Raw genomic sequence first — 65,192 nt, 5'->3', positions numbered from 1 at the left:
TTAGATAGGAGGTATCCTATCCAACAATAATTCTTCTTTGATTTATTTCTGTGTACTTGACATAAATCAAAATAGTTTTAAACAGAAGTAAAACATTCAGATGAAAAGCAAAGACCAGTGCCAGGTAGTGGTGGAAGAAGTATTCAGAAACTCTACTGAAGTAAAAGTACCAATACTGCAATCTAACAATATTCCATTGCTGGTAAAAGTCCTGCACTGAAGTAAAAAATATAGTATAAAAATAAGTATTAGCAGCAGTATCAAAGCAAAAATCCTAGTTTGGTCCCTCTGACTGACAATATTATACATACCACCAGTATACTTTTAATAGTGAAGCATCAGTGTGTCAGCAGCATGTTACTAGTGGGAACTCCTTTATATCCAGTTTCATATACAAAGACATCAGATAAATGTGAGGCGTCATCAGGTGATTATGGGGAAAGAAGAAGAAACAAAGTTTGGATACACAAATTTGTTTTCAGTTTTTGTACTTCTCTTCTCTTTGATTTTCGCTGAAATGTCTAACGTGTGAGATGTTTGAGGGAAAAAAAATCACTCTTCAGTGTAACAACTCAGAACATCTGAAATGTGATCCTGACAACACACTGCTTTTCGTGAAAAGGCAAAAAGGCTGGAAACACTTGCACAATGTGTTATATTTATAAAAGCTTGTCATGTCATACATCTTTGTCTTAAAAGCAACAAAGGTTGTCAAACAGCTGCAGTGAAGTAAAAAAGTGCTATATTGCTTTCTGAAATGCAGTGAAGTGTAAATGTGCTCACTGTATACTTCAAATATTTCATCTTTATTTTTGTGGTATAGTAAAACTAGTTAGCAAGAAACAGCTGAAGTTTTAGTTCCAAGAACAACTGTAAACAAAGAAAGTAAAACATTCGAAAATGTTGACTCCAGAAATATACTGCATGAAAAAGCTTTTTTTATTACAAGAGAAATAGAAAAGATAAAAGCATTGTTGGCATCATATCGGCTTATCACAGCACAAAAAGCACCACAGACACAATAACCCAAATAAAAAAAATAAAAAAATAATAAAAACTGGAGAAAGAGAGAGACAGAGAATGTGGGGTAATATAATCTTAGTCTTTAGGACCAGAAAGAAAACACTAGCAGCAGCTCCACGATCACAGAGCGTCTAGAAACAATGTACAGAGGGTCCACGAAGGCTTCATGGAGAGTTTATAAAACCACAGAGGTCTATTATACAAAGTCAGGTGGGCACTGTATGTCTGAATAACACAGATATTACAACCAAGACGAGACAGACACACAGTCAAATCCTCAACTTCGCCTCAACATGGCCAAACCTGCCGGTGGAACGAGTCAAAACACCGGCACTGACTGTAAACTCTCAACTGTTTGGTGTGTCCCAGAGGCTCAGGTAAACACTGAGAGTACAAATATTAAAAAGTAGGTTTGTATTGTAGAATATATCTGTAGAGTTTCATTTCGAACTGAGACATCCACTATGTGGCAAATGTGTGACCATTAATTTGTTCTGACACTAAATCTCTTCTCCCTGATGACTGAAAATGAAATGATAATGACGAATTGTGTTGCCCCGAGGTTGTTTTATCACCCTGGTGCCTTTGTTGTTTAAATGTCTCTAAAATAATATAATATATTTGACTGAGGTTAGGTGATTTTACAGTGTCATTAGAGGATTTCGTTTTTGGATCTTACGGTATAATGCTGCATTCACATTCTGGTTTCTGAGTTGTAAAACATTTTAGCTATGGAGGAATGAATATTGGGTGTAGTGAGGTAACAGCGGACACATTTCACACACCAAGAGGTGCTCTTTCATTAGAAATGTGCAGATTTGTTCTATCTGATTTGTAAAATATTATTTATTCTGTTATTTTCATATAAATATGTATATATTATTTGATTTTGGTTGCCTGCTAGCAGGACATTTTCAAATGGTGTTGAATGAAATGATGCAGGGTTCATATCCAAATCTAATTCTAGTATAATAGCCAGTTTTTGCCCTCTTAACATTCCATGATAAGTCAGTGTTCACCTTTCACATTTCCTTACAAACAACAGCACTTCCATGAATGAAAAAAATCTGGCACAAGCATCTCGCAAGTGTTCATCACAGTGTGTTTTGATGCAAATCCAAAATTTGCAGCAAATTTAGACAGTTGTGCAGGTTTGCTTTCTACTTTCTTCTTATTCTAATCTACAAACACTTTTGCTCTTATAATATCTGTAGGGATTTTGTATCTATTTCTAACTGAGTTTCTTTCCTTCTACTAAGCTTCCTCCTGTTTGGTTATTTTTATAAATATTACCCATAAAGCTTGCAGAAAACTTTTTGCGACCGCTGCCCTACATGAGAATGTGTGAGTGAAGCTGCGTGGAGAGGTGCCAGTATTAAAGAAAGCAGCTTCACAGCTGTTTGATCGCTGCTGCAGGCGGTGCCTCGGCAACCCGAGCAGCTTTAGTGGTCCTTGAATGTGGCTTCACAGACGTTTAAGCCCAAATGATCCAAATCCTGAGAAACACACAGCAGTGAGAATATGATGGACGGGAGTTTAAAAAGTAGTTTCTTACACCTTTGAATACCAGATGCTTCGGCCCTTTTGGTCCTCTAGCCACATTCATCGTACTATACAAGCTTTTCCAACACACCGAGTGCCACCACACACAGTTTAACACTAAGAATACATACATGTTTCAAATATACTTTTTATGTGTTCAAGGTACATGCGTTCACGTGTAAACATAGACTCAGCCAATTAGAGGCTTTGGATTCATGGGAGTCGGATAGTATAGGATACATACAAACACACACGCACACACACACACACGCACCCTAACACACACTCAAGCACACCCACACGCACACACACACACACACACACCTGAGATGCCTTAATATTGGGCCAGATTGTTCAACAATACTATAGCTCCAGTTTCCTTTCAAGTGTGACATATATGGTAGTAGTGTGCTATCGGTTGCGGCAGTAAGTCAGTCTTGTGGCAGTGCTGAATCAGACAGTGGTTATCCCCTCGAAGGTTTAACCACGTAGCTTTGTCAAACTATCGAATGGTTTCCATTCATTTAGAATGAAGATAATCAACTAACACTTCAAGAACATCAGAAGAAAATATAGATGAAGTCAACACATACTGTACGTCTCTGATAAATACTGTATAAATCGTACTGATGACATCTTCACTTACTAAACCTAATCAACAACAGTAAACTATTAGAATTCAGTAATTATGCTTGATAATCTACTGTGTAGAGCCTAGTAACTGTGGAAGCACACAGGTAAAGTCTCCGAGACTAAAACCACAAATATCTGTATGTTCAACATAAAGAAGATCTTTCTACAGTCATGCTTTGATCTGGAAATCACAGTAAGTCACTGACTGAAGCAACCTTTGTTTAAACCATACAGTGCACTACAGTGTAGATAGCACAACTAATAACAATAGCAGTAATACTATCTAGAGCTCTGAATTGGAATAGTAAATTACTGATGTCGCGACCCGCTAAATATAATTCAAACACTGTCTGTTAACGATGAAAATACTCACTAAAACTAATTATGATAGCCAAGTCAGCTAATTGTAAACATTGTCTTCCTGTTGGCAATAAGACAATGCCCTCAATTCAGCTTCTGAACACTGAATCTGGACGTGCACCACAGAGGGAGAAATCTCCAAGAATAGTAATTAACCCCTGATCATTGGAATGAAACCAAATTCCTGCAAAATACTGTAACGTAAAATTGAAATGAACTGAGGTGAAAGAACAAGCTGTGTCCCAGTTCACGGGCTGCCTGCCACGAGGTCCAGATTCATCACAACATGCTGCTTCTGTCAATGGAAAGGCTCCTTCTTACTTACACACCTTACGTGTCAGTGAACTGCTTAATGGTGCATTCGAATATCCTCATTAACTCATCAGGTCAGGAGTTGTCACATCACACGTATGAGGGATTTGACTTCAGGTGATATTGCTGCTGTGTAGTTACCACAGGGGATGATTAACTCACTGAAACCTTTCTAAACAGTGTCGTCCTACAGTCCGACTTCTGAAATCCCAGTGAGAGAAGCTCTGGATTGATAAACTGTTGTTATACATGGGTTGCTCTCCAAGCAGCAGGGAGTGTTTAACAAACTTGTTTTTGCCCTGAGCTTCGCCTCTCAGGTAAAATTAAGGTTGCAGAAACTGTCTGACTGGTGCAGGCTGCATGTGGCTTTACAGGGAGAGCTGCAGACACCATTCAAAGGTGAATAAAGTAGCTGCAACTGCTCTGCAGGACTAAGACCAGGAGAGCGGACCACATCGTTCCACTTGTCACATCTTAAACCTTCTTCTTTAAAATTCTACATTATCCGAGGTAGTTCTGCTTCCTGAGGGAGTCAAAACTAAACACAGAGAAGCAGGATTTAACCCTGCTCAACATTTACAAATGACTTTCACTGGTTTGTTATGAGTTGACGAGGATCACCTGAATGCACCATTACCGTTGGCCTCTGGGAGGACAGACTGCAGATTCACCTTTCTATCCTCCACATGAGGCAGCCCCTGAATTGGGACACAGCTCGCGACATCTCCTTGAAGTCACTCAAACACAGGAGTTTCTTCCTGTGACGTCAGTGCTGATGTCATCTGGAGGTCTGGACCTGATTGGGCGGCTGGGCGTAGAGGTACTTCCAGATGGCGTAGTAGTGTATGGCTGCTCCCATAGCTACAAACATGTGCCAAATGGCATGAGCGAACGGGACGATGCCATCGCTTTTGAAGAAGACCATCCCCAGACAGTAGCAGGCTCCGCCCACCAGCAGCTCACACAACCCGGACTGCTCCGGCTGGGGAGAGGAATTATCATTTTTAAAAATGTGAAGATAACACAGCAGGGTGATGTCAGGAATAAATGAGTGGCCTCACCATTGAGAGGATGACCAAGGCAGGAAAAACTCCCATCACTGTATAGCAGATCAACTCCATGATCTTATACCTGGTACAGAGAGGAATAGCTTAGCACTCAAACAACAGGATGCAGCGCTTAAAAATAGCACAAAAATATCTAATTGTGTTGCATACAAAATTCTGAAAATCAAGATAATCCTCAGGGACTACAATACACCTGCAACTTGAAGAAAATAGAAAATACATTATCCAAAATGTGCTGGCGCAGTTGGGCGATAGACGGCATGCTGATGTGGTAGTACTGTCTGTGTCTATTGATGAACCCTTGTCATTTCTTCTTAGTGACAGATATTTAACCTTGTCTGGCAACTTGCATATTAAGTCTGACAAGGGATCATTGCACAAGTAAAAATTGTCACAGTTTGATAGCATTGGCCTTCATACCAGATCAGGAAAACGGATCATCGAAGGAGCTGGACACAACATAAACTGTTTTAAGTTAGGAGAACTGGTGTGAGGAATGAATGGAACAGACTGGTCTAACTCTTGTCTAAGATGAGGATGAGCCTGATGGACTCTGGAACTTCACTGAATTGCATCTTGACAATTGAATATCCGCTAAGGTGTATCCCACTTTTTGCCTACTGTGTCTTTAGTAATAATGCATCCATTCTCATTTTCTGCTATTAAAGATTATTAGTGAAAATATAAGAACCTTGTGAACAGTTTGTGTGACACAGTTGCTGTTCTGTTAACTCGGACCTCAACAAGGTGATCTGATGAAGAAGTGTAGAGGAAGAAAACTGGAAAGCATTTAAGATAATGAGCCTAAAGTTATGGACTTATAGTCGAGAAGGAATTATGTAGTTATAGCCTCATGTTATTTTAAACAATGTGACGCAGAGGTTTAAAGACTTTACATGTTATAAAAAGAAAGCCCGGGCATGAGATCAGTACTTGTTTGCCGCCATCAGAACGTTTATCAGGATGAAAAGTCTGTTGCATCTCTACACATCCAGTGAATTGATAGTAAATTTTGATTTATTGTGATGTTTTATTTAACCACCATTGTTCTTCTTCTGGTTGGAAATGACACGAACAAGTGACAAGATATTGTGTTGAGATGTTAATGATGAATGGTAACTTCTTTCTTGTTTTTTTCGTATTTTCCCAACAAACTATTTTTTTCTTGGTAATCAGTGGGAAAGCTTTTTTTTTTTTTTGCCAACACAGCAATCAAACACTTTATAATTAATAACAAGCTTTTTGCATGTCTCCACTGGGATTTTGGACTGCTCCTCTTTTCTTATGATCTCCAGATTTGAATTTGGAAATGTCCCTGCCATCACTCTGGTTCTCAGTTCCCTCCACAGTTTCTGGATGGATTCAGGTCTGAACTTTGACTGGGTTGCTCCAAAATGCTGATACTGTTTTCTTTTAACCTTTTGTTGAACACTCTGGCTGTATGTTACAGATCATTGTCTTGTTGGAAGGTTCACTGCTGCAACGTTTTTCTGCAGACTGCATGATGTTTTCCTACACAATCTGAATGTAGTCCTCTTTTTTCAAGATGCCAAAATCAACTGAAAAACACCCTCAAAGTATTGCATTCCCACCGCCATGCTTGACTTTAGGGATGGTGTTTTGAGGGTTGGATGCTTCTCCTTTCTCAATGTAAGCTTTTTTAAAGGCTGGGTGAGCTTGTTGTGTTTTAGTGGCACTCTGGTGAGGTTTAGCAACATAAAACCAGCTGTTTTTGGTTTAGCAAAGTCATTTATTGCTTGGTAGGATAATTAACAGACAAAAGAGGCAATAGAGCAAATAAAAACAGGGCCTGCGGGTGTTAAATCAATGAAACTAACAAAATCAAAAGAGTGCTGACAGTGTACCAACTTGCTATGTAAACCACAACAGGAAACAAAACACAACTATACACCCTACTCAAACTGAAATATCCCTCGTCTAGCCAGCACAGAATAACTGACATATACGTGCAGTGTGTGAAATCAGCTGAGCCTGGCGAAGGTTCCCGGCAGCCAGACAAGTGCCTCAGAACAAGAAATCCCAAAAGCTCTGAGCTACAAGTAACCACGATTCAGCAGCTACAAACAGACGAGCACGAGTAACCACCAGCTAGTAGATACAGAGAAACACAAAGCTGTGTTACAGATCTACAAAAAAAAACCTAATGACAGCACAAGGCACAGAGGCCAGCTGCTCACAATAACTCACAGCTGCCTGGACTCACAGGTTAGGTGCACGTCTATACCCAGGTGTAGTGACTGCTGCAGCTGGATTGGAGCACAGCACTGGGCAGCGGTCCAATCAGCAACAAGACCAGACAGCCCTGGTCAGGAGCCAACACAAACCAATTCATATACATAAAGGTCAGGAAGGCTTCACCACAACGAAGAAGGGCAGCCTTGGTCAGCATCCTTGGAGACCAGCTTTGTGCAGTGACAGCTGGAGCGTGAGTTTTGAGTTTTCAGTAGCAGAATTGTTGAAAATCATCAGGATGGTTTTGCGGGTGATGCTTGGATTCTTCTTGGCCTCTCGCACTCCTATTTTTACCAGTGCAGAGGTCACTGTTGGCTTTCTACCGTGCCCACAACCAGTGAGGAAGCCTTGTACTTGTTGATAATGCTTTGCGCTGTCACTAGAAAACACTTGGATATGGCCTTCTAGACTTTACCCATCTTGTAAGCAACTGAAGTGCACAATCAGAGGTCTTCAGGAAGCTCTTTGGTTTCAGCCACATCTTGTAATTGACCAATAACTGACTAGAGAACTTTTACATTAGCTCTTCCAAAGTTAAAAGTGTATTAGAATGCCCTAGGACGCCGCAGAAATTCCCTGGCCCATTTTTAATGCATTCTCTCAAAAAATCTGAGACAATTTAATGCAATAATGTATGAATAATGTTCTGTACAGATTTTTTAGAAATTAAAACCCAGGAAGTTAAAAAATGTATCATTAACACCACTAACATAACCCCTCACCATCCTCTGTCACTTGCTTCTGTCATTTCCATACAAAAGAAACTGAAAACTTACAAGAAACAAAAATTTGACATGGATGTGAAAAATATTTGGGCTTAAGTCACATGATAACTGGGGAGTCAGTTTTATGCAATAATAAGATGCATTTGAAAGTCGACAAAAAGCGAATATGTAGATATTTTAGTTTAGAATACACAAAAGCAGTATTGTTGGAGAAGTTGTTATTTTCTTTCACGGGTCAAAGGGGATTTTTTTTTTCAAGATTTGGTCAGAATGTACAGAATATGTAAAACCTGTAATCTCTGTGAATTGAATATGTCTGTTATATGAAAGCACTTTCTGATATACATTCCTGTTTTGGTTTGTGTAAACATACACACTTTAATGTGTTTTTTCCTGATGCGAGAAGAAATGGAGGAAACCCTCTCCTCCTCTCCACTTGTTATACTTGTTCTGTCATTCTGTTAAAAACCTGGATTAGCAATGAATATTCTCACAACCACAAACTGAATTGTACCGAGAAGAGAAGTTTGGTGTTATATTGCTGGATAAACAGAAAGAGACTGTCCTACCCCAGCTAAAACGAATACATGGATGTTTGAACAGACCTCTCATGGAAGAAGAAGACGTAGGTGGTTCCAAAAGACGCCATGACCCACACCAACCAGCGCATGTGACAGGCCCAGGGACCCAGCTCCCGCAGGTTCAGCCTGTTGAAGCATAAACAGGGAGACATAGCTGCAAAAGTACACGGGCTATCTCATGTATACACACAAACACTAACACACTTAGCAGGCTAGCTTGTTTACCAAGGGGCGTAGGAGGCAGCAATGAAGAAATAGATCACCATCCTGTCACACATGTGGAAACAGTGCTCCACAGACCTGCAGAGAGAGCCGAAACAGCCTCGTGACAACTGAGTGACACTGTTTATACATGATGCATCAGTGTAGCAAAAAAAGGGGGCTGTGCAGGGCTGTTGTTGTTTTTTTTTTTTAGATTTATATTATTTAACCACAGATATCATTTTAAAAATATTGTAATAAAGTCCAAATATGGTGTTAAAACGTGTGCTCTTCTGTGTGCGTACCGTAGGTGGCTCTTCTTCCAGGCCACAGTGTGGAACAGGGTGGAGATGATGAAGAGCGAGCTGAGCCCCGCCCCGTACACCCAGGCTGACAGCCGCTCCCATTGGTCCTCTGACTGGAAATGCAACACTGAGCTGCCCAGCAGGCTGGGGATTATCCATAACTAAACGAATTCAGAGCATAAATGAAACATGAGACACAGAGAGCGCAACAGACAAACATGCAGGACGAACTGAAATCTGCCAGTGTCATTTATCTGTTATGTAATGATGTGTTTTTTTTTTTTTTCTTGTTTTCACTGAGAGGGTCAATTCATCTGAGTGAGGTTCACTTTCTGTGGACTGTGTGTGTGTGTGTGTGTGTGTGTGCATTTACCGCATGCGTGGCACAGTTGGCAGCATGCTCATATTCAGTGGGCTGGTATCTCTTGTTAGGAGGAACGCGGTTGTTCATAAACCTGCAAAGGATCACAAATCAAAACATGCAGGATCAAACCTATTAAATAGCATCTATGTGATCTCAGTTCAAATCTGAAACATGTGGGGGTTTTTTCAGGCAACAACAAAGCATTTATGCACTACAGCTGAAATCAATGACAGTTCAAATTTTCAACTGCACTTCAGTTAGAGTCACTGATTTTTTGCATTAAAAGCAGTGTTCATTGAAATGTCATGTGTTTCTTATGCACAATTTCATTCAATTTTTAGTGACTAATGTCGTCTTCTTAACCCTTGTTTTCAGAGTGTGGATCATCAACACACTGCAAGTTGCTTGTTAACCAAAATAAGATCTGTGCCATACAAATTCAAAATTAGTAGAAACCCATAAGCAACAAATCTGTGAAATTACAAAACTAGAAGTGCTGCAGTTCGTTTAGAATTAATAGAAGTTTATCCAAATCCGTCTGCTATTTTTACTGAAGTTGAATGCACCCTGTGCACATTTAAGGACACTGAAAAACAACCAAAATATCATTTACTATATAACAAGGAAAACTGTTGTCAAACTCATTTTATGCCAGCAAAATTTTTTAATTCACCAAAAAACATGTATTAGTTTAAAGGCATTAATGATGGCTACATATTATTATGCATAAATGTTCCTAAAACATGCTTTAGTGTCCGCTTGTATCTCAGTGGTGCTAATAAAATTTCACCTCACCCTGTCCTTTTGCTTAGCAACGCAAGATCATGCTTCAACTTGTTGCCATGACAGCTGTTGCCTGGCAACAGTGGGTAACCACGGACCGACTGAACCAGAGGTGTGTCCTGATGAGCTCCTTCATAAACAGTTCACATGTATAGTCGTGCTTGCATGTTCACACACACACGCACGTATGCTCACAGACACACGCTAACACACATGTAAACTGGATCTGCTCTGTGGATGTGAACACTTTGCGCCGAGCGGCTCAGGAGGTAGCACTCTGTCAATGATGTCACTGTTGTCATGGAAACCACAGAGCAGGGATCTCCCTCTCCTGTTCCTCGGCCATGTCTCCTCTCTGCTTCCCGATGATTAAATTAACATGCAGGAAGGCAAATGGAGAAAGACATCCATGCAGACACACAAAACACAAACACACGCATGCACACACACACACATACACACACACACAACCACAACCCCTCCCTATTTTTATGCTGCATCTTGCAGAGCGAGATTTTATAAGAGACCTAGATTTAGCGATGTCTCTGTTTCGCACACACGCGCACACATTGTTCTAAGATTGGTTGGAGTCAAAATGAGAAACAGGCTGCCATCAGAGAGAACACCACGCAGTGCTTAGAAGAATCAATTTGTTTCCATGAACCTTAAGATGTTTCAGCCAAAGGGAGAAAACAACAGAGGCCAAACACAAACACCTAACAGAGTAATTCACCCTGCACATCTGTGGAGCTGTGCATGCGTGTGCCTTCTCAGCAGGGAAAAAAAAAAAAAAAGATATTAAATGTTCACACTGCCTACAGCATATCTTAAAAACAACACTCCAGTCCAAGCAGAGCAGCGCCATCCTTCAATTAGTCTTTGGCGTGTCTATGCATGTGTGATACACAATGTTTTCCTCCTACACACGCTGTTTTCAACCTTGTTATTGCTCTGAAAATGAAAAAAAAAATGCTGATTTAAAAGACACTCCAGATCCTAGAGGGACAGATAACAGGAGAAAAACTGGGGAAACTCTCTCCCCTCTATTGTGTTGTCTTTCATTAAGCAGCTGTTTTTAGAGTGACACTCATTCGGAGCTATTAATACGAACTGACCCAGCCCAGAAGCACACCGTCCTGCCCCAAATTAAAGCCTCCCTCGCCCAACTCTGGCCTCACACTGTCTGACTGACTCTCTCTTTGGTGTGTGTGTTTGTGTGCGTATACAAGTGTGTGTCAGTGCCAGGCCCAGCAGGCTTGGCCGGGTCATTAATGACTTTATCAAGCTGGCTGATAATTAGCAGGCCAGAGGCCAGGCAGAGAGACACAGTAACTGGACGGAGAGGAGCTGAGCTGTGGAAACATCACCATAACTCCTCTCGTATGGCAGCAGGATGGACAGACTCTCTGCTCTGGTCGTCTTATTGATCCATGAAGACTTCAGCCCAGTTAATGGTGACCATGAATTAATATTATTGGCTTTTACGGTCATGCTCGTCCTGCTCTTTGAGCAAGTATATCATGTTCATACACTAATAAAAGGACAGAAAATGTGGAAATGAAAGAACACTCTGTGCTAAAATTATTATTTAAATAATTGGCTGACAGAAAACAGATTTGACAGAGAGGAATCTGCGTCTTTTCTCAAACACGTCTGGCTTTATACGTTGGTTTCACAAAACCAGAATCTAATTAGTCAATCAATAATAATAATAAAAACAAAAAAGCAAATAAAATCATCATTAAAGCTCCACAGTCCAGTGAGCTTAACTGCATGTTTAGATGAGAAATGATAAGGCTGTCAAAAGTAAAGTACGTTTACATTTTCAGTGACATTTTCTAACACCTTGTTGGGTCCATTTGACACTAAAAAAAAGAATTAGATTTAAAATTATATAAAACAAGAAAATGTACAAAAACCACAGAAGATGAACCAGAGATGTTTTTTTTCTCGAGAGTAAGAATGTCAGTTAATAAATCAGCCATGTTCTAATGTACGATATCAATAAATGAAGAAACCTTAATACCCAGACAGCTGCCCGCAAAGAGCAAAGCAAGAAACGTTATATAACAAAAGTAACCCACCATCCACCTCTTCAAATTGTCTTGCATTGTTAAGCAGCTAAAAATATAGCTGCTGTGTGCTCCAGCAAGATATCATATTCAATGAAATCATCTCAGAAAGTACGTGGGTTTAAAAGGTCTCGTGCTGTGTGGGCTGCTGCTCTGCTGAAACAACAACAACTCAGAGGAACCATTTGAGTCAATTTAAAGCAAAATAAATAAATAAAATCATTAAATATGACAGCTGCAGCTTCTTAATTGTGAGGATTTGCTGGTTTTCTTTCTATATGTGATTGTAAATGAAACATCTTTAGGGTTTTTGGAGTGAAAACAAGACCTTTACAAGATGCAACGCTGGATTCAGTGGATATTCTAATGGACATTTTACAGAGCAAACTATTAAGCATGGCAATGATTCTTAGTTGCAACACTGGTCTGCTCTGTTTGACAGCCTCAACATGGACTTGATTGGTAAAATCGTGTAACAAATCATGAATAAAGTTGATAAGGATGAGGATGAGGAGGAGGAGGAGGGTGTGTGTGGCCTTTAGTTTGTCACAATGAGCAGTGCAAGCAGAAAAAGACAGAAGATGGACCAAGATGACGATGACAAGAAGGAAGAAGAATGAACTGACAGGTGTGAACTGACAAGCATTTTAAAAAAATAAATGCTTGTCAGGAAAATAAAGGCTGATCCATCATGACATATGTAGAAATACAAATGTTGACTTCATTAAGCATCCTCCTCCTCCTCATCACCATCATCCTTCATGTGATGCATGTCCCTACTTATCTGATCACAGATGTTAAATAAGCAGGATAAAAAAAAAAGAAGATGCTTCCACCTACCTTACAAGATTCATTTACAGTGGAAATAAGCAACAGTTGACAGCAGACAGACAGTGTTGGCCAAAGCCTGAATCCCCTCTGACTGTTGGGCGATTTTAACCCGCTGCGTTTTTGTTTTTTTGTTTTTTTTGTTATTTCTTTTTTTTTTTTTTTTCCCAGTTCAGCTCAGATTGTAACGAGGAACATTTCGTGTAACGTAACGAGCATCGCCGCCGTTTCACCGTCGTCGTCTTATCCTCATCTCAAGCAGCACCGGGAGACGGACGCATCCCGATCCAGCTGCCTCCAGAGGGTCCGGTCCGGGAGTGTGGGCGGCGGGGAGAGAGTGCTGCTGGTCGGCGCTGCTGCTGCTGCTGCTGCTGGAGCGGCTCTCTCTCTCTCTCTCTCTAGCTCTCTCTCTCTCTCTCCCTCTCTCTCTCCAGAGCCAGTTCACCTCATCACGACTCGGTGAGGAGGCTTGTTTTTCATCACTGAAGGCTGCCACATCATTTTCTGAGGGACTGATTCATAGCTGGGAAATTCGTGCAGATTTGCGCCTGTGCGTGCACATCCTGCTGCTGCCTGCAGGTGGAGACGCAGGCGAGCAGTTGGAGAGGCTGAACACACTGTAAACACAATATAATGATGGTGGTTGTGTGTGTGTTTTTTCCTTATTGTTGTGTTCAGATAAAATTAAAAAAAAGAAGCTCTTTGCTTTTCTAGTTCTGTCATCACCTCTCAGGATGTGGAGGAGTTGTGTCTCCAGTGGAAAAATATAACCCCGGTGATGTCACTGTGATGTCATCCGGGTTATCTGGGGTGGATTTTGGGAGTGAGTTGCAGCCCCAAGCTGAGTTTAAGTATCTCACGGTTTCGTTCATAAGTGACGGGAAGATACAGCGTGAATTGGACAGATGGGTTGAAGCAGGATCAGCAGTAGTGCCGGTGTTGTACTGGAGCTCAAGCTCTCCATTCTTTAGTCCAGATACGACACTGTGACGACGGAGCTGCAAAGGATCCTCGAAGAATGGAGTGCATTTCGGCGTGGCAGAGAAGGCTGGGGACGTGTGTTAGACTCCAGGGGGATTAACTTGGATGGGCAAAACTTGTAGTTTGTAGTTTGGATTTGGATTATATCTTTTGTGACACCAGTCCTGGAATTTTTCGGACACACCTCGTACCTTCCAAAAGCCACCTGTGCTCATGAATTCTGGACAATGCCTGAAAGAATGAGATTGTAGATACAAGCGGCCAAAATGGCTTTCTGCCTTCGATTGGCTCGGCTTGGTTGTAGGGATAAAGTGAGGAGCTTGGACATCCAGAGGGAGCCACTCCTTCAAATCAAAAGCAGTCAGATGAAGTAGTTCAGGCATCTAGTTATCAGATCTCCTGGGTGACTACCTCTGGAGGTGTTTTGGGCCAACTGAGAGGAGATGATGGGGTAGACACAGAACTTGCACGAGGGATTATATATCTCATCTGGCCTGGGGATGCCTTGGGATCCTCCAGGAAGAGTTGGTAAGCGTTGCTGGGGAGGAGCACATCTGGAGTAGCCAGCTGCTGCTATGACCCAAGAGGGTCAGCAAAGAAAATGGATGGATACGTCCGGAGATTACACATACTTAGAGGAAACTGCATTTTGCATATTCAGCATTTACAGTTGGTCAAATTAAATTATCGTTACTAAAACAGTGGTGGTACAAACTGCAGCTGACCTGTGTTCACACTACAACACAAAGGATGCTGATTGTTCTGTTCAAGTTTTTGTTGCTGCTGTTTCAAAGCTGAAGTATTTTAGAACAATTGCTGCTGCTTGAACCTTCTATCTTGACTAAACACGGTTTTATTTGCCCCTGCCACAGAGTGGAGCACTTGTCTAAGAAACCCTATCTGGCAAATGCATTTTTTTTCTTCCATTTTTTAAATGAGTTAACAGCATCATCGCCACATTTTAGAAGGTAAATCAAATATGTTGTCAAGTAACGCATAGCAATGTAACTTTTATCTAATTTCACATTTTTTTGAAAAAAAACATACACACACACACACACACACATATATATATGCACTGATTATGGTTACTTTTTTGTAATCAGATTAGTATAATCTTGATATGGGAAATTCTTACCACTCAACATAACTGATAATGTAATGACTCTATAAGTCCATGGTATGTCCTCCAGTTTCTATAAAAAGTGAAAGTTAAAAGTGAGTTGATTTAAACGTAAAGCTGTATTTTCAGTTTTGTCAACAGCTGTCTCTCGCATTTAGAGGCTCAAGTAGCAGAATTTGGATGATTGGATGGTCAGTTATTTTAGACATAACATGCTTGTAGCTTCATCTTTTTACTAAAGAGCCAGAGCCACAGTTGTTAATCATTTAGGCCGATGATTGACTTCAATGGGTGGCCGTAGCTCAGGTCGTACATAGGTTGTCCACTAATCCTAAGGTTGGCAGTTTGATACCGGGCCCTTCCTTATGCCTTAGTGTCCTTGGGCAAGACACTGAACCCCAAGTAGCTCCTGATGGCAGCTACCACTTTGAACTGCAGCTCTGTTATGTGAAACACATTCTAAGACACATTTAGAGAATCTCAGGTTAAACGGGTGCTTATAAATGTGGACCATTTACCATTCCAGGAATTTTGCAATGCTATTGACATATTCTAACATGTTGAATTATGGGAAATGTGGGATTCAGTGTTTTTAGAGCTTAACTCATACTATAGACTATAGTTCAGGATATGTTAACCTCTACTGCGTCAGGCTTCTCCAGTTAACAGCAAAATGAGTTCCTGCTGGAGCTCTAAGAACAACTGAATCTGACTAGTTTGAAAACCCAGTCCAAAGTTTTGATTGTTTATTTACTTTTCTTATTTTATTTATTTATTTATTGTGTGTGTTTGAGCCCAATCTAGTCACACATATTTGCATGAGCTGCATCAGTAGGCAGCAGTGGTGGAAAGTACCTGAGTACACGCTCAAGTACTGCGATTTCCATTTATACTACTTTATACTTCAACTGTCAGATTTATCTCATGACTTGTTCCTAGTTTTGAAGCCACTGGATTAAAGCAATAAAGTGCTGCCTACGCACTAATGCTTCAGTATTAAGGAAAGAGCCCACACAAGAGAAAGCATGGTGCTGACTGACTACTTATGCTTTTGATGACTGAAGTGCATTTTGCTAAAAAAAAAAAGAAATAATAATAATACAAATTCTCTGTTTTAACTAGTAGGATTTTGACTTCTGCATATAATGGAGTATATTCAGACTTACGTACTGGTCCTTTTCCTCAAAGAAAGTCTTTTTTTTAATATTTACTTTTTCAAAAATGAAAGCATTTTTTCTACACAGCTTGTAGTATGGTTCAGTACTGGGACACATTATTATCACATGTTTTGTAGAAGCTGAGGAGTGTTGGAGAAAGTAGGTAAGTTTGGGTGTACTCAGCATTATCAGTTATTATAGTCCTGGTTTTGTCTGTGTAATGTATCCTGATAATAGTAAGAATGGGCTGTGTCTTACAGGTCTGAGAGCAGAAATAAAACTACTTTGTTAATCATTCATCCTTTATGAAATGTGTAAGTGTGTGTTTATATATGAGTCCACATTAAACCAGTGCGTCCTCACCTGCATGACATATAACCTGTTACAGTTGTCTGCCGGATGGTCTACATGTTGCTTTAAAGTCTTCTCTACCACGTAACAATATAATGTGGAGGAGTACTACATCCTGTCAAGCTTATTTTTGTAAATTTTGCCTAAAAATTGTCAAATTTAAGTGGCAGCCTTCAGAGCTGAGAAATGAACCAACGCTGATCTGCCAAAAAAACTGCAGTTCCTCCAACGTCCACTTGAGGCTGTTCCAACAACAAGTTAGTCCCCACAGACCACCATGTTGACATGTCCAACTGTACAGCAGAAATAAACATTTTTAAGCCTGATACAAAAAAAAAAGCCTCTATAGTTAATTTCACCTGCTTAACAACTGTAAGGAAAGTGCTTTTTTTAATGCAACACACTTGTTTAAACTGTGTTAAATTGTTAAAGTTATGCATAATTAGGGCGCCATAAACAGGGGCTATAGTCCCCAACACAGCGGCCATGGGTTCAAGTCCGACCCACGGCCATTTGCTGCATGTCCTTCCCCCGCTGGTCTTTGTTTCCTGTCTCTCTGTCCATTGTCATCTATGATAATGGAAAAAAATAAGTTTCTTTTTTAAAGTTATGCATAATTAAGGGCGTGGCCTCTTTGAGTGACAGGTCGGTGCTGTCATTGGACACCACGTGGCCTGACTCACTCCAACTCCTTGCTCACTTTTGGATTAGTCAGGAGTTAGGTGGATTCAAGCACTGCTGAAATGGCAAAAAACCAAAACCAGTGATGTCATGTGACGACTTTAACTCCTCTTCATCCATCCATTATCTATACACCGCTTAATCCTCACTAGGGTTGCGTCGGGGGGCTGGAGTCTATCCCAGCCGACTTAGGGTGAAGGGGACACCCTGGACAGGTCACCAGTCTATCACAGGGCTACACCTAGAGACAGACAGCCAAGCACACTCACATTCACACCTACGGACAATTTAGAATCACCAATTAACCTCAGCATGTTTTTAGACTGTGTGGGAGGAAGCCGGAGAACCTGGAGAGAACCCACACTGCACGGGGAGAACATGCAAACTCCACGCAGAAAGATTCCAGTGCCCCCACCGGGACGCGAACCGGCAACCTTCTTGCTGCGAGGCAACAGTGCTGCCAAATGCGCTCATCTTCAGGTTGACAAAATCATCTAAACTCACATAATCTGGGCCTGTTCCTGGGGTTCACAGTTCTCATCAGCAGGCTGAGTTTGCTCAGTTGGAACTGTGGTGTTCAAATTCTAAAATATTTTCAGTATCTCTTCGAGCAAGAGGAGATGAGAATGTTTCATGACTGCTGCTTCAAAGACCAAGAATAAAGCTTCGAGGTCAAATTCCTCATCAACGACTTCAAAAACAAGACACACATATACACACATAATGAACCACGCTCTGCCGAGCAGTGTAACAGTATTCATTTATTAAATGCATATTATGACCAGCATAAGCTTTTAACGAGTACTGCAGCCCTTCATCATGAATAATATAAAATACCTGCTTTAAGCATTCAGCTCAGTCTGAGCTCTTTGTGATTGTACTAATCTAAGTCATTAAGTACCGTTTGCAGATCTGTGGTCAGTCCCTCTGTACACAGCGTTGAAATGAACCAGCTCAACAAAGAGCTTCAGAAGGATTAGAAACACTGTTTGATCTGAAGTCAGATCGTTTAACATGTATAAAAAAAAAATACCTGATTAAAATAAGGCCAAGAAGCTTTGTGTAATAAGGCAGCAGTTTTCTTCATATCTCCAGAAGCGACTATACTTTGGTCTGGGAAATGTAAACTTCAGTTCAGACTATCTTCAAGTTCTTCATAGCAGACTCCAGACTCTGAAAAGATAATGATGAACATGTAAAATCACACAGTTAAAGCCAGAATCTCACAATCTGACTGTGTGGGAGTGAGTGTGTGTTACCTTAACATCCCAGATGCCCATTCCTCCATCCATGCCGGTGGTGCAGAACTTGGTGCACTGGTTTCTTCCTCCTTCCAGCACTGAGATTTGGCTGAAAGATTGTTTGAGACAAGTCAAAGGCTGAGTTTAACAAACACATGATAATGCATCTCACACTGCTGAGTTTTAAACATTACCAGGTTCACTGAATTATTCATGGTAAAGGTCTGTGAATGACATTCTAAAAGAAGAATGTTATTTTTACTTTGCTACTGAAAAAGAAAAAGGTAGTTTTCACCACTGCTGCCTGCTGATGCAACTCATGCACATGTGTATGACTGAACTGGGCTCAAACACTGACAGTAAATTAAATTAATATTAATAAGAAGAAGTAAATAACCAAAACTTTATATTGGGTTTTTGAAACAATCATAATCAGTGGTTTTGAAAACTCAGGCATCATCCAGCAGGAACTCATGTTGCTGTTAACTGGAGAAGCCTGAAGCAGCACACACTGACATATCCTGAACTGTAGTCTATAGTATGGGTCAAGCTCCAAAAACACTGAATCATACATTTCCCATAATGCAACATGCGAGTATCTGCCAGTGAAGTTGCAAAAAAAGCTTTTCTTTTTACAGTATGTTCCATTGCACAGATTCATGACTCAGATCTGATGTGGATAATCACATGTCACTACACCACCTTACTTCATTATTAGACTCAGAACACGTGCTTTCTCCTGACCTGATGCTGTTCTTGTGGAGAGTGTTCAGGTCCTTGTCGGTGCTCTGGGTTTCAGAGGCTCGACGGTCCAGGTTCTGGAAACGCTCCCTGGCACTGATGCCCTTCTGGGCCGCCTGCTTGGGAACGTCCAGCTTGCCACCAAATGTCAAGCTGCCTTTGGCACTGTCGTACACGAACAGCACCGGGTAACAGTCATGGCCCTGAGGGAACAGAAATAGACGAGGACTGTAACTGGTGAAGCTCGTAGATACGGTAAATGGAAAAACTGCAATATCAGTATGCCGATATGAGATGGGATATTGTCTGTGATTTTGATTGTTGAAACAAATACAGCTTTAAAGCTCAATGTGTCGAATGTTTAACTGATTTTGATGGCATACATTTGATTCCAGGTGTTTATTGGTGCTACAATTTGTAATACTACACTGCAAATATGTTTTATAAAGAGTATGAACTTTGAGGGGAGGCTATGTAATCTACAAAAGAAGAAATAAAACATTACTCCATTTACAAACAAAGTTCAAAGAAAATGTGCCCTGGTTTTAGTTCATCTTTTTTTACTTACTCTGTCTGACCAGTAGATTATTGTGGCTTACGCTTGCAAGCCATAGCTAAAAGCTTTAGAAAATTTAATTTAATTTAATTTAATTTAATTTAATTTAATTTAATTTAATTTAATTTAATTTTATAAAATTATTAAAATATTAAAAAAACATTTTATTTTAACATTTTTTATTATTGTTTTAATTATATATTTTAATTTAATGATTTTAAATAAAATATTTTACATTTATTTAATATAATTTATTAAAAGGATATATGAAGTTGAATGTGCTCTGTAAAGTATGTTTGTATGTGTGGAATACTCACAGCTGCCACTAAGCTGTTCTCAGTGATGAAGGTGACACACAGCAGAGGGAGAGTCTCGGAGCTCAGACTGTTCACCCTGCACAAGTCGTAACAACAGGTCAGAGTGCAGCACATATAAACACAAACACGCCCAGGTATGCAGCCCTGCCTTCTCTTACGTGCCGGTCTTGCCTCCCTCAGCGACAGACACAGTTGAGTCATGGGAGGTCCAGGCCAGGCGGTTGCCGGAGTGTGAGAAGCAAACGCTGTGAACCCAGCCACCTCCTCCTGCTGACGTCTGAGCTGCAGCTCCGGAGCCTCCAGATTCAAACAGCATCTCCCCAAATGGCATCTTGCTGCCCCAGGGAGTGGGGCCGGGCTTCTCCTCCACCTCCTTTATGTAGGCTGAAAACACCCTGAGAGACAGAGGAGGTGGGTTGCATTGTTCTCAGTTTAAGGTCTATGATGAAGACGTTTTTCACAATTGCCTTATACTTAGGTTGATGACAGTTTAAAAATGTAATATTCATAATATTATCTATCTATCTATCTATCTATCTATCTATCTATCTATCTATCTATCTATCTATCTATCTATCTATCTATCTATCTATTTATTTATTTATTTATTTCATATTTTTATTGATTGCCAAGAAAACTGTCACTGTAAGCTGGAAGAATGTTAAATCGCCAACTGTAGCTGAATGGAAACAGAGGTTAAAACAGGTAAATACTGTATGATGGAAAGAATGACTGTCTCATTACAAATGAAAATAGACCTTTTCAACCAGAGGTGGCACATGGTTAAAGAGTAGCTGGATATGCAAACTATATGGGTTGTCGAAATCGATCCCAAATTAGTGGAATTAACATATATTATCTTTACTACTTATGTACATTGGTATCATCTGCAATATTTATGTACACAGTATTTGTATTTTTTTTCTTTGAATCAACTATCTTGTCTCAGATACTGTTCTGTTTTGTATTGTGAAAAATTGTAAATAGAAAGTAGGAAAAAAAATTATATCACATTGATAAACACAATATATGATATAGTAAATAATTCAAAGTCAATAACTATCTGGTCCCTCCACCAGCCTACCATTTGTATTTTGAGTATCTAATTTGCCAGAAAAACACAATAAAAAAGTTAGAGATTAATTTCATAAACTGTTAACAGATATTGCAATAATATTGTTCTTGTGAAGTCTTTTAGTCACGACAATCGTGTCGTAAAAATCTGATACCAAAACAGCTCTGGTGTTTTAACTGGGCTTCATTTGAAAAACTTTAGAGAAGAATATGTGTAACATCAAGAGAGAAATACCTGCATTTGAAGTCACAGGACCCAGCAGCCAGCAGGACGTTGTTGGGATGCCAGTCCAGACTCAGGATGGTGGAGCGGATCGGCTTCTTGATGTGCTTACACACCCACCTGCAGGTGACAACGCAGCATGTTATAATCTCCTCAATAAACCAAATGCAGTCTTTCATGTAGATTAGAAACAGGGGTTCTGTAAGCTCACCAGTCATTCTCCTGCTCAAAGTAGCAGATGGAGATGAGACGTGAGCCGCTGCCCACAGCAAACTTGTTCTCCCTCGGTGACCATTTGACGCAGCGAGCGGCGCGGTTGATCCTGAGGATGACCAGGGTGGGCTTCCATGTTCCCTCTTTCAGGGTCCACACGTAGGCGTTACGGTCCGCTCCACAGGTCACTATGCGGTTACTGTCAGGAGCCCAGTCGATACCTGCAGGGAGAAGACACTCTATTAGTCTGCACTTGAGATATTTAAAGGAGAAGTTTTTGTTTATCCATAGAGATGTACATGTCTGATAAGTACAGTAAACAAAAAAGTAAACACAGCATGCAAATGGTTTTCTTTTTGGCTTACAGAAAAAGTGTAAAATTTAATTTCAGTTGTTTTGGTTCCACACCCTCGTCAGACACTTAGATAAGATAAGTTAGATAAGATAAGACAAGATAAGTTAAAATAAGATTGGATAGAACTGTATTCATTCCAAAGGTAATGTTTATGCCAGACATTACTCTAGCCAGACACGTGAATGTTACAAACTCCCACTTCTTGTCATCGATGGAATTGTTTCAGACAGCTCAGTCTGTAATGTGATGCTCTGGATGAACACGTGTATGAATGTGACATTGTCTCTGAAAATGTCCACCAGCTTCACTAAACCCTTCAGAAAGAGCAGGACAACATTCCACAAAAACAGCATCGACAACCTCATAGACCCATCACTGACTTGTGATTTCTGATCTATAGTGCATTATTTGGTTGTTTCATGACGTCCATTCTGTTGTAGAGATGCCATGTGACAGAACAACAAATACTTATTTGCCAATGTTTAAAAGAATAGATAGATTTAATGAAATACCACATTCTGTATTTGTGTTTTTGTTTAGTATATGTCAGAACTCAAAAGGAACAAGAGGTCTTTTGTCATCAGAAACTTTAAATGCACTCCAGGTAAATAAATAGCTAAAGTGTGTTTGTGTGTTTTTTTCTGTTTTAGAAATGAGATGGAAAAATCTCTGTGGGGAGTTAAAGGTTTTGGAAATGAGTAAAACTGTAGCTTGAAGTCTCTACTGAAGTGAAATAGCAGCATGCTTATTAATGAGGTGCTGGTAGGTCATTTATTTTACTTTTAAACAGGGCCAATCTCGCTGTTTCCCCTTGTTTTCACTATTCTAAGCTAATCCAACTGGCTACTGGCTTCAGACATGAGTGGAGGATGTATCCTCTCATCCAAATCTCATCAAGAAGACTGGTAAGCTCAGTCACTAAAATGTGGATCTGTTTCTTTCATCGACATGAAGCGATTTAGTAATATTGGCAGCCATGAAAAGCATTACACTTCAGGGGAAAACTATTCTGTCAACATGTTCATAATGGTGGATTTATCTCTTTGATGCTTTTAAAACCCACATTATACACAAAATCTGGCACTTCTATTTGAATTTGTGAGCAGTAAATGGCTGACGGCGTGGTCCTGCCTCACCTGTCACCTGCCCGTTGTGCTCCTTCAGCTCATGGATCTTAGCCCACTTGGTCCCGTCTTTCTTGTAGATGTGGACCTCGTGGTTGTTGGGGCACAGAGCGATCTCTAGAAACACAAAAACACATTCACACTGTGCACCGACACAGAGAAACCACTGTAAAACATATAAACAGAAAGCTCATCAGTGGAAAGACAAAGAACAGTGTGACTGACATGAGAAGTTGATGAAGGGCGGATCAGTGGACTGGAACACAGAGCAGCTGACTGGGTGCACGAGAACAGAGAAAACCAGAGAAATACAGTATGTGTGTGCCTGAAGGCAGCACACAGACACATGGTATCTTTAAATAGACAGTGTGCAAGAACTGCAACCTTCCTTCCCACAATGTTGTAGCGAACACTGCATGTTTTAGTCAGCCTGTGAGTCAGAGGCAGTGTTTGTCTGAGAACAGCACTGTGGGTGCTTTAGTGTGCGTTTTTGCTTGCATGATGAAGAAACTCAAGTTGCAAGCTGAGTGAAACTACAACTGCATGAGTCTATGATTCGAGCGCTTACATCCGCATTGCCCAGAAACCAAAGCACTGATCAAAACAGCCAAATATGGCATTGGTTTCCTCCAGCTAACGGAGCACAAGAGCCTCTCAGAGAGGCCTCCAGCCACCACGCTCACTGTTAGCGGAAACAGGAAATACCTTCTCCCACCTGGGAGCCAATCACAAACCCCTGCCTATTACACTGTTTATTCTCTGGCTCAGACTCAGTCGAAGCAGGATGCACCATGATGTCAGTGTTTAAAACCGCTCAGAGATGAGACGATTTAGGGCCACTGAGGTATAAGACCAGAGTGACCAATCAGAGGCGGCAGACAGACTTACGGGACCGATCTTTGTTCCAGGCATGACAGCTAATTGGTTCCAGGAGAAAGCTGTGGTACGCCATGGCCAATCAGATGTTAGAACCAGATCAGGAAGTGGGCTGAGGAACCAGGGGCTGGTGGGCCGAGAGATTAACAGTCAAGTCTAGAAAAACAGAAGTTACAATCAGAAAAAGGAAATAAAAAAACAGGTTAACGATGACATTTACAGATGCTTAAGATTTAAGATCTCCAAGGAAATTCTTTACGTATATAAAGAAATATATTATCGAAAAACAGTTTGAGATGATTCGAACTATTTGAGGTACTTTGGTGAAGTAAAATTCACTGATTTCAACTCTCTGTGCAGAAAAACACACTGAACTTATCTCACTCAGGTCATGTTAATGAAATCCAGACTTTCTGAGGCATGACAAGAACTATGCAGGTCAAGGGTAACACACATCCTCAGAACAAGCCACCCTCAACCGTTAGAGCGCAACAACCAGGAAAGAACACTTCCATCATCGTCAGTGACTTTACGAGCACCGCTTCAAAATCGAATGTTACATAACGACATCCACATTTCTTTGCTCTGAGTGAGCGTGTGTGGGCGGCAGGGTTGCCTGTTGCACTCTTTGTATTTCTTTTTTACTGCTTTATAGTTCCAAAGTGTGTGTATGTGTGTGTGTGTGTGTGTGTGTGTGTGTGTATGTGTGTGTGTATGTGTGTGTGTGTGTGTGTGTGTGTGTGTGTGGGTGTGTGAGTATGACATGTCTAAACATACTCAGTCAACTGTTAAATATTTTCTAGGCTACTTACCCCGAGGGCAGGACAGAGATGAATGGGTGAATAGCGGCAGAGAGATGGGAGAGAGAGAGAGAGAGACAGAGGAGAGAGGAAGGTGGCGGATCAAATAAAGAAGAGGGTGTTCAGCTCGCGGACTCTGGCCAGTCAACGCGAACGCCAACGACAGAGTGAGCTCAGGAAGAGAGAGGCTGAGCTGAAGAGAGGGAGGAGAGGTCAGAGGGGGGAGGTTGGAGGAGGGTACAGTGGAGCTCAGAAGAGGAGACGTACAAGGAGTTTATGATGGTTTGTGCTCAACAAAAATAAAGCAAAAAAAAAAAATCACGGGTGGAACATGTAAAATGTGAGAGAATGGGATCAAAGTTTTCTTTTTTTTTTTTAACAGCAATAGAGGGGGAAAAGGAAGGTGAGCTGGTGCAAGAAGGAAGAGAGGGAGGAGCATGAACACAATACGATGTTATGCAAAAAAGGAGGAGGCTGAAACTGAGGGGGGGAGGCAAAAAGAAAAAAAACAGAAAGCATGAAAGACACGGAAAAGAAGGGGGAGGGACGTATGGTCACTTCTGCATAAAGAAAGAGGAACAAGTTGAAGAGGAGGGAAGAAAACTAAAGTGCAGGAAGAGGAGGAGGGAGGGAGGGAGGAAAGGGTGGCGTCAGGAGGAAAAATGGTTGATTATACACCACATTTGCTCCCTTTTTTCCTTTTTAAACAGTTCAGATAGAACAGCCTTTCATGCTCTTCCAAAAACACCCCTCACATGTTCTTTTGAATGTGTCTTGGACACTTTTCTGTCTGTGGCAGCGCTAGATTTTCCTCACATCTCATAATTTCCATTTGGGGTTTGGAGGAAGATTTTCAAACTGGCAGTGGACAAAAAACCTACAAACTGAAGTTAATGCTCCATTTAAAGATATGCACGAACTAGATCGTTACAAGGAGCTACGATGCTCCTTAAGCTTCACATCCCACCCACTCTATTTCTTTTTTTGCTTTTAGGAAACAACTCCAGGTGACCTATAACAGGGCTGTTTGAGGCCTTAAAGCCACATATTGATTCTTCCTGAAAAGAAATGTTGCAAGTTGCTGTTATAGTGCAAGAAGTAGCAGGATGCATCACATCTAGCTAATCTCTTAAAAACCTCTCTTGTCAGATTAGGAAAAGCACTGAGTTCAACAGGTTCTGTCCAGCCACCTCCATGTGTGCCTCACATCACTCTGTAATTATGCATTGTGCAACTAAACCTGAGAAGTTCTGGATTGTTATCTAAAGCCATACTGTAGAGTTTTAAAGCCCAAGTTGTAAAAAGGAAGATTTGTCAGCACTTTGCACACGCTCGAAAGCACTGGCCTCGCAGGAAATACCCTTACTCCTAGTCTGGTCACGCAAGCAGCAATGTGCCAACAAGCGTAGTGTAGAAGACAACTGCATCCCAGCAAACACGAATGTGAACAATGCAGCAATTTAAATATTCAGTGGTTGCAGTCCAACAGTCTTCTTGCTCAGGATGGTTCCTGACTGGGTGAAATGACCTGGAAATATCTAAGTGGCAGCCAAGACAGGAGCTGGTTGAATTCTCTAAATGCTGAGGAAAGGTGCTTCACTGCTTCCTTTCTTGTACTTTTTTTTTTTTTTTTTTTTTAAGTGTAGAGCACTCTAGACCATACTTTACAAAAGAAAGGAAGATAATGTCGTCCCGCAAATCCCTCCAGCAGGAATACTCAAAGCAAAACACCATCCTCTGTTGCAAGATTGTCTAGGACAAGCACGGTGGGGTTTTCTTAGCAACCCGGGTGTCTTTTCTGAAGTCCTTGTGATTTCCCTGATTTCACATCTTTCCTTGAGCTCATCTGCTTGATCAGTGAGGTCGAACAGAGGAGTAAGACATGGGACGTACTTTTTGACCACAAACGATGCATGTTCTTGAGTCAGGAACAAAGCGGATCCATCGTGGTGGGATTTTAAGAAAATGTAACTAAACAGAGTACCTGTAAATGTCCTGTTTAATCATTTGCATCTTTCAGACCCTTCCAGCTAAGATCCTTCATCTGGGGCTTCACTCATCTACAGCTCACATAACCTGCTTCCTGCTTCTTTCACCTGCATTTTGAAATACACAAGCAGAACAATCGATTGTGGATTTTTACAAAGACATAAAAACGAGCTGCAGTCCACCCACGATGCCAGAGAACAAATACAAAGGAAGAGAGCAGTCGAGTGAGTTGTGTACTGTAAATGTATTTCGTCTTTATTTCATGTCTACCTCATGATCAGTTACATAGAAATCCTCCATCTTGTGTGGTTTTAGTGTAGTAGCTACAGAGCCTAGTGCTGGCCAGCCGTGACTCCGCACAGAGTTTAGACGGCTGTTTCTCTCTCCACCATCAGACCTGTACAGCTCTCGACAGCCAACCAGCAACATGTACTGAGAATATCAATAACCTTCATCTGAAACGATGCCTTCACCTGCTGAGGAACATTTACAATCCTCCAGTAAGCAAAACATCACATCCTTCGATTTACACAACACCGATATTCAGAGATCATGTTAAGGTTGATCTGAGGTGAAATACAGTCTGATTTTTGGATAAAACGCACCTTTTAGTGTTCAACTTTTGGTACAGGAGGTTAGAGAACATAAAAACACACATTTCACGTCACGTTTAATACGTGTCAGAGGACCTTCCCACTTTGACACCTGGTTAACCTTCATTTTAAAAACAAACAAAAGAAAATAAATCAACAGTGATGTCACACGTCAGCTCAGTGTGTGTAGTGCTTGTGTGGTTTAGTGTAAGTGTGTGTGTGTGTGTGTGTGTATGAGCGTGTGAGCACACACCCACATGAGTGTGTTACGGTCTGATCAGTGCTTCAGCAGACACTCGATAAGGTGGTCAGTTATGTATGTTACTGGCTGCGTCGCAGGAGTGGAGGGGGTGAGATGGAAAAGGGGGGAGAGGAGAGGTGAGATCTGGGGAGGCAAAGGGGGAGGAGGAGGAAGTGAGGCTGCGGCGTCTCTTCATTCATTCACAAGATTTCTTCACATGATGCGGAGACCCTGGATAGAAGCTTCTAGACTCTGAGAAGGCAAACAAACAAGAGAGAGAGAGAGAGTAAGAGACCTGGGACGTATCTGAATGAAAAGTAAAGGAAACTGTTGATTTGGAAGAAAAGTGCTAATGTGTGCATTTTTACCTTGAAGTCCCAAATGGTCATCGCTCCATCGATGCCTGTGGTGCAGAACTTGCGACAATCCCTTTTGTCTCCCTCATAGATAGACACTTGGCTAAGGAGCAAACATATAGATGCACACAGACAGTTTCAAAAAAGAGTGACGATATTGAAAATCTGAATAATTTCATTTTGTTGCCATGACGACACTGTGATGGAACAACAAAGTTCAGATTCTTCATGCAAAATGAGAAACTAGCTTGGTTGGTGATTAAAAAAAAAAAAAAAAGAATCCAGGAAGTGACCGGACACGAGCAAGAAATAGTTAAACGCATAATTCATCATAACACCGAACTGTTGTTAAATGCCGATTCAACAAACAGGAGTTAAGGTGTTATTCGCTGAGCCGTAGAGCTGCTGGTAGGTGGACTGTGTTATCTTCGGACAGAGTCAAGCAAGCCATCTCTGAAAAACTTTAGATGGTACTTTGGGCCTAAAATTTCACACTGGTTGCACTAATACAAAGCGCAACAACAAGATGTGAGATGGTTGGTCAACAACAGGCAAGAAATAGGTCCTTGGTAGAGCTTATGGATAGGCTGTTATTCTTCTGAAGCTTAGTGATGTGATATGGGGTTCTGAATTTGCCACAGCTTTCTTTTTCCTGCTGCACCGTCTCTTTAGATGAATACATCAATCTTATTGTTGGCCTTTGCATCCCAAAGGTGGAAATATATCTTTATCTTGTTACAGACATGGACATTGCAACAATATTTTAAAGAAAGATTTAGATTTTTTTTTTCTAAAAATAGTAGAACAAAGGATGATTACAACACAGATAAAAAGTGCGAGTGTGAAGAGTTGCCAGATGTTTCATGTGTCTGTCAGCTTCGCCTTGCAGCTCATTAGCTGTGGACAGATACAGAACTAAGATGTGCTTGGAGCAAATACAGACGGAGAATGTTTTCTTCACTGCCCACAATGTTAACAGCAGCCTTCAATATTAACCGCAAGTATAAATGCATCCATCCAAACGTTGCTATGACAGCGGTGGAGACAGTTGGCAGCTCATCTCTGACTACCATCTCTACAGTGACATTACACCTCAGCTGTGCTATTTTTTCTAAATGCCTACATGCTTCATAGCTACAGCAGCGCAAGCTTTGAAAAAAAGATCGGTACAAAAAGTCGTTTGCACCTCCGAGACGGACGTCAGTTGCAGTCTGGAGCCCTGACTGTACATGTATCATGCAATTTTTAGCGGGAAGTGAACAAGCTTATTTCCTATAATGTTTCTTAAAATGTCGAGCTCAACCTTAAAAAAAGTGTAAAAACACTAAACCATCATGAAGCGAACCTTCATCGATGACATGTAGACAATAAAACACATTGTCTGAAAACACTGGAAGCTAAACGGCTCTGACTGAGGATTAACATGATCAGTGATTCAAATGGCTCCAGCATGAAGTTACGGTTCTGCTTTGTAGTTTTAGTGCAAACAGTCATCAATGAAAGTTTGGCGGAAATCACTTATCCGAAACAAACTCTTTCTTTTCCTTCACACTGTCTCACAGTAAGGTAGGATTGAAGCTACAGGCATGTGGTGATACAGCACCACTTGGATACCTTTCTAAAAGTATTCTGACATATGTTAAGTTTTGATGCCATGCAGTCATGACACGGCCGATCTTTATTTTAAAAATAATGGTACATTAATACATCAGGCACAGAGCAACAGGGAGCATCAAGTACTCTGCACTCCACCAAGTAGTGTTTTAATGAACACAATACCTACTTAATGCTTTAAACCCTCCTCAATTACTGTCAAGCTAATGCTTTCTAACCTAAGTACAAATAAAAAATAAATCCTAACTCTGTTTTGTACTGAGTACTGAGGTATTGTAGAGGATTGTGCAGTGGTGTGAATTAATTAACCAACTGTGACTTTTGTGAAACCTGAAACTCTTTAAGGTATTTAATAACTTCTATTAAATGTGAATGACTGTGTTTACTAACTGCACCGTCAGCGTGTGACCTACGTGATGCTGTTCTGGTGCAGTGTGTCCAGGGCAGTGTTGCGGTCCTCGGTGGTGGCTCTCTTGTCCATGTTCCTGAAGCGCTCCATGGCAGAGATGTTCCTCTGGATGCTCTGCTTGGGGAGGTCAAGCTTCGACACAAATGTCAGCATTCCACCATCGTCGCAACGGAACAGCATGGGGCAACAGTCGTGGCCCTAAAGACACAGACGTTAGATTGAAAATGGCTTTCGTTACTTACTGTGAATCTCTGCACAAAATGATGTGACAGCGTGTGTGTTTTATTCTTACCGCAGCTACTAGACTGTTCTCTGAGACAAAAATGACACTGAGGAGGGGAAGGAACTCCGTCTTCAGCTGTGAAGGACTAAACACACACAAACAGATTAACGACAATACTACCAGTCGGCTCGGTTTATTGCGCTTGTAAATATATTCAACTTTGGTGTTGTTACAGAATTCATCACGGGTTTGTGACCAACAACTAAAACTGCACTGATGTAGTTTGTGCGAGTTTCCAGTCTGAACTTGGTGATATTTTTCACCGCCCCTCAAATCATGTCACCTGCAATTTGTTGACAGCATGTCATTATGTTATTATGCTCGTCTTGCTTCAGCTCTGGTTCATCTGGTGTTTATCTTCTGCAGTGTGCTGGCTCCCACAGCAGATGATCAGATCTCAAAACATGCAATCTACACGGTAACCAGTAATTAAAAGTATTTGGAAATGTATGATCATGTAGTGAAATAAAAGTGCCACATTCATTTTGTGAATGTTTGTTTGTTTGTTTTATTGTGATGGATTGCTTTTTCATTTTAGTGAATGTGTGGGAGACGATTATAATTTAATGAAATGGGTTGCTTGTTTTTTTTTGGAGATCATCAGAGGACCGGGGATGCATTCAAGTCCTCATCTGTTGCTCGACAAGTGTAATCTTTTTATCTCATCGACCAGTTTAAACAACAAGCGTTTGATTTGATTTTCTGTCTTTGTTACTGCAAAAAGGTCCCTGATCCAATTCTTCTCCTATATTCTCTATTTGGTGTAACTTAGCAACTATCACTCGAACAACCTTTTGTTCTATTGTCAATATTTTCTGCAACTTGTTCTCTATTGCAAACCGAATCCACAGTCTGGTATAAACAGACACAGCTCCAGTCACACTGAGTGTGCTGGCCGTCAAACTCAGCTCATAATCAGCCGGCTAAATACTTTGCTTTATTGCATTTGAAACTGAATAATTCCTAGCTTTGTTGTTTCTGTTGTAGCTGCAAAATACATTTAATAAATGAATTCATACCTAAGATCATTTAGATAATTAACCCATGAACAACTGTTAGCAAAATCCCTGCATGTGAAGAAATGAAAGTACCTGGCAGTCTTAGAGCTGTCCACTACAGTGACAGTGCTGTCATGGCTGACCCAGGCCAAACGGTTACCAGAAGCTGAGAAAGACACAGAGTGCACCCAACCCCCTCCACCTACCACACACACACACACACACACACACAAAAAGACAGATCTGGTTTAGTTCAAAGGGTCGCTGTAAAGTCATATGAAAGAAGATCACATATAATGACACAAAAGCAGACCTGCTCCTCCAAATTCTGCTAACACAGCCCCAAATGGCATCTTGCTGCCCCAGGGTGTGGGGCCTGGTTTCTCTTCCACCTCCTTAATGTAGGCTGAGAACACCCTGGAGGCCAGAGAGGGAGGGGTGGGCAGTGTAAAAAAAAACAGAACGTCAAAGAGGGAAAGAGGTTGGCCAGTTTTCAGTCACTTTAATCTTCATGTCCTAACATATTAGCATCTTTTGAAGGTGTCTTACCGCACATGAGTTTTACCTGCATTTGAAGTCACACGAGCCAGCAGCCAGTAGGACATTGTTGGGATGCCAGTCTAGACTGAGGATGGTGGAGCGGATTGGCTTCTTAATGTGCTTGCTCACCCACCTAAAACACATGGAGATGTACAGCGTTGTTAAGCCGAAAAAAAAAAACAATTGCAGCAAATTAAGATGCAAACTGCACATATATGCATGTAAACACTGTGCTTAGAAAATGTCAACATACTACAAGATGCCCAAAAATAACTGATTAACAACTGTGTTATTAATTACATTTATCAAAATCTCAAGAACCAAGACTTTCCAAGTTTTATCATGACTGTCCTTATGTTCTCACCAGTCATTCTCAGACTCAAAGTAGCAGACAGAGATGAGTCGAGCACCACTGCCGACTGCAAACTTGTTCTCCAGTGGAGACCACTTGACGAAGGTGGCTGCTCGGTTGATCCTGAGGATGACCAGCGTGGGTTTCCACACCCCTTCCTTCTGGGACCACACATAGGCATTACGGTCTGCTCCACAGGTCACTATACGGTCACTTTTGGGAGCCCAGTCAATACCTATAATACCAACAAAAAAAAAGACAAAAAAGACAGAGGCTGGGTAATTAATGAAGGCAATCAAGCTGTTTATACAAATAAATCGTTCAGGAGTATCAACTTTTTTTGTGACAATAGCTGTATCACAAAGATTTCTTTTGTTTGGTGCTTAGTCATAGGAATAGAGACCTCACATGATCACATTAGAACGCTAAAATAATCAGTCTCACAAAATGTCCACAACAGTCTGACTGAATACCTGTTATGTGTCCATTGTGCTCCTTCAGCTCATGGGTCTTAACCCACTGGTTGCCACTCTTCTTGTAGATATGAACTTCATGGTTATTAGGACTGATGGCAATTTCTGAAAGGAGGAAAAAAAAAAAAAAAGTCAAACCAGCTGGTTCACATGATGGACATCCAGATAACAGACAAGCTCGACCAGTTTCAGGGAGGAGCCACAGACTGAGCTGGGTGGCTCAAAGCACACCTTGCAAACAAGAGCTGCAAATCTTATTTTGTTTAGCTGTAATTCTTCAATCCTGCACATGCAAATACAGACACAACTTGTATTTGTGATCCAGGCATATGATGGGTCGCCTGGTCACATTCTCTAACTGTATGAAGTGTAGGAGTTGGTATTGCTTCACTCAAAGCCAGGAGGAAATCTCTTGAGTCTTACGTGTCCTGTCGCGGTTCCACGCGTGGCAGGTGATGGGTTCCAACAGAAACTGATGAAGGGACATCTTGTCTGGGTGTGGTCCTTAAGTGGAACTCTGCGAAGTCACACAGCAAAAACTTAGTTTAGCCACTAGCCACAAACAAACCCTGAGCGAACAGACGGGCTGATCTTTGCCTCCGTTGGGCTTTAAAACTACACACATCACAGCGTTTATACGGAGCCTGTCTGCTGACTTCTAAAGGGGACAACAAGTTATCTGTTAACTTCACTGAGACGACACTCGGGTTCTGTTTGTTAGCTGTTAGCTTGGATTCATCAGCTAAACCCTTATCAGCACTGAAAGGCTGCTTCTCCTAGCCACCGTTAAGCTAAAATAATATTGTCATGGTAACGTTAGCCAGCTAACTTTCACCAAAGTCTCGGTTATTTTTTTTACCCTAACATGCAAAGTTAAACACTTTACTAGATGAGGATAAAGTGGTTAGCAAGCCACTGTAATATTGCCATATCGGGGTCAGTTGTTTCACTCGGCAAATCGGTAACACTAGCAAAACATCACTAACGTTACTAGCAAGTTCACCAAATTGCTAGCTCGCAGTTCACCGGTGTTACACAGGCCTGACAGCAACCCTGCTCCATCTGAGAGATATATTGACGCCCTGCTGTCCACACATTTACCAGCAGGCCTCCCTTCTCTATATCAGACTCCGGTTTTTCCTCGCAGGAGATGCTCCTACTCCCGATGAGAGCGACACTATTAGCCGTACATTCCGCTAGCCTGCATGCTAACCTACCTCGTCGGTCCGGTTCTCCGAGTATGCACTCTCGTTAGCCGGCGAAGCTAAGTTACGCTAGCGGGGAAAGGTTAGATCAGGAATGGACCTGAATTCGCGGACTCTGGTCAGTCGACACGAATTCGTCCAGGAATGTTGAGGGAATGTCAAGACGGCCAGCAGGATACGACCGGGAGCATCCGGCAGCTAACTCGGCAGCAAAACCTGTGGATGCCTGGCTGACAGCTAGCTTAGCATCATCACGCTAGCTGTTACATTCAACTGAATAACCTCGTTCACGTCGATGTCTCACACACACAAACTGCGGCCGGTGCGAAAGAGCTCCTCTAGTGGTTCACGTAGAAACATCCAAAGTGGCTTAACCGGTCACAAAAACACCACAGGCTCTGTGTATTAAACCCTATTAAATGACTTCTTCCAGCGCTGGATTACCAAACCGGGCAAAATGGCTTCAGGGCGCCAGATTCCCAGAAGACCCTAAAACACCACATTCACAGCGCGGAAATTAGTTTTACATAATGTGATTAAGTCAGATTTTGTTTGAGAATGTGGGGGAAATGCATGACTAAAGCCCAGTGTCATCTGACATGATAATGACCTCAATGTGGATTCTGATCTCAAGTCATTGTTTTGAGGAGTATCTGTGTCAAAATCTAGCTGTGTGGTCAGACTGCTATTGTGCTTAGATAATGCGTTTGTCTGCAATAATAGCACACATCCTTTGGGTAATCTGATATGTTGTCACACAATATAGTACAGAATGCACAAAAGATAGCAGGAACACTAGGTTATTTATGGTTAATCTGGCCAAATTCCCAAACTCTGTGATTTTACTGTGCAGTTCTAAGTTTGATCATCACAGCCAGACAGCATTATTATTATAATATGCCTATTTGTGCTGTTTATTTTGATCCAAACTGCTTAATGTATTTAGTAGTTTTGAGCGTTCACTATCATCCCCAGAGCTCAGGATTGCTGATTAAAGAAACTATGGGTGGTGCATATTTATGTAGTTGCCACTGCAACCATCAAAATCAGACATTAACAATCATAATGAAAAAAAGAAAGAAAGAAAAAACCTCTGTAACACTGACATAATGGTGCTCTGTATTTGACGCATTTGAATTTTTAAAGATACAATAATACAATGTGTTTGTGTTACGTACAGTATTTTTTTGTAGTGAGACTAAGCAAAATGGCTTTTTGGTAAAAAAAATAAAATAAATAAAATGCAACTTTTCACAACCTTTCTGCCTATTTGAAAAGATCCTGCTGCTGTTGATTTGTGGGTAATAGGTTCTTTAACCAATCAGAGGCGATCTGAATTCACTGCACCTGGTGGGTCGACAGATGAGCTGCTGCTGGCTGCAGACATCCAAACACATTCAGGTTTTACCTTCTGATTTCTGTGGTACTTCACCAAGCCTGGTAAATGGAATCATTTTCAAGTATGGATGAGCCATTTCCTACACCTCCTCCATACTTTTTACCAGGTAAAAATGCCCACTCAACTAAAAAAAGAGAATCACTCATTGTTTGGTGTGGAGGGCCTTAAAATAATCTGAGTTTGTAGTTTAAATAACCTCAGTGTGTATCCGTTTTTCCAGATGATGGTAAAACACAAGACGTGAAGGTCTACCAAATCGTCTCTCCTTGCACCCCTGCAGTGCTACCAGCCTCCTTCTCCTTTTCTCCAGGAAATGGCTGCTCCACACAGACTCAATCACCTCCAGCAGGTACATGCTCACCTCACATCCGCCTCCATTTTGAATATGTAGAGTAGGCCTGAATGTCTTTCATTTCACTTTAGTTTAAACACATAACATTCAATAATTTTAAACTTGTGATTTTAGGGCTGTGGGTTGTACAGCCGTCATCCACTCCTCTAGTATAGCGTTGACCTCCACTTGGATTTTACACTTGTTCTCTACAAATGACGGGATGCCAAGCTTTCGACAAATTGCATCTGCTATATTCTGTAATAACATAAGCTAGAAAGGATTTTTCAATTAATTTTTCGCATTAGTCCTGGTGAGATGTGGGCTTTGTGTGCTCAGGAAGAACCTCTCTGCTCCAGCTGTGAACTCTGACCTCAGATCTAAATCCAGATCACATCATCTCTAAGCTACAGTGCGCTGGCACAGAGTAAATATTTATCTATGCACACACAGCACTCATGCTGCTATGCAGAAATGTAGTAAACACACACACACGACTGCAGCTCTTCCAGTCTTTCACAGTCTCCTTACTCCTCAGTCTTCATAAGCTTCTCTGTTTTTAAGGAATGTTTTTGTCATGTCTAGTTGTTGCTGCACAGCCTTTTGAAACAGTCATTTTGCATCTCACTGCCCGCACTACAGTCGTCCTCAAATGTATTCATCCCCTTCCATTAAAGAAAAGGCAAAATTCACAATAGTCACTTAAATAACTAGAAACTGAAAAAAGTAATAATAAATAAAAATGTGCTAAATTATAATTTAGTGAAATAAGACATTGCTTTTGAATTGTGGTTGAAAAGAATAATAAAAAAAAAAACAATAAAAAAACTGTCCCAGACAAATTAGAGCACTTTGCTGATGAGGCCAAAATCCAAACACCTGTCAACAGGTGCAGAAGTCTGATTGAGAGTTACAGAAAACACTTGATAGCAGTGATTGACTCAAAGGGTTGTTCAGCAAAATATTAGTTTACAGGTCCCATCATGCTTGTTTTTAAATTTATTATTATTATTTCTGTTGAACCACAATTCAAAAGCAAAGTCATGATTTTCATATTTTTTTTATTTATTATAACTTTTGTCAATTTCAGGTTATTTCAGTGACAGCTGTTTTTTCACTTCTTTAATGGGAGGATATGTATACATCCGAGGACGACTGTAAATAAACATGTGACAAATAAATACAACTCTTGAATCTTGAACTAAAAGTGCGAGTTCACCGACTAAACATTCATTTGAATCTCCCCATGTCTTCTCATTAGCGTCTGCAGCCCCGTCAAATGCTCAGGAGCCAAAGTTTGTGACCTTTGAAACCGGCCTGTATCGCTCTCCAGCTCTGACAACATGCATCTCCTGTCAGGCTCAGGTCACCACTCAGGTCACCTTCAGAGTCGGGACTCACGCGTGGCTCATGTGTCTCGTTTTTGTGCTATGCGGGTGAGAAGAGGCGAATTGAAACACCTAAATCTAATCACCAAGCACCACTCACACACACCTCCAAAAGATGGAGACTAACGTGTCGTTTCTGTCTTCCAGGTTGTTGCTTGGCTGCTGTTTGATTCCATTTTTTGTAAACCACTTCAAGGACGCCTATCACACTTGTCCTCGCTGTGAACGGGTTCTTCATGTGGAAAGGAAGACATGCTGTCAGTGAACACATACACTACTGACTTTTGTGTAGTTATAAAAGAAAATGGATGAATTCATGTCATGTAGAATTAAAATATTTTAAACTAAATTTTAATTGTGTTTTGAAAGGAAATTATATTAAATAAATGTTTTCTGTGCCAATCTTTTTCCTGTTTTCTGACTTTTGAAAATGAGCATGACAACAAATAAGGCTTTATCATTAGGAAAATGTTTGTTTCCCCGTAAATAAATTCTATTGTCAAAATGATTTAGCAATAACAAAAAGGAACAATACCCCTAAACCTTTCGTTAATGAGGACCATGAGATGTAGTTTAATGCTGCAGAAAAAAAGCTACATTGTTTTGGTTACCCTTGCTACACAAGTTTAAAGCTTGAATTAACCTTGTGTTCTATAGATTACATATACCGCTGCTAGTCTGCTGAGTGCACCCACAGTGATCTATACACCTTGTGTGGATTAAGCCTCCATGTGTTCTTGTAGTAAACGTGCCCTCACTGATCACACCGGAGGATTACAAGTGTAGGTTTATTTTAGATCTTTGAGATGCTGGAAGAGCCGTCCTTCGCCTCCTCTGAAGCCTTTTGAAGCATGCCATGCCACCGCCCTCCCACTCCCGCCGCTCAGGTATAAAACGCTGACAGGATGTCTGCTATTCCCGGGCGGAGGATCAACGGGTGGATCCCAGCAGCAACGTGTCTGCTGACCCCTGCATGGCTGAAGATGCACCGGAGTATCTCGCCTTCCTCGGTAAATCGGTTTCCTCCTTAGTGCCCTCTTCTTTTTTCTTCCAGCATTTCAAGCGCAAAACTGAACTGTTTTCCTACTTGATCCTTTGTGTTGCCAAAATGCCATTCATACCACCAGTGTCGATTGCACGCTCTGTGTCAGGCCTGACTGGGAAGGAGAGGCCTATCAGCAGCACTTTATCTGCAGCTAGTGTGGCAAAAACTAAAGTTTCAAGAGAAGACAAAAGCAGCTCAGTGAAGGAGCGACTGACTTTAAACTTGAAGCAACTGGGGAAGAAGAATCAACCAAGGAGTCATCTACCCACAACTAAAGGACTGTCAGGGGCAGAGCTGTATACAAAGAGAAGGGACCGCTTGTTGCCCTCGTCACAAACAGACAGCTCCCCTGCCTCCAGCTCGGGGGAGTCTCTGTGTAAGACACAGCAGCGCAAACATGTGAGCCACGGCTCTGTCAAGGCTGAACAGGAGCTGAAGATGAGGAGCAGGGATCAAGAGGAGGCCCGTTTCACGCTGACTCTCACACCGGAGGCTGTTCTGCTGCTGCAGCGTAGGAACAGCGAGAGGCATCAACGTTCAGCTGCCAGAAATGCTGGAGGTGGAGCCGGTGCTTCCGGAAGTGCAACAGATTCCCGACGCAGGAGGGAAAATGTCTCTAAAAGGCATCAACCAGCGACACAGAGAAACGGAACTCTAAATAGCAGAACTGCTGCTAAAAACAATGCTGATGCTGAACTGGGTGACATCAGCTCAATTTTGAAAATCTCACTGTTGAATGAGCAACATAAGTACGATGATGTGGAGTACGAGGAAGAGGACTACTCTGTGGATGAACGTGTGGTGCTGAAATGTACTGAGTGGCTCCGTGGGCTGGAAAACACTCCGGTAACAGTGGGAAACAGCCTGCATAAGAGTGCAAGCAGTGTGAAAAGTTTCTGAAGGTGAATTTAAATGAGTGGTCTTCCTGTCTCTCTGTGTTGGCTAGTTTCTATTACATGCTCTTCATCTGCTGTCTCTTTCATGTGTGCTTCTAGTAGAAGACCAGTGTTCTTGTTCTTCTGAGATAAACATCCACTGTGACAATGACAGTTTTGACATTTATTTTGAACATATGCATTACAGCTTATTGGGCTTCTTGCAGCAAATTTGAGGTATTCAATTTCAAAGTCATAAGATACACAACTTACTTAATGTGCATAGAACCACTGAAATTTCTTACATGTGATTTATTAATTTATTTTCTAAACTTTGACGCATAATTTTCAAACAAGGTTGAAGTGTGTAACAAGCACACTGCACGACAACCCCACACTCATTAAGTTGTAAAAGGAGAGGTCAGAATGCAGTTTTAGACACAGAGCAGCACACCTTTAGTGGGAATATATGTAAAACAGTGCACAATTAGGAATTTTTCACACTGTGGTGCAGTCAGAAAAATCGGGACCGTTAACAGCAAGTTTGTATATATCACATATCACCTTTATTCAACAAAGAGATGACACAGAGTGATCTGTACGTCTGATAACGTCAAAAGCAAAACACAACGATTTTGCAACAGTAATGCAACTTCAGTGCTTTTCAAGCTGTGTGATTTTTTTTTCTTCTGTGTCCTGTTATCAAGTTTTACAGCACGCAGCTAATTCGTTTACATCCCTACTTCATGCTGATAAGCTATCAGCAGTGTTTTTGTAAAACATGCATTAAGTTTTAACAAAAAAGGTACATTGCACTTGAATTTAAAGAATTCTTTCACTATTTCTGTAGAGCATTAATAAAAGAGGAGTAGCTTTATGCACCGGCTTTGTTACCTTTTACCTGGGAGAGAGAGAAATGTAATCTTTTTTACACAAAAAGATTCCCTGCAATGTAAATAAAGATTGGTGACAAATTAAAGGAAAAACCAATGTCATAGTAAAGATTCGGCCACGACGTGCCACCAGAGTAACTTCAGTGCTATCTTGGCATTAATTCCCCAAGTCTCTGGAGCTCTACTGGAGGGGTGAACACCATCTAATTCTTTTTAGTGTTTTGGTGATGGTGCGGGAGGAGTGCTCTCTAACACGTTGGTCCAAAATGTCCCATAGGTGTTCAGCTGGGTTGAGATCTGGTGGCTGTGAAGGTCACAACTTATGATTCATCACAATATTCAGTGACCTCTTGTGTCCTTGTGGATGAGGGCATTGTCATCCTGGAAGAGACAACTCCCATCAGGATAGAAATGTCTCATCACTGGGTAAAGGTGATCACTCAGAGCAACTTTGTGTTGATTTGTAGTGACCCTTCGCTCTGAGGGGACAAGTGGACCCAAACCAAGTCAATAAAGTACCACCCACAGTAAAACAGAGCCGCCAGATCCCCTCACTGCAATGATCCAGCACGATGGCCTGAACCACCCTCTGTGTACATCACACATGCAATCACTTATCAAGAACGTGGTGACAAATTAGTCCTCTGACCATATCCCTTCTTACCACATCTATCTGCTCTTTGCACAACTGAACTCCTAAATGTGTATTTATCATTGTGATTAAGTGGGTTTTTTTTTTTTGCATTGCAACTCTACTGAAATATTCCTCACTGTTTGTCAGTAACATTCTTAGTCACCAGAGGAAGACTTCCATATCGCACTAATTCATGAGCATCATGGTCATCAAAAGTAGGCTGTCGACCACAATTTCAGACTGTGTTTACCGATGCCTGTCCCAGAGATGTTAATGCCGATGTCACTTTAGTGAACTGAACTGAATTGGATTTAATTGGAACACAGAAGTCTTTGTGACTGAAGTTCCTGCCGTCTGTGCCCCGACAATGAGTCCTCTTTCAAAGTTGCTTCGATCTTTTTTTTCTAGTCATAATGATATAAAATCTGAATCACTTCAGCTGAGCTCAGCATTTTTTAAACACACCACAGAGCATGACTGGATGATAATCGCTTAACTGTACCATGCAGTGCCCCTGTGTGCCCCTGTATGTTTCTCCACCCATTTTTTCAGGTTTTTCCTTTAATTTGACACCCACCTGTATTTTCTTTCTTGCCTCTTAAGTTGTCTCACTCACTGTAAGTAGCTTTGTAAGGACTTAGATGTTGGCCTGGCTGTTATTAGACATTTCACGTGCACAGACCAAGTGTGCTTAGCAGCAGCTTATCCACCTGGGAGTCAAATGTTACAACACGTGTGTTTGTTTCCCACATGAGGGTGTCAGTGAATGAGAGATTCCATGTAAAATGTTGAACAAATAAATGACTATAAATTAAAATTTAAATACTGACTTTAGAATTTTTATCCAGTGAAAATATATAAAACATTAGCTCTCCAAATTTATCTATTTTTTGTCAAATAAATAAGATAAAGACGTGGTTTCTGATGGATACAGAAACAGACGGACGGGCATCACTTCCAGCGGTTGATTCGTCGCAGCTGCACATAGGCCAGGACCATGCAGATGGTCGTGATTGCCAGCAGAGCCACCTCGTTCTGCCAGAAGCCCCACACAGAGTAGTCAATGCCCTGCTGTTCCAGGTACCAATCCCCTAGGAAACTACAACACAAGGGAAGAGACACTTAATGTGTGTATATGTGTGGAGAGGTGGTTGGTTACTGCCTTTGAAACAACGGCTGTGTTATCACACTCACAGTGTGCCGTTGTAGTCGAATATCTGTCCTTGCATCTCGTTGATGAATGTAGCCTAAGAGAGACAAAGAGATCAGGCTGAACGACTCCCTCGCTTCAGATAAAGGCAGATTAAATTCAACCCCACTGATCTCATTGACAGAAACACAACACCCTCTTCTCTCGCTCTGCCTATTTTCCATATCTTACATCCAATCCATATTTGAAGATACTGATCCACTTCAGCCAAGAGAGCCAGCTCAGCATGTTGTTGAGATTGACAAGAAAACCACCAAAGACCTAAAATGAAAAATGAAGGAGTAAGAGGATCATTCTACTACTATGATTCCCAGCGTGCACATTATATGTCTTGGCATCTCACCATCATGAAGACGAAGGGTAGAGCAATGAGAATGTTGGCCATCGCAAATGAAGATGAACTTGCTGAGACGAGGAAGGCCAGACCAACTCCTGCCAGACTGACCAGAGACATGGTCAGAGCAAAACAGAGGAAGGCCGTAAAGGCAGGCTTCAACCCTGAAGGAGTGGTGAAAACAGGAAGACAGAGAACTCTCCATAAACCAAAAATGGGCATTTGAATACAACGAACAATGTTTCTTTGAGCAGGTTTCTCCTCAGCAACGGCAGAAAGGTCAAATGAAAGGTTCCTGACAAAAAGCACTCAGCAGTGGGGTGCATAAATTAGGAAGATGTCTAAAAGTGGAATCAGGCAACTCCCTGTCATCCAGATTTTATTCATCTAAACTGGAACACCCTTGAGATGAAGCCTGCGCAGAAAGAATTGGGCTGCTTTCTTATTCACTACATAATTGACTGCTTTCACACTCTAAGTCAAGTGAATAAATTGAAAAAGCACTTTATGGATTTGGAGTCCTAAATAATCATAATTTCATGGATGTGAATGAAACAGCATCTGCTCCTCGCTGTGCTTGATGACTGACTGCATCAAGCATCTGTATGATACAATATGTTGTGTATTTTTTTTTGTAAATATGTTTGCTTGCATATATGTTACCCATCATGTAGTAGCTGATGGCTGAAAACACAATAATGGGGATGATGCGGTTGGGGATGAGATCAGCAAAGACCTTGGACAGGAAGTACACGGAGGTACGGTAATAACCACTGGCATTCTCGTGACTGCAACAGAAAAACAAAGACACTCAATAAAGACATAAATACAAACACTGTGACAGAGTTAAAAGCAGGAGATTGTAAAGGTATGAAAAATAGATCAAATTCAAGTGACACTGTTTAGCCATCACTGACAGTATGAGGCTCGTAATCGCCTGTTTTCAATTTTGAAATAAATTGCATGTACAAAAACAAATCCATCCATTATCTATACACCGCTTAATCCTCACTAGGGTCATGGGGGGCTGGAGCCTATCCCAGCTGACTTAGGGCGAAGGCAGGGGACACCCTGGACAGGTCACCAGTTTATCGCAGGGCTACACTTAGAGACAGACAACCAAGCACACTCACATTCACACCTACGGACAATTTAGAATCACCAATTAACCTCAACATGTTTTTGGACTGTGTGGGAGGAAGCCGGAGAACCCGGAGAGAACCCACGCTGCACGGGGAGAACATGCAAACTCCACGCAGAAAGATTCCGGTGTCCCCACCGGGACGCAAACCAGCAACCTTCTTGCTGCGAGGCAACAGTGCTAACCAACTGCGCCACCTTGCAGCCCTATACAAACAAACAAATATGCATGAAAAATGCAACATTTTTCTTAATCAAGTGGCAAAGATGCGAGGACGTCTCTGTTAGACAGAAAGTGTTGGACACATCTTCATTGTAGATCATAACAACCAGTTACCAAAAGAATCTGCTTGGCTGAAAACCTGCTGTTTTAAGTGCATAGGCTGCAAGCTTGGAAATAATTGTTGATGTTTCCTGTAGCTAATGGGATTCTGAAAACAGTATCAAACAGACAGTGTCTGCTTGGAGGAATCTCTTACATACATGCACAGTAGATGAGCGTCTACTTGTTTTGTACAGTGCTGCTAAGCACACGCACTACTGCTCTAGTAGCATTGCGGCTGTCTGCATACAGGACAGACATAAATTTTGTTCTCTAACACACTTAGGGAGAAGTTTATGTCATGCGGACCCTGCTGGACTGTCAGTTAAGTGCTGGTTGTCTCCAGTACCAACATGCAAATGGACAGCTGTGGAGACTCACAGATGTTTAATTGTTATTTTACTGCATTTTTAGTCTGTGGGAGTCATATGTACGTATTCTGCAAAATATACACTGCTGCCGAACATGCACACTATTGTCATTGTGGCATAGTGGTGATACAAATTTTGGACTGCATGCAGACATGTAGCACTGTCGCCCCACAGTTCAAAGGTGCTGGGTTTAAATCTAGGCCTGGGATCTTTTTGTGTGGAGTTTGCATGTTCTAAATGTGCAGAGTGGGTTCTCACGGGGTGTTCTGGCTTCCTCACACACTCTAGACATGCTGAGGCTACGTGGTGATTCTAAATTGTCTGTAGGTGTGAATGTGAGTGTGCTTGGTTGTCTGTCTCTATGTAGCCCTGTGACAGACTGGTGACCTGTCCAGGGTGAACCCTGTCTTCACCCTAAACCAGCTGGGATAGACTTCAGCCCCCCGTGATCCTACAGAGGATAAAGCAGTGTACAGAAAATAGACTGATGGATGCAAACATGTGGACGTCCATATGGACTCTGATGGATTTGGGAAAGTGCTGAAATTTACATCATGCAGAACCTTACAGACCCTAGCAGGTCCTCACAAACACAGAAAGACTAACACCGGCCTTATTTCCACAGTCTATATCTGATGAGTCAGACTACAATTTGACAAACACATCACCGAGCCACACCGTTGCACTTGGTGATGTGTTCCTTTAGTGACATCACTGTGGACACTGCGCTTTGGTAAATAGTCACTAGGGTAACAAATGTGTATTTAATCCACAGCCGAAAATAGTCCCCATTAAATGCAATATTTCTTCCTGTCAAAACAATGTTTGCTAAAAACTATGATGTCCAATTGTTTTTGGAAAATGTTTGTTTTCTAAACACAACAAAACCAAAACAAGACTTTATGCTCTGTTTTATCTAAATGTATAACCTCTAGACAAATGGTCTTAGGGCTCAGTAACACAGACAGAAAAGAGAGGTCAGAAAGTGCTGTAAGTATTGTGAGACAGACTAAAGCTCTGTTGGTTTTAGTCTTTTTAAATGGAAGAAAACAGGAAGAAAATGTAGACAAACACATTCTTTAGCAAAACACATGTATGTCCTTAAAAAGCACACACAATCTTTACATCTCACTCACATAAAAATTGCTCTTTCTTTGATAAAGAGTTCAACAGCAGAAAGGTTCCCAAACACCATGTTGATGATCAGGAAAAAGAATGCTCCAGTCCTGTTATTGAGAGAGAAAAAGGAAGAGAAAGAGCTCTTTTGTTATCAGTTCACCAGATGATAGTCAAGTAGAAAATGTCAGCAATGGCTGATCTGATAATATAACATCATAAAGGTCTCGTCCCTTAGTCATCATGGCTTTATATTTATTCATTCAGTGTATTCTAAATCGAAATAAAACATCCAATACTTGCATATTAGATCTTCATCTAAATAGCAAATCATTTTGTTTGACATTTTAGTAATTCTTGCCATGACACCCTGAACCCTGCATCCTTTCTTGACATGGAGACGTTTACATTTGCCTTTTAATTTCCCACAATAATGTACAAAAAACCCCCAAACAAACAATAAAGAAATCTTGTATTCCCAGTAAGTTAGTGTACAGAGGTTAAAACAGGGCAGATCTGATAAGTCAAATTAGGCTGGGTGTCACACTGCAGGTTAGGTGTACCTGTTCTGTATGGCCGCAGGCATAGTCAGGGGCATCTGGTAATAAATGAGTCCCACCAGAATGGCAAAAAAGATGTTGAGAGCCATCTGGGCGTAGGAGGTCTGAGGATTCCTAAAGGTGTTCAGCATCGTCCTGCCACTCACCACACGCAACTGTCTCACAAACAAGGATGTGATAAACGCTTTTTATGGGCATGATGATAGTAAACTGGGCTCATTCAGCGGGCAGCCAAGCACACTGACATTACAGCTGGCTCCCACAGTCATTAAAGTCTGTGACGTAACATCATTAACTTGTTCCTGTTAATTATATCAGCTCAGATACTATTTCCCTCAGCTTGAAATTCATTCTTTATATTTTTGATTTAAGAAACTTGTTTTTGTGCAACTTTTTGATCTGATTCTGAGATGCCGATTTGCTGACCTGATAAAGGAAAGATGTGGCATAGGTGACTGGCTTGTCTTCCTTTTCGACCTCTTCAGTGTTTTGGTACCCGTATTCCAGCTCTGCAACCACATTCTGGTACAGCTGGGACTGCCGATACTTTATTGCCAGCACGTTTTCACCGTCCTCTTAGGAAAGACAGAAATTTCACAGCCTCATGTCAGATAAGGACAGACAGTATAATAAAGTTCGGTTTTTATAACAGCTGTTAAACTCATTTTAGAGATTGGATGATTTGCAAAAATGAAGCCTCATCAGGGCATCGAGGCTGAAAGCAGAAGCTTGACATGATGTTATGACCTTGTGAGTTTCTTTAGTCACCAGCTATTTAATAATGTTTTATAATGTGGCAGGTTCAGTTACAATGTAAAATATATTTCCTGAAACACTGTTGAAAAACTATAACTGTCCAACCAGTTTTAGCCAAATCTGATTTCTCCACTTGGATGTTCTGCTACTCACAAACCACCAATAAACTTACTTAGAGCTTCAGTTGCTGTTTTAAACAGCAGTTTGTTTTACATCTGTTTACCTTCAATGTGTGTTTCCAGAGTGGACTGTGCTTCTCCATTTGTGATGTCCATGAAGAAGTCAGCGGGATTGTCGAAAGACTGTATTTGGTAACCTGTCCAAAGACACACAGACATCCTCATGCAACTTTGTGATGAATGCTTCTGTGAAAACAAAGCAAATCTGGGCCAGGGATTTGTGAACTCAGAGAAACAAGTGCGAGTACGGTTTGGTTTCATATTGAGGATGTGCAATATTATGTAATATTATATCACTAAACTGTGACCCCTGTGATACTGCAGCTGAGTGCCAATCGGTGTCATTCAGAACTGTAATCTCCCTTTGGTACGTGAGTATTCAGCATATAAAATGAATCCCAATCAAGGTTCTCCACCTTTCATACTGAGCTCACAAAACACACTCGTTATGTACCGAGGTCTGTGAAGTACTTCAGTGCATATTCTGCGCTTCCTGCATACACCATCTCGCCTTTATGCATCAGAGTCAGGTGGTCAAACTGTCTGAAGATAGAGTATCGCGGCTGGTGAATGGAGAAGATCACGGTCTTGCCTCTTCTGGACAGCCTGGACAAATGTTTGAACATTTTTATGCAGTTATGAAGACAGCAGTAGATGGTGAAAACATGATTTGCATGGCACCAGCACTGGCTGCCCTGTGCAAACAGTTATTAAAGCTGACAATAAACAACATGTTACTCACTGTTTGAACCCACCAACATGACACAGCATGACTCAGTTGTCATTTGTATCTTATTGTATGTGAGAGTGTGCGTTGTCAGACGTGTGATTAAATAATAATTGTGCTGTACTTGTGCAGCAGATTGATGATGCAGTTTGCAGTGTTAGAATCCAGTCCAGTGGTTGGCTCGTCTAGAAACAGCAGAGAGGGAGAAGTGATGAGCTCCATCCCGATGCTGCACCTCTTCCTCTCGCCTCCTGACACACCGCGCAGAAACTCAGTGCCTATCTGAACACACACACACACACACAAAGACGAACATGTAACACTTGATTCTGGCATGAACAGAACGGGAAGAATTAACCCAGTAGAAGAAATTAAGTTTGGAACTTATTGTTTCTGTTTTTTGTTTTTTTTTACTTCTACATCAGTCACTATTGACTAAAGTACTCCAATTCGGTTTAAATTCCATCACGACAGAATACACATAATTTCCTGCCAACCAAAAATATGGCCCATTAGACAAACACAGAACCATTCACAATTTATCAGGTAACAGGAGAAGTGTCATATTCTTTTTCATATGGTCTGAGATGGTTTACATACACAATTTAGTTTGAACCTTGGTCTCTAAATTTTACAAGTCATACTAAAGGGATTAGGAAAGGCCTGAAGGTCGGATTTCTATTTATACATTCCTATAAAAAACTATCAATGTTTGCTGTAGCACTCATAAAATAACAACCCTATCTTTTGTAACCGTCTTTAGGATTGAATAAGGCCTTCTAGTATTGCTCCCAACAGGGCTGTAAAGTGAGTGTAGCTCTGTACCTTAGTGTCAGCACAGTCTGTGAGGCCCAGGTCTTGTATGATTTCATTTACTCTGTTGTATTTATCCTCAGTGTTGTGATGCTTCCGGCTGAGACGCAGGCTGGCACTAAACAGAAGGTTTTCTCTCACACTCAGAGTGCCCATCACGATATCATCCTGGAAACACAAGGGATATGTAGATAGACCACACACGGGAGTCTAATGTCAAAGGATGAGTGTATGTTTGTGTACCTGAACCACATAGGCAGAGCTGAGCCTTAGTTTAGATGTGACAGCTTTGCCATCCACCAAAACAGTCCCTTGGCGCAGTCCAGCAGGGTCTTTTCTGCCTGCGATCACATCCAAGAGTCTGTCAAAGAGAACGAAAAAAACTCACTTTTTTGCGATTGCGTGGGTGGCGCATGTGTACAAGAGCATGCCTGTGTATATGTATGTAAATAAAAGCATGTCTTACGATGTTTTACCGCTTCCTGTGGCCCCCATGATAGCATTCATCCCCGGTCTCATGATGCCACTGCAACAATCAAGTCATATCAAGTGATTTTTTTTAGAGAGCACTTAAAAATATACATATTTTTCCAGACACAGCAATGACCCTTTATGTGTGCTATACATCAGTCCCTTTTTAATGCTTAAAACTTAATATTACAAACCCTCTAATCACAAGTGTCAGATAAAAAGATGTTTGATCAACACTATGACATTAACAGCACTGTTGAGCATAAAGCCATATCATAGTTTTCAATGTTCTTTGTTATTTCTACTTAAGTGTTACAAGCTGTTTAGCTTTTAGAACTTTTATTGTAATGATAAATATTACTCACCTCTCAGTCATACCTTTTGTGTCTCTTGGAAAATGTCCAGTATTGTGCACTGAGATCTATATATTCTGTCTTTATAATTCATAGGAATGTTTTTGTTGGCCTATTTTAAAAATAACTGCACAACAGGAAGTAAAGCAGCATAGAAAAAGTCCCACTACAACTGAAAACTTTAACGTCGTAAAATGTGGTGCCTTGTAAAAGTCACTTGGCCTTTCATTACTTGATTTAACTGTATGTTGTTTGAAAGACTCTGGTTCTACACTATGACTGCAACAAAAGACGCATATGAAGTAAATGCATCCCTCTGGCTCAGGATTTCAGTGTGCCACAGCATCCTTGCCTTACCGCTCAGTAAAACGATAAAATCATGTACAAACTGACACAAACTTACTGGTAAATAGTAACACAAATAAACTATTTAAACAAGAAGAAGCACCTTGAGTTTCACATACTACAGGTGGCTTCAGCGTGTTATCAGACAGTCACAACCCAGTAACAACGCTGTTGGTGTTATATAATATCGTGCTTCGCAGTTTCACAACATGGCTTACCTTACATCTTTGAGGATAAACTTTTCAGGACCCATCTTGCAGCAGAGTCTTGTCTCTTGAACACAGTAGTGCAAGTTGCTGAACGTGATAGTTGGCCCCGTTTCCTGGATGTACTCCTCAACATTGTAAACGCTCTGCTCCCCCTTACTCATCTTCAAACGCAGCGGTGGTACCAGCCGAGGCACAGGACAGGAGAGGCAGGAAGCTGGATTCAAAGAGAGACAGCTGCAGTCTGACACGGAGACAGGTAGGGGAGAGGGTAATCAGTAAGTTTGTGGTCTTTGGACTCACTCAGTCTTTGACTCATAGAATTGTGGCCATAAAATACAGTGTGACATTGAACTTTCCACTCAAAAGCTCAACTGCAGCAGTTATTGCACGAAAAACACATCCCAAGCTGTTGAGTAAATAGCCGATGATAACAGATGACAGTGTTTATACTGGCTGTTCTGCTGCTTACTCCTGTTGTAATGCAAATGGTATGCATCCTTACATTATTAATATCTGTTTATTCATCCTCAGATTAATGGAAAGCTGGAGACAGTCGCATTAAACAAAGGAGCCACGAGATTTTGGAGCATTGCTGTAGGAATTACAGTAGCTCTGCTGTAGCCAGTTGAGCTTTGGTTAAAGTGCAGACTAATGTTTGACTATAAGGGCCGACTCACAGTCTTCCAAACCCAAAGGTGTTTGATGGAGTTTTGTCTTAACTAGTTAAGCTCTTCCACAACAAAGCAGAAAAAATATTTTTGCCATGTTGAAACAGGAAAGGGATCACTGTCGCCTCACAACGAGAAGGGTTTGAATCTTGGTCTGGGGTCTTTCTGTGTGGAGTCTGCATGTTCTACCTGTGCAGTGCGGGTTCTCGCCGGGTTCTCCAGCTTCCTCCCACAGTCCAAAGACATGCTGGGGTTAACTGGTGATTCTAAATTGTTTGTAGGTTTGAAGGTGAGCGTGCTTGGTTGTCTCTGTCTCTCTGTAATGTACCTTGCCTTACCCCTAAGTCAACTGGGATAGACTCCAATTAGTTAAGTTTAGGTAATGCTGCATTAATGACATTACTGGACCTGAATCCTGGCTTGAGCTACTGTTAGGTTTTGACATTTAGTATTAAATGCTAATTATTATTAGTCCTCAGAGGTCATTATAGTTAATATTTCTAAATTCAAAATAAGGATAAATGAAACAATGAAAACACCTGTCAACAAAAGTACTGAAAAACAAATACAGTGTGGACAAGGTGTTAAACTTTTGGCCACATGTGTTGAGCTCACGTTTCAATGGTCAGGCTGCCCCCTGCTGTACAGAATGCAGTACAGCAGGCTGTGGTTCTACTGGGTGGGATCAACGTTGTTTTTCTCTGACCTTTTCTCTTTTCTAGCCATCGTCCAATCAGGCTTCGTGTGCGGCACCAAGGCCCGCCCAGAATGATCGCTTCAGCCAATCACTTATCAGTACAACGAGAAACGGGAGGGGCCAGTTCCAGAAATTCTAAGGTGTTGTCATCGCGTTCCTTGCTGTGTTTTAAGCATAGACACTGCGGGCGGAGGAGAAAATGTTCACAATGCGGCTCTAACAGCAGTAATATTTTTTTCTTTTCTATAGGCTGTTAGGGTCAAATAACGTATTTCTCTAGTATAATACTGAAGAGACACAGGTCAGTGATCCAAAAACTAAGAATTCCACATTTAACGCGAAGGCTAGCTCATAAGCTACTAGCTAACGCCTAACGTTAGCTATGGAGGAGAGGAAAGAGGAGGGAGAAGCGGAGATCCAAGAGCACGGCCCCGAACATTGGTTCTCCAAATGGGAACGGCAGTGCTTAGCAGAAGCAGAGCAGGAGAGTCCAAACGAAGAGGAGAGCGAACAAAGTCAGCAGAAGCTGTGGCACCTCTTTCAGAACTCAGCCACTGCGGTGGCACAGCTCTACAAAGGTATGCACTGAAGATAGTGAAGTTCAAGTGAAGCTAACTGTCTGAGCTAATGAAGGCTCATCCTGCCAGCTAGCGTTATCGCTGGGCGGAGAGACACAAAGGGCAATGTTAAAGCTAACAGCGTTAGCTGTTCGCTGCTAAATATTTATAGCACAAGTAGAGACGCTTGTTTCCGTGGTTGTGGTTGATAATACAAGAATGTGTATTTGTTCAAGATGAGTATGAAATTGATTATTCCGTGGTTCTGTTCTCGGCATCGGGACCGTTCCGTTCCCAGCTAACGGAAGCTAATGCTACCCCCAAGCTAACGCTAGCAGCCGCTATGAGCCGGTCACCGTGTCAGAGTGTCGGACAATCTGGCTCACAGTGGCCTGAGCTGTCAGAGGTCTTCGGGCTGTACAGATTGATTTTAAAGTCCAGTCTAAGTGTCTCCCAAAACACATGGTAACACATAGGTGTGTGTTTTTACAGTTTTCAGCACATTTGCTCTTCCTGTTTGGGCACAACATGGCTCACACTAAAAATGTTTTTGTCTACCCGTTAACAGCCATCTAGCTAGTCAAAATGGCGATACACAGGGAGGAGATTGCAGATTGAAAACACATTTGTTGACGCTCAAACGCAGCGATAGTTGTCGCAGTGGTGTGGCGGATGTTTTTAAGTTAGCGGCATAACGACATTTTAATGCAAGACACAGCTTAGTTGACTTTTGCTGATGACTGCATTATTGTTCATAGTAGAACAAAATGGCGAAAGGATTAACGTTAATGTTTTCTTGTTGAAATCTGGAACTGCTCTGCAGAGAGTTTTGGACATTATACTAAAATGTGTTGATGAGGAGTAAGTAGGGTCCCTGTCAACTTCTGCCGTGAGCACACATTGAAAGAGAATATATTCTAATATGATGACATTGGTTTGATTTTAACTAGTAATTTTTCACTGAGTAAAATTGTACTGGCTGCCTTGCTCACTATTTGTAGACATGCCTTATTTTACTCTGTCGCTGGAATGTGCTGCAACATTATCTAGGAACTGCTTGTCAAGTGCAGTCATTATCCCTCACTTAGTCTATAAATCCTGCTTGGTCAGATGCGTCTGCTTCCAAGTTCCCATCACTGTATGTTTACACACAGCAGCACAGCTGTATGTACATACAGTGAAATACCAGAGAGGGGGAAACCCACTGTACAGCTGCTGCGGATCAAATGGAGGGCTATGAAAGGATAATTGGAAAAGGAGTACTGAAAAAGCCCTAAGCTCACATTTTTGTGTGTATTTTTGTGGCAAACCCAAACATCAGCTGGTCGGTCAGTTCTTTACATTTCTGTTCTGCAGCTGTACTCTTCGTGCCGACATATAGACGATGATTACTTTTTGATCAAACTGATAGTAAAATCGCCACAATTCAATTATCACTTCTCATGCAATCATAAAAAGATGTTTACTTGTGGAAAGAAAAGGTATAAAGAGACATTATGAATGTTAAGTATCGTTTTGGAAAACACTCCCCTCATGAAACAGTTAGTTTTCTGTTTGGTAGTGCACAAGTGCATTTGTTTTACACAAGCCCATTTCCGACTGTTTATGCTCAAATTCCCTCAAGAAAAAAATTAGAGCTTTTCAAAGCCATTTAAAGGCTTTCATCACAATATGGCTAACTTCTTAAATGTAATTTACAGATCGAGTATGTCAGCAGCAAGGCCTTTCTCTCTGGGTGCCCTTCCAGAATGCGGCCACAGCTGTCACCAACCTGTATAAAGGTGAGTAACACATAAGTTTGACTGTTTCCCATCTTATGGTTTATGAACTTTTTATGGTGTTTTACATCCCAAAGTACATCCAGATTTATTAAACTCAGCCATCTTTGTGTGCCATCAGAGAGCATGGAGGCCCGCCAACGGAGCTATGATCTGGGCATTCACTTAGGGCACCAGCGTAGAAATAAGGAAGTGATTGCATGGGTGAAGAAACGCAGAAGAACTATCAGACGAGAAGACCTCATCAGCTTCCTGTGTGGCAAAGTTCCCCCTCCACGGACTGCTCGTGCCCCGCCCAGGGTGTCTGCAAGCCGACCATCACCTCCAGAGACAGTCAGCTCCGTGGAGACGGACCTGCAGCCTTTCAGAGAGGCCATAGCACTGCACGGTTAGCCAAATTGCCTTGTTTAGCAGGACCGTGTTGCACTCCAACAGTATAACGCTAGAGTTCATACAGTTTGATGTAGCTTCATGTTTTGTTTCTTTTCTTTTTTGTTACCAGGTCTCAGTGGTGCCATGGCCAGCATTTCTGTGCGTTCTGGTCCTCCTGGATCCCCGACTCACCCTGCCCAGTCCCTCAGTCGTCGTAGGAATGGTCTTCATGATGTGGATCTCAACACCTTCATAGCTGAGGAGATGGCACTCCATTTAGATTCCACCGCCAACCGTAAACGAGGCCCTGCCCCCTGTAGTGATGTCATCACAGACTCACCCACTCATAAACGTAACAGGATGCTCTGAACTTTTCCTACACCACTGATCCCTCCTCTGTCCTCTCCTCGGTGGCCGACTGGACAGCTGATGGAGACTGATGCCTTGGCCAACCATTGAAATCTTCCTCCTTAGTTGCAATGCTACAAATAAAAAAAACATAACTATTATCAGCCTACATATTTAGCCCCTTCTTTATTTGCCCACCGCCCATATTTTGTCAACAAGAAATTTGTTATTGTGTCACACATTTTCAACATGGCAGAGTTCTGTTTTGTTTTAGCACATTTACTTACCCGTTTGTTTGTTTTTCCCTCAGTACATTGGATACTGAAGCAAGCACACCCTACACTTGAAATCCTTAAATTTCAGAATGTTGCAGTTAAACTTTGTTTGTTTGGCCGGGCTCCTTTGTGCTTCACATTCGATAATCAGATGAACCAGATTGTTGCCTACTGTTTGCAGTTCTCTTCCCCTCTCTCTTCAAGCGTACTTCCTCCTCTGTGGAGTGCTGGCCAAACCAGACTGGACTAAAAACCGGGCTCCTCGGGAGGTCGACCTGCCTCCCTGCTGTGTGACTCGACTCAAAAGCGCTTGTCAGCGTGTGTATCTCATTCTGCTGCTGCTCTGTGTGTTTGCGTATCTGACAGCAGAACTGCCACTTACTGTGTTGTACTTGTCTTCGCCTTTGAGAAAGCTGCTACACTATCTCTGGTTGTTGTGCAACAGTGAGTGTGTGTGTGTGTGTGTGTGTGTGAGTGTTTGTGTGTGTGCCTGTGGATGCAGGGTTCTAGAAAATCCAGCATCCTGTTGACCGAATTATTTCCTCTTTTACTTAAATTCATCCTATTTTTATTTTCTTTAGTAGCTCTTTGCAGCCCAAACCAGGGTTTTATCACAAAGCAGGTCAGTTCAGTTCACACAGATGAGTGGGGTGACGGGATGGAAAATAGAGATGGATTTTCCAGCAAAGCTTTCTCTGAGCGAGTACCCTTGTCCTGCATTCTTATTTGTAATTTTATAACCACACTGTTACCTATTGTCGAGTTTACAAACATACAAATGCGCACAGTTTCCATATCACCATCCATATACACTTGACTGAGTACTGCTTATTGCATTTTTGCATTGAAGGCAGGAACAGGGTTTCAGAGCTTGCATTTTACATACTCTGTTTACATTTGACCCATTAGTAAGAACTTAGACTGTTGCATTGCATCTTTTAGCCTATTGATTTTCAAGATTTACAACAATTTCACACTTGTAATTTCAGCTTTAAACCTAAAAAAAATTACAAGGGGCAGTTACCTGTGAACCAGTAGGGGCCGATGGCTGTGATATTTTATTTTATTTAGCCAGCTCATGGACTATTGGGTGTGTTGGTTCAGCAAGACACTTGTTTTTGCTAATTTCACACACTGCTTTGTGATACAATCTTGTGTAATGTGTGTAAATAACATGTAGGTGCTGTTATATGTGGTACATATTGTAAAAAGAAGTGCAAATCCATTGGGATGTCCATGTACAACAACGATTCTGACAATAAAGTACAAATGTTTAACTAAGTTGTTTCTGAGTTTTGTAACGGAATAATCATTTACTGATTGATTGATTTATTGTTTGTAACACCTGCTTGACACTTTATTTCATTGCTTTACTTAAAAGGGCTATTTCTATGATTCTTCAGTTCTCTCTTTTGAAAAGAACGATACGGAGTACAATGAAGCGGAGAAGCCTGAGAGTTTCAGCTATTATCCGTCACAGTGCCTGCCCTGTTAACTAATGCTTTCTTTCTCGGTTCCTTAACCGTCCCATTCTTTGCTTGAAAAAGCTTTATATTCAGTTTCTTTTCCATCTCGCTAAAGGCAGCAGAATAAAGGGTCGACTCATGCAGTGGGTGTACATCTTTGTTATGCTGTATAGCGGAGTTGTGTAAAAGCAGGTTGTCTATAAACTTCAAAACATGTAGTTCAGCTTCGCCGACACATGGGGGTGACACTAGTTTACTCTGCTTTCTGTTTTCCTTCACAAGACGAGCTTATGCTGCAATACACATACAGTATATATGAACATCACGAAAGATGGATTACAGAGTTTAATAAGTACCTAAAGTAATAACAGAAAATGTGCATCCAACTCCAGAGATCTGGAGATGTGATATTTATGCCTCGTGTTTGTTTTATTCTGTCCCCATCAGCTTAATTTTAGGTGTTTCTCTATTTTAGATTTCTTAAGCAAGTGGGATTTTGTTGTTCCTGCCTGACAAATGTCTTTATTAGCTTTATTTACACACAGTGTGACTTGTTGAAGGGCAAATAAACATCATAAAACAGCAAAATAAAATATCAGAGGCCATGATAGAGCTAGAGAGAACGAGTAAGCAATCTTAAGACACAAAGCAGCATGACAAAATTATTCAAATTGTACCATTTGAGGTGACTCAATGCATTAGTGTGCAGCTGACACACTGGTGCACACAGCTGATGAGTAATTAGAGGTAGTTTCTGAGTTCACCTACACAGAGGCAGCATTTAACACTTTAAAAATGTCATTAAGACATTTCGGAGTGACATGATTATGAGACACTTTGAAAGCTTAGGATCTCTGCTTAGAAGGTTGTGTTTTCAGTCCTATTCATGTGCCTGAATATCATGAGCACACGAGGAACTAGCGCCAAAACCATAAAACCACAAGCAATTTTTTTTCCCACACTTATCTGTCCAAATAGGCCACAACCATATCCTCCTACACAGAAATTCTCTTCACTTTTTTTTTTCTTACCACTCCTACAAATTTCATCCAGTCTTTGCAAAATGTTGTACTTCAAACCCACAGAATCAGTCTGGAAAGGATAATTTATTACGTTTCTGTTATCCTATACATATATTTTACTGTTTTGCCAAAAAAAAAATTTCTTATTTGTATAAATATTGATGATGCATGCACACTCAACTCATAGCATTCATGCATACTTTGATGCCATTGCACTTGTACAATGCGCAATGGTGGTAAATGCACAGTTTAAAGTGAGACTCACTTCAACTTGTTTCTGAACTTTCCAGAAATCAACATGCATTTCTGTTATTACATGTACAGACGGGTGACAAATCAAAGGAAAAACCAAGATAATGTGTTTTAGTGAGGTGTTGGGCCACCATGGGCTGCCAGAACAGCTTTATTGCCCCTTGGTATTGGTTCTCCAAGTCTCTGAATTCTACTGGAGGTTCTTCCAAAAGATATTCACTCATTTGGTGTTTTTTTTTGGGGGGGGGGCTTTTTTTGACAGGACAGTAGAGAGTGAGACGGGAAAGTGGGGAGAAGAATGAGGGAAGGACCTGCAGCAAACGGCCATGGGCTGGATTTTAACCCATGACTGCTGCGTTGGAAACTATAGCCCCTGTATATGGGTCACCAGCTCAATCAGTTGAGCTACAGCGGCGGCCCCTCATTTGGTGTTTTTGGTAATGATGATGTCGGTGAGTGCTGTCTAACATGTTGGTCCAAAATCTCCCATAGGTGCTCGACTGCGTTGAGATCAGGTGACTGCCAAGATGTTGGCACATGATTCACATAATTTTAATCAAACCTGCCCCTCATGCCCTGTGGATTGGGGCATCCTGGAAGAAATCACTCCCAACATGATAGAAACGTTGCATCACAGAATAGAAGGGATCCCTTTGCACATGTCACTTTAATCACACATCCTACTGAAATTAAAATTAGCCGAGCAGTCTGTGTTACTGAAGCTCCTGCCATCTGTACCCCAACAATAAGTAAAGTAGTACTCTACAGAAGTCTTTCAGATATTTTCCTTTTGCCATCTTGATACAACTCTTGATTTTTAAACGCGCCACAGAGCATGACTGGATGGTAATTGTTTAACTGTGTCATGTAGTATCACTGAGTGGAAGCTTCTTCATTTGTTGTGTTTCTCCACTCATGTAGTTTATCTTTTTTCCTTTAATTTGTCACTGGTCTTTGTGTTCATGCATATGTGGAGTTTTCTGATATGTAAGAAACTGTAGAAAAATTATTCTTTTGTTCAGCAGAACTGCATCTTCTTTTATGGTACTTAAAAAAACACAAGGCCCTCGCTATAGCTCAAAATGAACTAAACTTTGTACTTGTTTGACCATTACTTGCTATAAGGCACACCAGTAATATAGCAGTGGTTGTGCACATTTGGAGTGGAATTGACCATCAAAACTGGAAAAATATCCTTGATGATGAAAAATATCGGATTTACTTTTTCTGCTCTCCATTAAAATTCAGCCGATCAGTTCAGCTTAATTTGTGTAGCACCTTTCAGTTTGGTAGCAGTTCAAAGAGCTTCGCAGATGACTGATAAGTTAATAATGAGACAGAAAAGCAGGGAGAGAAAGAAAGCTCGAATTCAAAAGAATTGATTGAAAAAACACAGTAAAATCATAAAAACAAGAATACATTAGAATAAAGACAGAGGATAAAAAAATACAATTAGATAAATAATTTTTAAAATAATAAAGAAAAACTAGATTAGAAACTTGCTAAAACACACAAAAGAAAAAATTTGAATAACATTTAACAACATTAAACCATATACATAACAAAAAAGCTGGGCTGAAAAGGTAGATTTAAGTTAAGGTTGAGGGTACATTCCCTCAGCTGAAAGAAAAATTACAGTGATTTCTCATTTTATATGAAAGGTGCCGGTATGTAATACGATGTCGCTGTCTGATCTGACAGCAGCTTTGACCTCAGCGCCAGCAACACACACACACCACTGCTCTTGGAAACTAAGCACTGCTGTCTATCTTCACTAAATCACTGCCAACGAACAACCAGAACTAATAACAGCCATAAAAGAGGTGCCACAGTCTTTGAAGCGCCACAGAAAAGAGCTGCCAGGTCAGAAGCGCACACTTGACCTCGCACTTTTTGGGCTCGCCCAAGTAAACGTCACGGTTTGATCCCCTCTGCCAGTCCATCGCCATGGAGCTGGATAAAGAACTGCGCAGTCTTCCACCACATCCAGGAGGAATATCTGTTCCTCCTTTCCTCTGCTAACACTGCGCGGTTGTTTTTGTTTCATCATGTATCTGAAGGCTCAGAAGGCTGCTATTTGATGGAACCATGGAAGAGGAGCAGAGCTGACCGCAAGCTGTTTCACACTTCAAAAGAAGCACTGAGAGAGAGAGAGAGAGAGAGAGAGAGAGAGAGAGTGTGTGTGTGTGTGTGTGAGGCAGGGAGAGAGAGTGAAAGAAAGAGACATGACGAGAAGCAACAAGTGTCTGAATGTTCCAGAAAACCCCTCGAAGATGGCCATCTGGGCTGCGCTCACACACACACACACACACACACACACACTCATAAACACACACAGGTGTCTCCTAGGATGCCGTCTGGTCTGAAGGAGAGAGTTGGTGGAGTATCTTGTGAACCATCGCAGAGTCACACACACACATACAAATGTCCATTCCATCATAGCAGTTGTGCGTCTGTGTGGGCTTGACCATCAGAGAGTCTTCAATGGCAGACAGCTGGTGATCAGTGATGCACTGGTTGGTCCCCTGTGTGCGTGTGCGTCGACACACACACGACACAAACACAATGGGTAATGGTAATTGCTGCACCAGCTTGCGCTAATTGATAGAGGACAGCGTGCTCATGCACTCACATGCACACAGACGCATTAACACATTAGCACATGCACATAAGCAGAAGCCAATCAGGCAGACTGAGAATGTGTCCCCAGAGAGATGGAGCAGCAGGAGACCAGGGGTGGTGGTGTTTAGATGGAGAGGTGGTGGTGGAGGAGGAAACAGGGAAGGAGGAGACGAGGAGGAGGAGGAGGAGGAGGAGGAGGAAGAGAGGTTAAACACTCCCCAGAGACGGCTGCTAGTCAGGGCTCTTAGTTTTGTGCACATAAGGCTACGGTAGGTGAGCGGTGCGTGGCATGCATAAAAACACCAGGTCTGAGAGATTGTCTCCTATTTTTGGGTCTGCTATGTTTTTGTGAATGTTCCTCCTCTTCAAAAAGACCCCCTCCCTCCATCCATCCCTCTCTCTCCCCATCTTCTCTCCCTCCCTCCCTCCTCCTCCATCCTCCCTCCTTTTCTCTCAAACACAAACACACACACACACACACACACACCAGATCTTCAGAGCTCCCTGTGCACCCGCATGTCCCTGTCTTCCACAAACGCCATGAAAAAAAAAAAAAAAAATCCACGAGCTGATCACCATAGCAACACGTTATATATCTTCCAGCAATATTTATCCAACCCAGAGAGGAGGGGTTGTGGTGGTGGTGGTGGTGGTGGAGATGGAGAGGGGGAGGCAGAGGTGGTGGCGATGGTGGTGTGTTTGTAAGGAGGGGGGTCGTGATGCAACTCCTCTAAAAATCAAATGGTCATTATGGGAGAGGGGCTGCAGTTCACGTGGGCGGCCACAGAGCGGCAGCAGCGTCCAGCGCAGCAGGACGGCAGCATCACCAGGCAGCATCACTTCAAGACCAGTGGATTTCAGTCATGTGCCATGCAGAGATTACAGGCTGCCGGCTTCACCCCAACTAAATACTACACCAGCTTATTTCACTTTTTATTAGAAGGTGTGCAGATGAGTGGGAATCGCGCGGCATGTACGTCTGTGTGCGCGCGTCTTCGTGGGACATGAGTGACAAGCACTGGACTAGACGAGAAGGGTTCAAAAGAGGAAGCCTTTCCAGCGTGTCCTCAAAAGCAGCACCTACCAGTGGGATGCTGGGAACGCATTAAAGGATGGAGAAATGATTGAAGAAGAGAAGAGATAAAAAAAAATGAATGGAGGGGCAGAAAAAGAGCAGAAATGATTGCAAGGTCCCCCTCCTCCCCAAGCATAAGGATTAGATGTTGTGCTGCTGGCTGCAGATGGGTTTGGGCTTGATTCTGTATGCGTGTGCACAGTGTGTAATGTGTCAGCGTGTGTGTTTGCTTGTGTGTTTGGGTTTATTTTTTGGGCTCAGGAAGCACGTTAAGCAAGGAGTGAGGGGAGAGAGAGAAGAAAAGGAGGGAGAGGGGACTGAGAGGGAGGATGAGAGGAGGGAACAGGATGAAAGGATGTAGGTGAGTCTAGGAGGAGAGGAGGCCTAAATCCTCACTGAGCTCCTGGGAGAGAACAAGGAGAGACACGTAGAGACTAATGATGTAAGAAAAGGGGAAATGTAGAGAGGAAAACAGGAAGAGACTGATGGAGGGAGTGTGTGTTTGTGTGTGTGTGTGTGTGTGACGTATGCATATAAGAGGGGCAAAAAGTGCAAGTAAAGCACAAGTCTCCTTGTTCACAGGTTTATATAGAAGCACCCAACAGGACCTGACAAGGGTCTGATAGGATCAGCTCCTCTACATGTTCACTCACTCATACACACCTACGCACTTGCCCTCATTCACACACTCACTGTCCCACTTGCCCTCTCTTCAGCACTGCTCCATTTTTCCAATATTCTGTGCTTGAAGTGATATTTCGTTTTGGCACATTTTAAATTTTTCAGCAGGCTGCTTTACCTGGTGTGACTTTGCGAGCCATTAGGCTTCGACAGTGCCCAACCTGTACAGTACCTCTGTGGGTCGATCGCTCACATTCAGGCCCTCACCGGAGTCCGTTCACCATTAACTTGAAAAAGTGAGCCTGCAAAACAGAAAATGTTGTTTTCAGCCCACTGGTTATTGTGCTCCTCTGTCAGAGGTGAAGGACACAGAGATGAGTGAGAGCTTGTCTTTAGTGCTGAAACTATGATGGAGCCCTGTTTCAATTAATCAAAGAACATTAATGGACAAAACTTTCATGCCGGCTCAATCGCATAAGCACATGAACGCTTATATTTATTCCAAATGATGTTTAGTGTGTGTTGCTGTGAGTTGGTAAACACGTCATGAGTTCAGTGAACTAGTGACGGCCGTTTTCTGTTTTACATTTTATAGATAAAATTATTTATCTGTTTAGTGACAATAATGTTTAAAGTTGCTATTTTTAAAAAAGAAAAGAAAAGAACAGAAAAGGGTTACCTGTTGTGGCAAAGTTACTACATTATGATCCAATTCTGCATGTCCTCTAAGAGCTTTGTTTTGTTTTGTTTTTTTTTATCATATTTTATCTTATTGGTTTCCAGTTTTCATCCTTTTACTATTTATCAATCTCATTTCCACATCCAGCAGGCAGCTGTGTTTCACAAAAATGTTCCAGTAATAAACTTCACTAGCAGAAGGGTAATTAGTTGGATAACTTGTGAGAGTATTTAGCAACTAAACAGACAACTAATTAGTTGGTTGAAACCAAAACAGAGCTAGACACAGAATGTGGTATGACCAGAAACTGGATGTGAGAAACAGATCTGACTGAGGGACCAAGGACACTATGTGCACCCATGCGGTAGTGACCTGTCAATCACAAGCAACACCCTAAAGCATATCCTGATATATCATCTGTTTTACACTAAATGGGACCATCATTTACACCATGAATGCCATGCGATATTGAGGAAGACTTATAGCTACCAATTGAGACCATAAACTCAACAGAAAAATCTTTGCTTTGATAACAAATCAAGCGAGACGTTGAGTCATTTTCTCATAGACTTCTATACTACTGGATTTCTTTTTGCATCCAAAAGAGTCGCCTCCTGCTGGCTGTTTGAAAGAATACAGGTTCAACCTTCTGAACTCCCAACAGTTTCTGGGCAATTTATTTTTTATTTTTTCCACTCCTGTAACATTTTGACCCACTGTAGGTTCAATTTTCATTGCAATAAAAAGTCCTGCACCTCTATAAAAACAACACAAGCATGGCTAGAAATAAAGAGGACTCAAAAATGTTTTGACACAGTTATCATGGCACAAATACAACATTTTAAAAAAGAGGAATAACAAGAGTAGAATTTAGATTATTTATTTTACAAGAATTTAAAAAAAACAACAACAACTTACAATATTAGTTCAATTTTAAAAAAGGATCACGTGATTTGTGTAAGGACTATCAAAGTTGAAAATCTCTTACTGGCTTACTGGTTACTGGCTTTGATAAATTAAAAAAAAAAAACAATATGCGTTACAAATCCTCTGCCAGGTTTTGGGGTTTAGGGAGTTAAGGTATTTCCAGATTGGCTTCACATTACAGACCCAAAGGCTGCATCCATCTTTTATAGACAATATATGTGTGCAATGTATCGTCTGACTACATCTGTAGGATTAATTCTATATTATTGTTTCGGTCCGTCACAGTTGAAGGTAAAATTCCTGCTGGTATGGACTTAGGTGAGACACCATAATTGCTTACATATGCTTAGATATGGGGCTCGGTTGCTGTAAGAGGTGTTTATTTGCTTGTTTGTCAAATGTCTTTAAGTTGATAATTTGTCAGCGCTGTGTTTTCTCCTTGTTCAGCTACCTCCAAGTGGCCAAAAAAATAAATTACTGCAGCAACCCCAGAATCAGCTGGTGGACATGAATGTTGAATAACGGCTGCTCAGCTGAGAAAGGAGGTCTTTTAAGGCTGTGTGAGATCAAGAGAATTCAGCAGAAAGGTGTGAGTCGAACAGGTTCAGGTCAGAGGGAGCTTGGCAAAGTGTGTTGGAAAGCATGAGAGAAGTACAAAAAGTCCTTTGGGTGATTCAGAAAGAGGAAGCAGATCATTGACCTGGCTGTGCTCTGCAGGTACAAGAACACACTGATCTTGAGCCAGATTACTGTCTGTAGGAAGGAGGACATTTTTCAGGAATTCCTAAACCTGCTTAACATATAATTTGGTAGGTAGTACTGAAATATTCAAAAGGGCCTGAGCGCATGTCCTCAGTGGAGGTCAGTAAGAAAGCTTATTAGTGGAAAGAGCCTAATTTCAGCTTTGGGGGAGACATCTGCTGGGAACTGCTCAAGCCACTGTAATTATATCCTCCACCACCAAGTGCACTGTGCTCTAATGGGATACTGTTTGCAATATACTGCAAAAACTCTGCCTGGCACTTAAAATGACATACTGACCTGAGCAGTGAACCAAGAAGTGGAGTGGACTATTTGCTGTAATTCTGATTTAAAGAGCAGCCGTGAACACCTGGTGGGGGAAAAAAAATGCCATTAGGCAAATGTTTTTATCTGGAGATAAAATGAAATGTTTCTTCTCTGAGAAAATAATTTGACATTCTGGAAAACATTTTTACCTGTTTTGCATTTTGATAATAGATTGTTGTACTTAGCTTTAGGTGAGGTGCTTGTTTGCACATTTTTCTTAATACAAAACTTTCGACAAAGCTATAGGCTAACTGTTCCCAGTGCCCCAAGTGCAAAGGGTACCATGTTAAGCTAAGCTAACCATATTTATATGCAGTTCTTGTGAAGAAAAAGCAAATGTATTTTCCAAATTGTTGCTTTAAAAATACAGTTTTGCCACGGATCAACTTGTGTCTCATAATGAGACAGAGGGATATGTCAGGAAAAACACTTCCACTCGCTCCCAGTGAAAGAAAGGCACAGATCCAGCTTCACAAGTCGAAGAGGAGCTCAATTGAGCTTACAAGATATGGAACGAGAAACTGCGGGATATCACCAACACTGGTCATAGAAGGGATTTTTGCCATGCACAATAAATGGCTCATGTGTGTCGCATGGAGAACAATGCCTTGCAAAAGCAGGTATTGTTAGACAAGCGAACACCCAATAGGACTTGGGCAAATGTTAAAAAGTTACTGGGTGTAGACCGCGCTCAGGCAAGGAGGACAATGCTGGATGGCTCGGACTTTAACTGGCTGTTGGACGCACGCTTTAGTCCGCAGTCACGCCCGAGGGCCGAGAGCAGGCCACAGGGAAGACCTGATGATGATGATGAGAAAAAATAACATGTCGCTTGCACCCTTGTGCTAAAATAATCGTGTTATTTGTTGTTTTAACTTAAATTAGCTGGCTACAGTGGATCATGGCTGACATCTTTCATCAGCTACAAGTTGTTCCAGCCTTTAAGCTCGCTATAAACTGTGATAAGTGAAGACTGTGGGACTAATGCAGTGAACAGGGAAGTCAAATTTTCTCTTTATTTAATTACCTCAGTAGCCACTGTGCAGCTCCACTGCAGTTACTCAACATACCTGAACACTGGACCTCAGTCTCTCGCTGTCAGTTTCTCTTCCTCTTATACATTTGAGGAAAAGTGAGATTGCAATGGACACACTATAGAGTTAATTGAGGGTGATAAATGATTTATATGAAATATTAAGGATGACAAGTCTGCTTGTCTTCTCGTAAAATGACACAGGTGTTGAGTGGTGGCTGTGGGGGAGGATTAGATTTATCCTGACATCTTGTTGTGCTTTAAGGAAACGTTATGAATGTTTCAAGTCTACCTTAATAAAGTGCTCACATCACAGGTTGAGACGCTGAAAGGAATCGGTCGCTGC

At 41.5% G+C, this 65,192-nt stretch overlaps 6 protein-coding genes across 6 annotated transcripts; 2 read left to right on the top strand and 4 right to left on the bottom strand.

Annotated features, from left to right (window-relative positions):
- Positions 1 to 4,648: 4,648 nt before the first annotated feature.
- LOC103369348 (monocyte to macrophage differentiation factor 2) lies at positions 4,649 to 13,075 on the bottom strand. Its single transcript, XM_008298040.1, has 7 exons — positions 13,062 to 13,075; positions 9,376 to 9,457; positions 9,003 to 9,163; positions 8,722 to 8,796; positions 8,521 to 8,622; positions 4,932 to 5,001; positions 4,649 to 4,852 (listed from the first exon to the last, which is right to left on the bottom strand). The coding sequence occupies exons 1-7, from the start codon at positions 13,073 to 13,075 to the stop codon at positions 4,649 to 4,651; spliced, it is 708 nt and encodes a 235-aa protein (XP_008296262.1).
- A 5,008-nt stretch (positions 13,076 to 18,083) lies between these two features.
- LOC103369346 (actin-related protein 2/3 complex subunit 1B) lies at positions 18,084 to 25,016 on the bottom strand. The gene is made up of 10 exons (XM_008298038.1): positions 24,875 to 25,016; positions 24,075 to 24,218; positions 23,199 to 23,303; positions 21,706 to 21,928; positions 21,507 to 21,614; positions 20,356 to 20,592; positions 20,198 to 20,273; positions 19,328 to 19,527; positions 18,602 to 18,692; positions 18,084 to 18,515 (listed from the first exon to the last, which is right to left on the bottom strand). The coding sequence occupies exons 2-10, from the start codon at positions 24,136 to 24,138 to the stop codon at positions 18,477 to 18,479; spliced, it is 1,143 nt and encodes a 380-aa protein (XP_008296260.1). The 5' UTR covers positions 24,139 to 24,218; positions 24,875 to 25,016; the 3' UTR covers positions 18,084 to 18,476.
- Positions 25,017 to 27,076: 2,060 nt separating this feature from the next.
- LOC103369347 (actin related protein 2/3 complex, subunit 1A) lies at positions 27,077 to 34,221 on the bottom strand. Its single transcript, XM_008298039.1, has 11 exons — positions 33,928 to 34,221; positions 33,134 to 33,227; positions 32,711 to 32,815; positions 32,250 to 32,472; positions 31,911 to 32,018; positions 31,659 to 31,762; positions 31,439 to 31,547; positions 30,357 to 30,432; positions 30,069 to 30,262; positions 28,054 to 28,144; positions 27,077 to 27,937 (listed from the first exon to the last, which is right to left on the bottom strand). Exons 2-11 carry the CDS (start codon positions 33,195 to 33,197, stop codon positions 27,899 to 27,901), a joined length of 1,113 nt encoding a protein of 370 aa, XP_008296261.1. The 5' UTR covers positions 33,198 to 33,227; positions 33,928 to 34,221; the 3' UTR covers positions 27,077 to 27,898.
- A 1,138-nt stretch (positions 34,222 to 35,359) lies between these two features.
- LOC103369345 (cell death-inducing p53-target protein 1-like) lies at positions 35,360 to 37,298 on the top strand. Its single transcript, XM_008298037.1, has 4 exons — positions 35,360 to 35,420; positions 35,535 to 35,663; positions 36,907 to 37,081; positions 37,181 to 37,298. Exons 1-4 carry the CDS (start codon positions 35,360 to 35,362, stop codon positions 37,296 to 37,298), a joined length of 483 nt encoding a protein of 160 aa, XP_008296259.1.
- A 4,133-nt stretch (positions 37,299 to 41,431) lies between these two features.
- On the bottom strand, positions 41,432 to 49,547 carry abcg2b (ATP-binding cassette, sub-family G (WHITE), member 2b). The gene is made up of 15 exons (XM_008298036.1): positions 49,396 to 49,547; positions 48,475 to 48,534; positions 48,252 to 48,369; positions 48,021 to 48,176; positions 47,320 to 47,477; positions 46,923 to 47,074; positions 46,513 to 46,605; positions 45,960 to 46,108; positions 45,537 to 45,688; positions 44,994 to 45,083; positions 42,688 to 42,812; positions 42,034 to 42,188; positions 41,862 to 41,951; positions 41,675 to 41,727; positions 41,432 to 41,579 (listed from the first exon to the last, which is right to left on the bottom strand). The coding sequence occupies exons 1-15, from the start codon at positions 49,545 to 49,547 to the stop codon at positions 41,432 to 41,434; spliced, it is 1,851 nt and encodes a 616-aa protein (XP_008296258.1).
- A 1,347-nt stretch (positions 49,548 to 50,894) lies between these two features.
- Positions 50,895 to 55,362, top strand: hapstr1b (HUWE1 associated protein modifying stress responses b). Its single transcript, XM_008298034.1, has 4 exons — positions 50,895 to 51,329; positions 53,009 to 53,089; positions 53,208 to 53,474; positions 53,589 to 55,362. Exons 1-4 carry the CDS (start codon positions 51,134 to 51,136, stop codon positions 53,825 to 53,827), a joined length of 783 nt encoding a protein of 260 aa, XP_008296256.1. The 5' UTR covers positions 50,895 to 51,133; the 3' UTR covers positions 53,828 to 55,362.
- The last annotated feature ends 9,830 nt before the right edge of the window (positions 55,363 to 65,192 follow it).

Source organism: Stegastes partitus, unplaced genomic scaffold, assembly GCF_000690725.1.
Source record: "Stegastes partitus isolate 25-593 unplaced genomic scaffold, Stegastes_partitus-1.0.2 Scaffold1273, whole genome shotgun sequence".
NCBI lineage: Eukaryota > Metazoa > Chordata > Actinopteri > Pomacentridae > Stegastes > Stegastes partitus.
The sequence above is the reverse complement of the archived record's forward strand: the minus strand, read 5'-3'. Positions and strand labels throughout refer to the sequence as shown.

Bases quoted from the DNA above. Each gene is read 5' to 3' on its own strand.
- LOC103369348 (XM_008298040.1), bottom strand. The intron at 8,797-9,002 runs GTACGCACACAG...CTCTCTCTGCAG, and splicing joins TGGAAGAAGAGCCACCTACG to GTCTGTGGAGCACTGTTTCC. The intron at 8,623-8,721 runs GTAAACAAGCTA...ATGCTTCAACAG, and splicing joins GCTGCCTCCTACGCCCCTTG to GCTGAACCTGCGGGAGCTGG.
- LOC103369346 (XM_008298038.1), bottom strand. From the start codon at position 24,138: ATGGCGTACCACAGCTTTCTCCTGGAACCAATTAGCTGTCATGCCTGG. The intron at 21,929-23,198 runs GTGAGGCAGGAC...TTCTCCCTGCAG, and splicing joins GCACAACGGGCAGGTGACAG to GTATCGACTGGGCTCCTGAC. The intron at 20,274-20,355 runs GTAAGAGAAGGC...CGACTTGTGCAG, and splicing joins GAGGGAGGCAAGACCGGCAC to GGTGAACAGTCTGAGCTCCG.
- LOC103369347 (XM_008298039.1), bottom strand. From the start codon at position 33,197: ATGTCCCTTCATCAGTTTCTGTTGGAACCCATCACCTGCCACGCGTGG. The intron at 31,548-31,658 runs GTCTGCTTTTGT...TGTGTGTGGTAG, and splicing joins AGCAGAATTTGGAGGAGCAG to GTGGAGGGGGTTGGGTGCAC. The intron at 27,938-28,053 runs GTAAAAATGCAC...TTGCCTTCTCAG, and splicing joins TGACCATTTGGGACTTCAAG to AGTCTAGAAGCTTCTATCCA.
- LOC103369345 (XM_008298037.1), top strand. From the start codon at position 35,360: ATGGAATCATTTTCAAGTATGGATGAGCCATTTCCTACACCTCCTCCA. The intron at 35,664-36,906 runs GTACATGCTCAC...TCTTCTCATTAG, and splicing joins GACTCAATCACCTCCAGCAG to CGTCTGCAGCCCCGTCAAAT. The intron at 37,082-37,180 runs GTGAGAAGAGGC...TCTGTCTTCCAG, and splicing joins CTCGTTTTTGTGCTATGCGG to GTTGTTGCTTGGCTGCTGTT.
- abcg2b (XM_008298036.1), bottom strand. From the start codon at position 49,547: ATGAGTAAGGGGGAGCAGAGCGTTTACAATGTTGAGGAGTACATCCAG. The intron at 47,478-48,020 runs GTACAGAGCTAC...GTGTGTGTTCAG, and splicing joins CAGACTGTGCTGACACTAAG to ATAGGCACTGAGTTTCTGCG. The intron at 47,075-47,319 runs GTACAGCACAAT...ACATTTGTCCAG, and splicing joins ATCATCAATCTGCTGCACAA to GCTGTCCAGAAGAGGCAAGA.
- hapstr1b (XM_008298034.1), top strand. From the start codon at position 51,134: ATGGAGGAGAGGAAAGAGGAGGGAGAAGCGGAGATCCAAGAGCACGGC. The intron at 53,090-53,207 runs GTGAGTAACACA...GTGTGCCATCAG, and splicing joins TGTCACCAACCTGTATAAAG to AGAGCATGGAGGCCCGCCAA. The intron at 53,475-53,588 runs GTTAGCCAAATT...TTTTGTTACCAG, and splicing joins AGAGGCCATAGCACTGCACG to GTCTCAGTGGTGCCATGGCC.